This window comes from Suncus etruscus, chromosome 9 (assembly GCF_024139225.1).
Source record: "Suncus etruscus isolate mSunEtr1 chromosome 9, mSunEtr1.pri.cur, whole genome shotgun sequence".
Taxonomy (NCBI): Eukaryota; Metazoa; Chordata; class Mammalia; order Eulipotyphla; family Soricidae; genus Suncus; species Suncus etruscus.
The window spans coordinates 82,955,864-83,016,811 of record NC_064856.1 but is presented as its reverse complement, the minus strand read 5'-3'; the positions used below and the strand labels follow the sequence as shown (position 1 = coordinate 83,016,811).

The following is a 60,948-nucleotide window of genomic DNA, read 5'->3' as shown; positions in this document are numbered from 1 at the left end:
AGTGGTGCTCGGCCTACTCCTGCCAGGAGCATATGGGGTCCTGAGGATGTAAGGCAAGATATATATTACCTACAGTGATTCTATTTTGGTAGTAACAGGATCAAAGTCAGGACATGCATGGCAAGTGCTCTACCACCGAGTTACATCTCAGATTTCAATCAAGTGACTTCTCAACCAACTAACTCTCCTTTACAACAGAAAGGCTCTAGGGTTATATAGCTAGGTCAGGCAGAGGGAATGCAATAAATAGGAAAGGGGGAAGGGCAGTAAGACTATATGTAGCCCTTAGAACACAAACGTATTGGAGAGAGGAGTGGGGTCCATTAAGAGGGGCAAGCACTGATTAAAAGTGGTTATGGCAAAAAAAAATTAACAAAACAAACAAAAAAGTAGTCATGGCCTGGTAGCTTCCACTCTTGGGTGTCAGGCAGTCTCAGAGTATCTGAACAAAAAACTACCCTGATGGTGATGCGGAAGTGGGGTCCCAGCCTCATGGAGGGACAAGGCAGCGCCGGTCATGACAAAGGGATTGGAGTGCCAATAGCTTCAAAGCTAAGTGCTACCCAAGGGTCTGGAGATAACAAAATGCTTCCTTCATTTGTAAACTTGCACTCATAAATACAAACTCTCCAAACAGAACTCAGTACATTTTTTCAGCAAGTCTTTGCGACAGTGATCTGCAAATCTTCCCTGTGGAATCCGTGCTGCTAAAGAGAAATGAACGAAGGAGCCATTTTCCGAAGCAACACTGAGTTGAGAACTGGGTGCTTGGAACTGAGTAATATAGCAGCGGCAGGGAACACGCGTGTCAAGAGCTGGCAAGGATCTTGCTGAGGATTGCGTCGTAGTAGGGGCTGAAGACCATCTTGTTGTAGTTGACCAGGCGAACAAAGTTAATAGCAACATCCTCCAGCTCTTTCTGAATGGGACCCAAGCCCCCAGGTACTGAGGGCAGAGATTTCCGGTGACCAGAGGCCAGGTAGGTTTCTAGGAAGGTCAGGATTCGGGAATCTATGACAAGAAAAGAAGGAATGGTGCTGTTTCATGTTCACGATGATTTTTACAAACTTCTGATTAAACTCTCATTTCCTTGCAGAAAAAGCTTTCCCAGGGGGCCGGGCGGTGGCGCTAAAGGTAAGGCGCCTGCCTTGCCTGCGCTAGCCTTGGATGGACCGCGGTTCGATCCCCCTGTCCCATATGGTCCCCCAAGCCAGGCGCGACTTCTGAGCGCATAGCCAGGAGTAACCCCTGAGCAACACCGGGTGTGGCCCAAAAACCAAAAAAAAAAAAAAAAAAAAAAAAAAAAGAAAAAGCTTTCCCAGATCAGATACTCATGTCTGAACCCACTTTGTGATGCTTTCTAACTCCATGATAAGTTTCATAGGACCATCACACTTGTCTTGTACCCAGCTCTTCACCTGGGATGATGACCCTACTAAAAGCTCTTTAAGCATGTTAGAATAAGGACATTATAAATAAAGAGAAGCTAAGAGGTCTGTTCTCACAGAGGCAAGACAGACTTCTTCTAAAACTAGCCATTTGGGGACCTGAGGGATAGCACAGCAAGTAGGATGTTACCCTTGAACATGGCTGACCTGGGACAGACCAGGTTCGATCCCCAGCATCCCATATGGTCCCTGAGCCTGCCAGGAGAGGATTCTGCGTGAAAAGCCAGGAGTACCCCTGAGTGCTGCCATTGTGGCCCAATCCCCCTTAAAACCATTTGAGGCTCAAATACTATCATTAAGTATGGTAAGGCACTTGCCTTGCACAAAGATAAACTGGGTTCCTGGTACACCATATGGTCCTCCACAGCTTGCCAGGAGTAATCCCTGATCATAGAGTCAAGAGTAAACCCTGAGCACAGCAGAGGATGGTCCAAAAACAAAATAGAAAATATAGTGTCTTTTAAAAAAAAATGAGTCATTTGTAGCTAGAGCAAATAGCACAGTGCATTTGTCTTGCATGCGACTGACCCAGGATGGACCCCAGTTCGATTCCCGGCATCCCATATGGTCCCCCAAACCTGCCAGGAGTGATTTCTGAGCACAGAGCCAGGAGTAATCCTTGAACGCTGCCAGGTGTGACCCCAAAACCCAAACCCTCTCAAAAAAAAAACCCAAAATGACAAATAATAAAAAATATTAGACTATGAGACTGGAGTAACAGCCAATTCAGTTTTGATGCCAGCACCACAAATGATCCCCGAGCCTGCTAAGAGTAAGCCAGCAGCAACACCAAATGTAGTCCAAAACCCAAGATAAATAAATGCAATATTAGAATAAAGGGTAACCCTAGTGTTTTTACATCTTTTATTAAAGGCTGTTTCTTTCTTTTTTTTTTTTTTTTTTAGTTTTGGTTTTTGGGGGGTTTCTTTTCTTCCTTTTTTTTTGTTTATTTTTTCTTTGGGGTTTTTTTTTGGGGGGGGGTTACACCAGGCAGCACTCAGAGGTTCCTCCTGGCTCTACGCTCAGAAATCGCCCCTGGCAGGCATAGGGGACCATATGCAATGGTGGGATTCAAACAACCCTCCCTCTGCATGAAAGGCAAACGCCTTCCCTCCATACTATCTCTCTAGCCCCTAGGTTGTTTCTTTTTAATTTTTAAATTATTTTGATGTTTGGGCCACACCTAGTTGTAGGAGTTGTGTGCACATGTGTGTGTATGCATGTACACGTGTGTGTGTGTGTGTGTGTGTGTGTGTGTTCCCCTAGTACCTCACAGGGTGGAAGCTGACTTTGAACCATGGCTATTCCAAGATCTGAGCCTCAGAGCATGAGTACAGGCTGGTTGGCAATCACTGGCCCGTGTCCTGGGCCCATCGCCCTCCTCCTCAGCATCAAGGCCCCTTGAAATCCTTGGGAAACTCTTCAAAGGGCTCCATCTAACAAACCTACTGCCTGCCTCCCCAAACATACCCATGATCCTGCGGACAGAGTCGTCGGGACTGGCCACAGCTTGGATCTGACCCTTGAGCGCCGTCTCCTTGTCCGGGGTGAAGGGGCTGAACCCACACAGGGAAAGGTAGCTGCTCACCTCAAGGCAGACTTTCTCCCCGATTGTGGTCAAGGCATCCTGTAGATGGAAGGAGCTAGAATAGAGAAGGGGAAGAAGTCAGGAGGATGAAGAGCTCAAACTGTCTACCCCATCAGCGAGACAGGAAGCAAAAGGAAATTCTATGACTTCCAGCTCTGCTCCTGACCTCACAAGTGCTCATTTCTCTTTCCTTACTTTCTCTCATTTTGTTATTGTTGTTTGTTTGTTTGTTTTTGAACCACACACAGTGATATTCAAGAGTTAGTCCTGGCTCTGTGCTCAGAAATCACTTCCGAAGGTGCTCAGGGATGCTGGGGATTAAACCTAGGTTGGCTATGTACAAGGCAAGAGCTCTACCTGCTGTGCTACTTCTCCAGCCCTGTCTTTTTTTCTTCCCTCTCTCTCTTCTCCCTCTCTAATAGAAAGGCCATTGGGTAACTCAACAACACTGAAAAGATAAATTCTAAGCTGCAGCTAGCAAACTTGGTAATGTGCCTGTCAAGGTTGCGCTTGTGGATGAGGGGCAGAAGCAAAGGAGGGGAGGATGGAGTATGGGAGCACTGGTGGAAGGAGTTGACATAGGTGGTGGAATTGATGTTGAAGTATGATATACCTAAAACTCAACTACCAATAATTTTGTAAGCCACACTTCAGAATGACATTTAAACTTATTTTTAAAAACTTTGTTAAAAAAGGGGGCTGGAGAGATAGCATGGAGGTAAGGCGTTTGCCTTTCATGCAGAAGGTCATCAGTTCGAATCTCGGCGTCCCATATGGTCCCCCGTGCCTGCCAGGAGCAATTTCTGAACATGGAGCCAGGAGTAACCCCTGAGCACTGTCGGGTGTGACCCAAAAACCACAAAAAAAAAAAAAACTTTGTTAAAAAAGAAAGGCTTGGGGCTGGAATGATAAGTACAGTGAATAGAGCACTTGTCTTGCTTGAAGCCAGTTGGATTCAATTCCCAGCATCCCCATATGGCTCTAAGTGCAAAGTCAGGAGCAGAGCCAGGAATAACCCCTGAGCATCGCCATATGTGGCCCAAAGACTAAATAACTAAGTATGAATTAAAAAAACAACAACATTGTAAAGGCTGGAGAGATAGCGTCAAAGTAGGGCGTTTGCCTTGCATGCAGGAAGATGGTGATGTGAATCCCGGCATCCCATAGGGTCCCCCAAACCTCCCAGGAGCGATTTTTGAGCATAGAGCCAGGAGTAATCCTGAGCTCTGCCAGGTGTGACCCTAAAACCAATATAAATAAATAAATAAAACATTGTGGGAAGGAGACAGCTTGAATTATATCAAGTTCACAAACCAGAAACTCCTGGGAGAATCTCTTTGATGAAATACAGAGAATTTACTACAGAATATTTTCACGATCTTGGAAGCCAGGCCTAGTACAGAGGTAGAATATTTGCTCTTAGGACTGGAGCAATAGCATAGCAGTAGAGCGTTTGCCTTGCACGTAGCTGATCCAGGACGAACCTCGATTCGGTCCCCAGCATCCCAGGAGCGATTTCTGAGCACATAGCCAGGAGTAACCTCTGAATGTCACCAGATGTGGTGGAAAAATCAAAAAAAAAATTTTTTTTTGCTCTTCATACAGCTGACTTGGGTTTGATCCCTGAAACTCTACGTGGTCCCCAAAGTACCACCAGGAGTTGTCCCTAAGCACATAGCCTCAAGGAACCCTGAGCACAGATGGTTCTGTTCAAACACCCCTGTCCTCCAAGAAAGAATATTTTGGCTTTCTCTGAAGCAACTGACACATAGCTAGAAATCTGGGAGCTCTGGGACTGAAGCGACAGACATTGGCTGTCCTTTTGATTTTTAAAATGTGAGTGTATTATTTCTAAAAAAATGAATAAAACTAGGGACCAGAGAGATATAATGGCCAGGGGTTTTGCCTTGCATTTGGCTGACCTGGGTTTGATCCCAGGCATTCCATATGGTCCCCTGAGCACTTCTGGAAAAATTCCTGAATTCAGAGCCAGAGTAAGCCTGGAACACAGCTGGGCATGGCCCAAAAATCAAATAAGTAAATAATAATAAACTAAAAAGAAACTGTTTAGGGAAATTAGTCGTTTTTTTTTTTTTTTTTATTTCTGTCCCGCACTCCACCCCTACCCGTAGAGTTTCTTACTGTGGTGGTGGGAAACCTTTATACATGCTTTTCCCTATGTCTAGGTTCTTTTTGTTTGTTTGTTTTTTGGGTCACACCCAGCAGCACTCAGGGGCTACTCCTGGCTCTACGCTCAGAAATTGCTCCTGGCAGGCTCCTGGCAGGCTCGGGGGACCATATGGGATGCCGGGATTTGAACCACCAATCTTCTGCATGCAAGGCTTTACCTCCATGGTATATCTCCGGCCCCATATGTCTAGGTTCTTTGTGGGACAGCATTAGTTTCAGCCTGCCCAGGACCTCACCATAGGTACCAACTTGGTGCCAGACCCTGACTGGCCAGAATAGATGTGGCAGAACAGGGATGCGGGCATGAGGAAGCATGGATGGGCTGCCTGCAAGAGCAGCCTGGCTAGAGCAGTTCTGCTGGTGAGAGACTCGGTGGGAGCCAGAGGTTCCTCAGGCCAGGCAGCTGCACTGAGGAATAGTGAAGTCCTTGTCACCACAGAGACACACGTGTGAGCGTGCACTTGTTAATAAAGATGAGAAAGATTAAAGCTGCCTCCTTGAGAAATCTTCTAAGTCAGGCGTTATCACACAGTGTTTACTGACAGCTGTGCAAAAGAATGCCACCAAGCACAGATACAGCAGGATCTGACCTTGCTCTAGGCACCCTAAACCCACATTTGTGTTGTAGCATGCAGAAAAACAGCCCATTTCCACCCAGCACAACACAGCTGTGAAGAACGAGCAAAGGAAACTTTTTTTTTTTTTTTTTTTGGTTTTTGGGCCACACCCAGCGGTGCTCAGGGGTTACTCCTGGCTGTCTGCTCAGAAATAGCTCCCGGCAGGCACGGGGGACCATATGGGACACCGGGATTCGAACCAACCACCTTTGGTCCTGGATCAGCTGCTTGCAAGGCAAACGTCGCTGTGCTATCTCTCTGGGCCCGCAAAGGAAACTTTTAGCACTGACACCCAACTCTGGAGAAATGAACACAGCCTATTTTTTCCACGATTTTCCCCCCAGAGCCATGTTTCCTAAACTGCTGGTAATGAAAACAGGCCACTAAGTAGCAACTACTACTGGGGGGCATGGTGGGTGTATATCTGGTAGTGCTCAGGGACTAGTCCTGGTGAACAGCTCAGGGGTCACATCCAGGAATCGAACCCAAGCTTCTCAGATGCAAAGCATATGCACAAGCCCTTTGAGCTGGCCCCCATCCCTCTAAGCATCATATTTTAATCAAAGACTCTAGTTAAAAATATTAATATGGGGGCTAGAGTGATAGCACAGAACTAGGGATTTTGCCTTGCACACAACTGATTCGGATTCTATCCCCAGCACCCCATATGGTCCCCTGAGCCTGCCAGGAGAAATTTCTGAGCCAGAGCCTGGAATGACCCCTGCCTGAGCACTGCCGAGTATGGTCCAAAAACAAACAAAAAAACTAATATGGTGGGTCCAGAGTGATACCCCAACGAGTATGGTGTTTTTGTCTTCTATGTAGCCGACCCATGTACAATTCCCAGCATCTCATATGGTCCCTTAGCATCACCAAGAATGACCCCTGAGCTCAGAGCCAGAAGTAGCCTTAGAGCACCACAAAGTGTGACACATAAAAACAAAATAAATATTAGTCTGGGGACTGGAGAGATAGTATACAGGCCACCTGCCTTGGATTAGGCCAGTGCTTCTCAAATAGTGGGGCGCACTCCCCAAGGAGGGTGCAAGACTCCATAAAGGGGGGCACGTTTGACCTGTCATAACAAATTAAGCCCCGTGTTTATGTCTCTGTATGTCTCTGGAGCTGAGAGTTGCTGTGTCCTGCTTCAAACCCCACTTCGAAAAGCTATGCATTGCAAAACGTGCTCATCATAGCCATTAATCCAGACATTACCTCTGATTAAAAAATCAGCTCAAATTATCTTTATATATTTTTGTTTTGCAGGTTAAAATTTTTTTTAATAAATATACTATTTACAGTCACGTGGGAGGGCGCAAAAAATGTTTTCTTCTTCCAAGGGGGGCATGACAGAAAATAATTGAGAAGCACTGGATTAGGCTAACCCAGGTTTGATTCCACATCTTACATCACCTACCAGCAGTTGAGTCAGGAGAGCAAGCCCTGAGCATTGCCAGGTGTGCCCCCTCAGAAAATATTAGTAGGTATTAAGCACAGTTCAGTTAAATGCCTCTCTATTAGGTTTTCATTTCAGTATGTATGAAAGTTGGTCCTTTCAACCCCTAGAGTTGATTCACCTCAAATAAATCACGTTGGGGTGGAGAGAAGAAAGTCTGGACCGTTCTCAGCTCCCAGGGAAGCCTGGTCTCTGCCTGTTGCTGAGAGATCCCGCTCTGTGCCTACTGTGCTGCCCACGGCCACCACCCTCCCACAACAGTCCAGCCCAGGCTCCAGTGACGTACGGCAGGTGCATGTCTGTGAGCAGAATCTTCACGATCATCTTGAGTTTCTCGGCGAAATTGGCCTGGCTGGAAATCCCTGGGCCCGCCATGCTGAAGGTGACCAGCAACACAGAGCCCAGGAGGCTCAGGTGCTCCAGCTGGAACTGGAACTCTTGGAAGCGAGGCTGATCCATCACAACGGTCTGAAATGAAGACAACAGGCGTCCACCAGAGCTGCTGCTTCGGGCTGGCCAGCAGAGGGCACTAGGGCCTCAACCACACGGAGGCCTCCACCCGCAGCGTGAGGATTTATTTGCCTATCATGTCAAGAAAGGAGTGAATTCGCTGTCTTTCTCTTTTCTCTTTCAGAGATAAAGGATGCAGCAGAGCACACTCATAGGGAACCTGGGATGGGCCAGGGAGGTGGCTCAGAGGAAACCACAGTATTTGATTCCGGGTTTGATCTTACACGGATAGAGGTTAGGGGGAGAAAAGGAACCAGGATGTAAATACAAGGCCTGGGGCCAGAGATAAAATATCTTGCCTTGCATGCAGCCAATCCCAGTTTGATCTCCAGCACTTCATACAGTATCCCAAGCACTGCCATGAAAGACCCAGAACCACAGAACCAGGAATAGTCCTGACACACTGCCAGGTGTGGCCCAGACCCAAATAATTTTTACTGGTCTTGGTCTTTGTTTTGGGGGCCACCCACAGCGGTGCTTAAGGGTCACTCCTGGTTCTATACTTAGAATCACTCCTGGCAGGCTCGGGGAAGTATATGGAATGCTGAAGACTGAATCCAGGTAGGCTGCATGCAAGGCAAGCGCCTTATCCACTATAATATCACTCAGGCCCCAGACCCAAATAATTTAGGAATAATAAATAAATCCAGGGTCTTCTGCCATTTATTTTATTTAAAAAAATCTTTTGATTTTTTTTGTTTGTGTTTTAGAGGCCATGGCTGGTGGTGCTTTGGCTTATAGTTTTCCATTTGGAGGCCATACAATGATCAGTGCTCTGGGCCTCCTCCTGGCAGAGTTCCTCACAGTGCTTAGGTGACCACATGGGTGGAAGGATGGAACTACAGGATGGAACTGGGCCTCCTGCCTGCAAAGCCTGAGCTCGGTCCACTGAGCTGTCACTCTAGTTCCAACTGTTCTTTACTAGCAAAGTCAAGAAAAGATCTGCTTTCCAGACACTACTATTCAGATACCCTCCCCTCCAATTCACAACCCTCTCTAAAGCCTATTCCTCTGGCACAAAATAGGGAACACAAAGGCAAGACGTGAAGCCATCAGTTTATAATATCGTAAAAAGAAAAAAATAGGGAACTTGGATTAAAAAAAGTTATTTAGAGAAGTAGCAGGATCTGCGGTCAGAGATTAAGAGTCTGTGTGCCCACCAAAGAGAGAGGAAGTCTGCACACCAAACCAGCCATGTGCAGGCAAACAGGGACTCCCTTGCAAGTCATCTCATTTCTCTCTCTCTCTCTCTCTCTCTCCTCTCTCTCTCTCTCTCTCTCTCTCTCTCTCTCTCTCTCTCTCTCTCTCTCTCTCCCTCTCTCTCTCTCTTTTATTTTGGCCACACCCAGCAGTGCTCAGGGTTTATTACTGGCTTGGTGCTCAGGGATCACATGTGGCATGGCTCAGGCCACAGATTAATCTCACGTAGGCTGCGTGCAAAGCAAGAACTCTACCCTCTATATATTGTATATTGTTGCTCTAGTCGTGTTAGTCATCTTAAGGATGACTGCAGTTAGAAGCATTTACTGCAGTTCTCCAAACATGCCCACTAAAACACACTACTTCACAGAGAAAGAGAAGTTTCTTTATATAAGTTGAAAAAAATGGTCTTAATGAAGTAGTTTTAATGAAGATGCAATAAAAGCATAAAAGAAATGAGACATCAGGGGGCTGGAGCAATAGCAGAGCAGGTATGGCACTTGATTTGCATGCAGCCAAACTGGGTTCAATCCCTGGTATCCCATATGGTTCCCTAAACCAACCAGGTTATGGTTAGGATTAGGGTTAGGGTTAGAAGTGATTCCTGGGGCCCGGAGAGATAGCACAGCGGCATTTGCCTTGCAAGCAGCCGATCCAGGACCAAAGGTGGTTGGTTCGAATCCCGGTGTCCCATATGGTCCCCCGTGCCTGCCAGGAGCTATTTCTGAGCAGACAGCCAGGAGTGACCCCTGAGCACTGCCGGGTGTGGCCCAAAAACCAAAAAAAAAAAAAAAAAAAAAGAAGTGATTCCTGAGTGCAGAGCCAGGAATAACTCCTGAGCACTGCTGGGTGTGGCCCCCAAACAATAACTAGCAAAAAATGGGAGGTTGTGGTGGTAGAGCAATAGCACAGTGGTAAGGCATTTGTCTTGCATGCAGCCAATATAGGACGAACCTGGTTCAAACCCCAGCATACCATATGCCCCCCCCACAGCCTGCCAGAAGCAACTTCTGAGCGCAGACCCAGGAGTAGCCCCTGAGCACCTCAGAGTATGACCCAAAACAAACAAACAAACAAAACAAAACAAAAACAAGGGGACAGAGTGACAGTGCAGTGGATTTGCCTTGCATGCATATAGTCCCCTGAGTTTTCCAGGAGTAATTTTTGAACACAGAGTCAGAAGTAACCCCAAAGCGCCACCAGGTGTGGCCCCAAAATAAAACAAAGCAAAACAAAAACTAAATAAAATATCACCTCACATCAATAAGACTGGCACACATCAGAAAGAACAAAAATAACCAGTGCTGGCATGGATGTAAGGAAAATATATTCACTGCCAATGGGAATGTCAGTAGGTTCGTGTCAATGGGTTCAATTTTTTGGGAAACCAATATTATTATTTGGGAAACCAACCAATATATAATATTATTGACACTTCTCGGGGCCGGGCGGTGGCGCTAAAGGTAAGGTGCGCCTGCCTTGCCTGCGCTAGCCTTGGACTGACCGCGGTTCGATCCCCTGGTGTCCCATATGGTCCCCCAAGCCAGGAGCAACTTCTGAGCGCATAGCCAGGAGTAACCCCTGAGCATTACTGGGTGTGGCCCAAAAACCAAAAAAAAAAAAAAATATTATTGACACTTCTCAAAAAATTATGAACATAGGGCCATAAACATAGCCCAGTGGGTAAGATGCTTGCCTTGCACACAGCCAACCCAGATTCAACCTTTGCCATCCCATGGAGGACCCCGAGCATCATGAGGAGTGATTCCTGATAATAGAGACAGAAGTAACCCCCGAGTAGTGCCTGATGTGGACCCAAAACATAACAAAACCAACCAAACAAAAATATACTAACAAATTAGCTTTCACACATGCCAGAAATTCTGTTTCTTTGTATTAAACCCCAAGGACCCTAAATAGAGTTTTAGGATAATTAACAGAAAAGGTAGAGTGCTTGCCTTGCACGTGGCCAATCCAGGTTCAATTTCTGCCAGTGCATATGGTCCCCCATGCACTGTCAGGAATGATCCCGACAATGAACACAGAAGTGTATGTTTGGGCCATAGCCAGCAGTGTGTGCTTACTTCTGGGCGGTGGCCCAAACACAGTCTCTCTCTTTCTATCTCTCTCTCTCAGTTCAAAAGACTTGGACTTCCATATTCATTTCACTGCAGCACTATTGCAATGCCAAAATCTGGAAACAAGTCTCTAATAACAGTGGACTGTATAAAAAAAAAAAAAAAAAACTAAGGGCCTGGATAGCACAGCGGTGTTTGCCTTGCAAGCAGCCGATCCAGGACCAAAGATGGTTGGTTCGAATCCCGGTGTCCCATATGGTCCCCTGTGCCTGCCAGGAGCTATTTCTGAGCAGACAGCCAGGAGTAACCCCTTAGCACCGCCAGGTGTGGCCCAAAAACCAAAAAAAAAAAAAAAAAAAACTAAGATAATATGCACAACTTACTCTTTATATACCAAGCAATTCACCACTGTGTGAATGGAACTGAAGGGAATCATGCTGAATGAAGTCAACCCAGAGAGAGACAGAAACAGAATGATCTCTCTTACATGTGGGAGAAAAGAAACAGAGTGAGGGAATAACAAATGATCAAAGGCAACAGAACCTGAGACCTGGTCAACAGACCTGAGCTTACCAGGAGACAAAGAGAGGAAGGGAGGGGCAGAGGGTCGGAGAGGGAAGTGACATTGGTGGAGAGGGTGGTGTTGAAACTCTGCTTCTAAGAAATCCTACCAGTAATGAATGCACTGTAAATCACAGAACTTAAAATATTAACAACAATTAAAATATTAACAAAAAGGATAGAAGCTCAGCAGCATAAATAGGAAGCTCTGCACCACACTGGTGGTGACTGTAACACGAGGCAGCTGCTTGGAAGACAGTTTAGTGGTTCCTCAAAATGTTAAATGCAGAGTCATCATATGACTCAGCAATTCTAATCCTACATTTACTTCAGAGAATTCCAAACTTATTATATTCCTGCAAAAAATGGCACACAGATGTTTGTGACTGACAACATGGGAACAACCTGGTGCACATGTACTGCTCTTGCTCTTGTGTTACTGCCCAAGCACATGTGTTGCTGCTGAGCTTGGGGTGCCTGAGTACTTGTGCCTGTGTCCTGAGATATGGACTTTCATACTTGTTAGATGACACCCAGCTATTACCCAAAACAAAGGCATTCCCCCAATTTCCTCTTTCCTTTCACATAGCCCTTTGATATGTTAGAGTCCACCTGGATTTCACTCAATCCTCCCCTGCCCGGGTGAATTGGGACTGGCTTAATTAAGAAAGGTGAGTTTGGCTTGGTGTGCGGAGAGACCACCAGGAAAGAAGCCACTGACTCCATGATTCTCTCCAGACTGGCTTGACTTATTAAGACTTTGCGGCTACCTGCTTCAGATCCACCTGTCTGGGATGAGAAATATAGCATATGGGGTAATTTCACAACGTGGGGAGTAACTTTACACATACTTTCATACTGGGATGTGTACCAACTCTCTCCACACTGGAGAAGCCCAGTGTTTTCACTTGAGCACATATCTGACCTTACTTCACCTCTCTCTCGCCTTACCTCCCTTTATTTCCCAATAAACTTGTTTTTACTTGGAAAAAAATAGTGGAATAACCCCAAAAGTTCCTCATCTCATGACTATAAAGTTGTCCATGGGACAACATTCAATAAAGAGGAAAGAAATGCTAACTCCTGCTACCACACTGAACTCTGACTACATTCTGCTGAATGAAAGAAGCCAGTCACCAAAGGGCAAACACTGTATGATTCATCACAGAGGCCAGAACAGTCATATCCTAGAGACAGAAAGTAACCTCCAAGTTGCCAGGAAGAAAGGGAGGGAGAGGGGTGCTGAAGGTAAAGGGGACATCTAGGATATGAATTAGAACATAACAAAATGGTTGTGGGTTTTTGTTTGTTTGTTTTAAATTTTAGCAATCCAGAAAGAAATAGGCCATGACATGGGCCCAGGCACTTACTTCCGGGAAGGGTCTTTGGACATGGTCCCATTTCAGAAGCTTGAGGTACGCATAGTTCTGGACAGTGGCAGGACTGGGTGATGGAGCATCCCTGGAGTCAGCAGCCCCTCCCGCAGCTGGCAGGGAATTTTTATACTTCTGATTCATGAGGTCATCTGCGGCTTCTTCTAGCCACTGGGTGACAAAGTCCAAGGCATCTGAAAAACAAGGCTGTCTCATTGCCACAACACACCACAAGGATGCTGTCCAGAATGAGGGAGGACGATCACCCAGAAGGTGGAAAAGCACAGAGAATGGACTCTGGAGTCAAATAGATCTTGGCTCAAATCAGTCATGCCAGTGACAAGCTGAGTGACCTGAGGCAAGACAGCCTCTGTCTCATCACCAATATCAGTACAAAGAAACAAACACTCATGGGTCAAGTGAAATGAATGAAATTTTTGCTACCACAGAAATTTACTGGAACTTTCTTCCTTTTTCTTTCCCTCTTGTCCCACAATGGCTACCCCATGAGACAAGACTGACATACTGATAAATCCATCTCTGTGAGATGACAAAAATTCTTGTCAGCGACAGAATGGATGAGACACTTGCAAGGGCTGCCCAGTGTGACTCAGACTTTGCCAAAGAGGAAGCTCTTTCCTTGTCTAGATCTTGGTTTCTTTTTTCCCCTTTGTTTTTGGGTCAAATCTGGTGATGCTCAGAAGTTACTCCTGGCTCTGTAATCAGGAATTACTCCTGGTAGGACTCAGAGAACCATATGGGATGTGGGGGATCAAACTTGGGTTGGATGTCTGCAAGGCAAGTGCCCCACCTGCTGTGCCATATCTGGTTCTGCCCAGCTGGATCTTGATGTCTATCAATCTGGTTTGCTTTCATGCACGTCATATGTTTGATAAAGAAGTATTTTCTCTACTCTCAGTTGACTTTCATCCACCATCAGACTCCCCAACTTCTTTATTTTTATGGGGAAGTTAGGGGGGTTCCCAGTGCTACAAAAGGGACTTTGGAACCATTCGCATTCTGAGAAAGTAATGCGGCTTGATACTTGGTGTGGTTTGGCCTCATGCAGGGATACATGAAAAAAAAAAAAAAAAGAGAATGTTTCTGTTCATTTTGTTTTTTGGGTTTTGTGGAAGGTCATACCCAGGGGTTATCCCTGGCTCTGCAGTCAGGAATCAATCCTGGCATGCTTGGAGGATCATATGGGATGTGGGAGTTAGGGGTGTGTGATTGAACCAGAGTCAGCTGTATGCAAGGCAAACACCCTCCCCTCTGTGCTATTGCTCTGGTCCTTGTTTTGTTTTTATCTGAGGGCCATACCCAGGGAGTATGCAAGGATTATTCAGAATTCCACACTCAGGAATCATTCCTGGATGTGTTCAAAGGACCAAATGGGATGCTGAGGATTAGACCCAGGTTGGTTGCATGGGAAAATGCTCTGCCCACTGTGCAATCTCTCAGACTACATGTTCTGAACTAAATTGCCTCCATCAGGACCTGGAAGGTGTTACAGCCCAGCCAGCAGAGGCTCCCTTTATTTTACTTTATTTTATTTTATTTTATTTTTGTTTATGTTTATTTTGCATCATACCCAGCAGCACTCATGAACCTCTCCTGGCTCTGTACTCAGAAAGTGCTCCTGGCAAGCTTGGGGGACCAAATGGGATACAGGAGATCGAACTCGGGTCTATCCAAGTTTGGTCATATGCAAGGCAAATGCCCTACAACTGTGCTATGGCTCCTGTCCCTAGAGGCTCCCTTAAATCAAGGGGGAAGTCAAGCTCATGGCTGTAGTCCACCATCGCTATCACTGGAGGGCAAATCTGGTATCACACTACAACACTGAACTCTTGGTTCTGAGTTCCAATGCCCCTTTAGCCTCCTACAGTAAGCCCTGAAGTCTCACGTACAAGTCAGCTTGTATGTGGGTGAGAAATAAGTACTAAACTCTGGTTCAGGGACTATATCATCACTCTTTGGTGCATTTCTCCCTGAGGCCTGGCAGCTGGGCCCTGATTCTCATACTAAGTCCTTATAAAACCACCACCTTGAGGCTTTTGTGAGGAGCAGGACAACACTGGCTGGGAATGTGATCTGTGCGGTAAGTCAAACAGTCAGACAAGTGAATGGATAAAGAAGCTATGGTGTTTATACACAAAGGAATACCATACAGCTAATAAAAGATGGAATCACACAGTTCACCGGGACATAGATGGATCTGGTGGGTATTAATGTCATAATAATCAAGGTAAGTCCAAAGAAGAAGGATAAATACCAGATGATCTCACTCATCTGTGATGTACTGAGAAGCAAAACAGGGGACTAGACAGTATCAAACAATGACAAGCCGTTGGCCTTGTCTTTCAAAATGGATTCCCAAGTAATGAGGGGAGGGAACAAGGGTGGACCAGAGTGACACAAAGACAAAGTGTGGTGGAGGGTCATGGGCAGGTTGTGTGGTGGGTTGTAGTAACTGCACCAATACCATATATTAAACATAATTTTAGCCAAGTTACCTAAATTATTAAGAGCAAAACAAATAAAACAAGGGCAGTCCCTTCCTCCTTGGCTGACTACACTCAGCAAACACTTTCATCTCTTGTCTCCCACTGCTGCTTCTATATTGCTCTTTCCTGACTCTTACAGGCCCCCAGAATCATCTCACCTTCCTCTGTCTGGACTGGATGAACAAGTTCAGGACACTGAAGTAAGTATTCAGGCATCTGAGTCTTCACCAAGTTTGTTCTGTGATCAGCAAGTGAGAGGCGGAACAGAACCCCCTCCAGTAGATCTGAAGACTGCAATTTACCCAGCACATCAGGTGCTAATGCAAAGACTAAAAAATGGCCTTCTTCCCTTTGGAGTCGAAGTGATAGTGCAGAGGGTAGGGTATTTGCCTTGCACTTAGCTGACCTGGATTCAATGCATGGCAGCCCATATAGTCCCCTGAGTCAGGCAAGGTAATTCCTGAGGGCAGAGTTACATGTAACCCCTGAGCACCATTTGGTATAGCCCCCAAACAAACAAACAAAAAGTAAAACTTTAAAAATAAGACAAGGAATTTACAAAAATATAAATCTGTTCTGGGATGGAGGAATAATAAAGGCGATAAGGGATTTTGATCACATGTCCCCCAACCCTACTTTGATCCCTGGCATGACACACATATGGTCTAATGAGCACTATGAGGAACGATTTCTGTGCATGGAACCATGAACCATTCCTGAGCAAATTTTTTGGGTTTTGTTGTTGCTGTTGTTGTTGTTGTTTGCTTAGAGCCACAAGTAGAAGTGCTCAAAGGTCACTCCTGACTGCATTCAGGAAACACTCGGGGTAGTATTCAGAGGATAATAAAGGGATACCAGGGATCAATCTGGGTCAGCCTCATGCAAGGCAAGAGCCCTACTTGCTATATTATCTCTTAGGTCCCTACATTTATTTTTCACTTTTTTTTCTAAATAGTTGTGCTTTTCTGTCATCAAAATAATGTGTTATTAAATTTTCATTTTATCTTGAGAATCCTATTATTCTACAACTACTATAATGAAAAAAAACATAACCCATAACCAGACACACAAGGAATTAAACATACTTGGCTGCTTCTCTAAAAACTCTTGAAACTTTGTTCTTTCATATTCTACTGACTGCTGCATGAGATGTGGCCTAATGCTACTGACAGCAAAGTTCACCATGTCCACTTTCATCAGGTCCAACACAGAAAAAATTGCTCTGAAAGAAAAGAAAGAAAACCATTTAGAATGGGGCACTTGTAAACAGTGTTTTTAAAGAAGAGGTAGCTGATTTGCAATAGTCTTTTCAACTCAGATAAAGTAGCAAAAAATATCAGAAAAGGTATGAGTAAGTAAATTAGTGAAAAAAAATATTTTGAGGGCCGATAAATAGCATGGAGGTAAGGCACTTTTGCCTTGCATGCAGAAGGACTGTGGTTCAAATCCCGGGCATCCTATATGGTCCCCTGAGTCTGCAGGAAGTGATTTTTGAGTGTAGAGCCAGGAGTAACCCCTGAGCGCTGCTGGGTGTGACCCAAAAACCATATATATATATATATATATATATATATATATATATATATGTATATATATATGTATATGTATATTTAAATTATTTTTAAAAATAAGTAGAGGGGCTGGAGAGGCGGCTCAATGGACTGTAGTTCATTATTGGCTTGCAGGAGGTCTGGATTCAGTCTTTGGCTTGCAGTGATCTCTCTAGACAACTTCTTGATCCCTGTAAGTTAACTTAGAAGCAAGTCCATGTAAGACAAAGCAATAAATAGTACAGCAGGCAGGATGATTGGATTGTATGCAGCACACCTAGCACACCAAGCCTAGCACATAAGTGCCCCAAGCCCACCAAAAGTTATTCCTTGGGGCCGGAGAGATAGTATGGAGGTAAGGTATTTGCCTTGCATGCAGAAGGACAGTGATTCGAATCCAACATCCCATATGGTCCCCCGAGTCTGCCAGGAGCGATTTCTGAGTGTAGATCCAGGAGTAACCCCTGAGCGCTACCGGGTGTGACCCAAAAACCAAAAAAAAAAAAAAAAGTTATTCTTTAGCACAGAGTCATGAGTAAATTGTAAGAACTGCCTGTGTCCCTCATCCAGGAATAAAAAATGTTGGCTCAGAGCAATAGCACAGCAGTAGGGCATTTGCTTTGCATTCAGTCAACACAGGACAGACCCTGGTTTGATTCCTAGCATCCTATATGGTCCCTCGAGCCTGCCAGGAGTAACTCCTGAGCACCGCTGGGTGTGACCCAAAAATCAAAACAAAATAAATGCAAGTGACTTATATCATCTTTATAATAACCTGGTTCAATATCCTTATGGTTTGGCATCTTGAATTTGGTGATGAACAATATAATTTGACAGATAGTATAAAACTAAAAAAAAAATTAACCAATTAACATACACAAAAAAATAGGAAGCTACTCAAAATGGAAATCTAGAGACTAGAGAGTTAATACAGCAGGTAAGCCACTTGCTTTGCATGTAGCTGACCCAGATTCAATCTCTGGTATTTCATATGGTCCCATGAGCCCGGTCAGGAGTGTTTCCTGAGTGCGTAGCCAAGAGTAAGTCCTGAGCACTGCTGGACATGGCTTAAAAAAGGGGAAACCTAAATTATACCAATGTATTGTACCAATGTCAACACACTGGACTGAGGAGATGTTCCAAAGAGCTGAATATATCCTTTGCATGCAAGAAGCCTGGGATTGATTCCTGACACTGTACAGTCCCCCAAGCACCATTAAGTGTGGCCCAAAAAGAAAAAACAAATCAGTATCCTGACTATGTTATACTATAGTTTTGCAAAATGTCAACACTAGGAGGAAACTGAATAAAGTATATTTGCATTATTTCTAATCATTCCACTTGACTACATAATCATCTCAGTGATACTTTCAATTGAGTAAGAAAAATGATTAGAGTATAATGTTAACAAAAAATGTTAATCATGGTGCCGAAGTGATAGCACAGCGGTAGGGTATTTGCCTTGCACGAGGCTGACCCAGGATGGGCCTCGGGTCGATCCCATGTGTCCCATATGATCCCCCAAGCCAGGAGCAATTTATGAGCGCATAGCTAGGAGTAACTCCTGAGCGTCACCGGGTATGGCTCAAAAACCAAAAAAGAAAAAAAAAAGTTAATCCTACAATGTCTACCAAATCTTTTGTTTGCTTGTTTGTTTGTTTGTTTGTTTTTGGGTCACACCCGGCAGTGCTCAGGGGTTAATCCTGGCTTTATGCTCAGGAATCGCTCCTGGCAGGCTCGGGGGATCATATGGGATGCCGAGATTCGAACCACCGTCCTTACCACTGTGCTATCTCTCCAATCCCACTACCAGATATTCTAAGGTTCAAATTAATGTTCTGACCAAAAACTGAGGCTAGAGATATAGAGCAGGGCTTAAATCGCTTGAATTCTATCAGACCAAGTCTACATAGAATCCCCAAGCACTGCAATGAGTGACCACTTAGCCTAGAACCAGAAATAGCCCTGAGTACTGCTGAATGTGGTCCAATGCCTCCGCCACTCCCTTCCAACGGCCTCCCTCCCAAAAAATCTATTGTATGATACAGATTTGGTATCACATATTCAGGGGGAAAAAACTCGCATTCCTGTTCTACAAGCATCACATTATCAGGCCTGAGCAGACATCTCTGACTTGCTGGCTCAGGCAGGGAGACACCTGATTTAAAGACTTCAAGTCTCAGTATGTCTTATAACAGGCTGACTTCCAGCTTCTCCACCAGGATTATGTTGTATTATAAATGTTACCCAATGGAAAAATGCAATGTATAGTGCCCAAGCCAGTGACTAGTTCATTTGCATTCCTTTCAGTCTTGACAAAATGTGCCAGTCTGAGACCATTTTCCCTAAATTAATGCTACATACAAGCATTCAGTACTGATTATATATTGAATATATATATATATATATATATATATATAGAGAGAGAGAGAGAGAGAGAGAGAGAGAGAACTAAACCGTTAACCAAAAGTGAAATTCTCAGGCAGCACCCTGACCATTTTTTGCTGTTGTAGGTTTGGGGCCATATTCAGCTGTGCTCGGAAATTACTCCTGGAAGGGCTCGGTGGTCATTCATAGTGCCAGGGATCAAACCTAAGTCAGTTGCATGCAAGGTAGGGCCCCTACTCACTGTACTGTCTTGCTGGTCCAGCATCCTGACAAAATCTTGTCCCTAACAACATAAATAATTATATAAATTTGATTCATAATAATATATACTTTAAAGGAAGTTAATATGGATTCTACGCCATTGAATAAGACTATATTGAGGCTACATTTCTGGAATGTCTTGGTCTATATTTCAAATTATATATAAGAATGTTTCCATTTCTTAGATGATATTTACTAAACTACTTGAGAAGTATTATAGCATCATGGTCTTCCATTAATCCTTAGAAATCTCAAGAGGAGGGGTCGGAGAGATAGGCACAGCAGTAGGGCATTTGCCCTTGCAAGCAGCCAATCCAGGGGGTGGGTGGGTGGTTAGAATCCCGGCCATCCCATATGGCCCCCCATGCCTGCCTGGAGGTGATTTCTAGCACAGAGCCAGGAGTAACCCCTGAGTGCTACCGGGTGACCCCTCCCAAAATAAAAAGCATCTCACGAAGGAAAATTTCTAGGTTCACATATATCCCATAAGTACAAGTTCAGGAATACAGAAAAAGACAAAGCAAATTTTAAAAAAAGGTTAAACTATTAGATTTATATAAAAGTTTGTATTGCCAATTTTGCAACTTTTTCTGAAGGTCTGAAATTTTTTCATAATAAAATGTTGAGGGGGGGCCAGAGAGACAGCACGAGGAGGTAAGGTGTTTCACCTTGCATGCAGAAGGTCAGGTGGTTCGAATCCCGGCATCCCATAATGGTCCCCTGAGCCTGCATTGATCGATTTTTCTGAGCATAGAGCCAGGAGTAACCCCTGAGCGCTGCTGGGTGTGACCCCAAAACCAAAAAGAAAAAAATTTTTTTGAGAGGAGGCCAGAGGTACAGCAGGTAGGACTTTGCATACAGCCAATCAGGGTTCAATCCCCAGCATCCAATATGGTTTTTCAAGTTTGACTGGAGTAATTTTCTGAGCACATAGTTAGGAGTAAGCCCTGCCAAGTGAGCACTGCCAAGTGTGACCCCCCCCAAAATTAAAAAAAAATTGGGATACAAAAATAATATTCTGTGGATATAGTTCAAGTGGTAGATTGTTACATGTATTGCGATCCTCTGGGTAAGATCCACAGGATTCCTCTGATCACTGTTGTGATGTGACCCTAGATGTCCCCAATAACCTTGGGGAGTAGCACCCCATAATACATACATTTATAGATAAACAGATTCCACAGGAACTGTACCTTTGATTATAAGATTACCATTAATATTTTCCCTTCTACTTATCTATACATTTTTACTGCATGAGTAGACTTGAGAAAATATTTTTTTATTTGCTTGTTTTTAGTTTTGGGACACAAATGAAGTGCTGAGGAGTTTATTCCTAGCTCAGAAATTGCTCCTGACAGGCTTGGGGAACATATGGATTGCCAAGGGATAGAACCCAGGTCAGCCAAGTGCAAGGGCAATTGCTTGAGCCACAATGCTATCTCTCCAGCCTCCAACCTTGAGGAAATTTAAAGCTACAAATTCTTTGGAAAGAGATTGATGGACTGAGTACATGCTTTGCATGCAGGAAAATGGGGGATTTAATCCCCCTCCCAGGAGAAACCCCCAGACCCTGAGCCAAGAGGTATAAGCCCCTGATCATTGCCAAGTGTAACCTCCCCTTCCCAAACCAAAAAAGTTATTTAAAAAAAAAAATCCAGGCTCTGTGTTGGAGATGCAGTCAAGGTCACCCCCCATAACTCCTGTACCTGAAAAGGGGTACTATTTCCTTAATGTCCTTTAGTTTATTAACTTCCTCATCTCGAACAGGTGCACACAGTGTCCCCATCATGCCGATAATAAATTCTGCCAACTTGGAAATGTCCAACGCCCCATTCTCTAGCCTCCTGCTTTATCAGATCCAGATCCAAGACTTCTGGTGAATCTGGTTTCTCAGTCTAGTGTGGCCAGGCAGCAAGAAAGATAAGAGAGTCTGTAAAAGAACACAGCCAGATTTAATCAAAGAGGTTTAGTCAGACGTCTATTCCTATTATAATAAAATTTACAACTAGCCAAATAAAGCCTTGCTGATAGTTACTATAATGTTGCATGTATTTTTATTTTACTTCTCATTCAATAAATCAACAGCAAAGTGTATTTAGAAATCAGACTAGCTGAGGCCAGAGTAGTAGCACAGCATTTACTGTGGTAGGGCATTTGCCTGCACTCAGTTGAACCCAGGATTGACACAGGTTTGATTCCAGGCATTTCCAAATGGTCCCCCATGCCAGGAGCGATTTCTGAGTGCAGAGCCAGGAGGTAATTCCTGAGCACTGCTGGGTGTGCCCCCCCCACAAATAAATCCGACTAACTACTTCATTTTCTAATTTGTTGCAGGTGGCTTGGCAGAAATAGGGAGGCAGAGGAAAAAAAAAGATAGAAAACCAAAACTTGGGTGGGAGAGATAGCATGGAATAGGGCGTTTGCCTTGCATGCAGAAGGATGGTGATTCATAATCCTGGCATCCCATATGGTCTCTCGATGCCTGCCCAGGGACAATTTCTGAGAGTAGAGCCAGGAGTAACCCCTGAGCGCTGCTGGGTGTGACCCAAACACCAGAACAAACAAAACAAACAAAAAGAATAGGGACTGAGGGAGGCAGTCTTGAGGAAAATTGTGCTTTCACCCGCTGCTTGGCCCACCTTGGCCACCCAAAAAGGCCCTGTGCAAGTCGAAGATTGTTGATGTCTGCTCCAAGCACTGTAGTTTTGACATTCACATGCCCAGCAGCCTACAAGGCAATCATCAGCTATGCATGTGTGAATGATCGCCCCCACCTGAGTTCTCAAATGGCTGATGACTAGGGCGAGGAACTGCTCTATGCAGGAACAGAAAGTCAAGTCCTTCACATTGGCACAAGAGTTCCAGGTCATCACCTTCCCTCAAGAAAAAGAATTTCAGGAAGAGATGAAATAGTGAAAGCTAACCATCTATTGAAAACAATTTAGAGGGATGGAGCTGAGAGAGAGTTATAGCAGGTTGGGCATTTTCCTTGCAAGTTGCCAACTTGGGGTTCGAATCTGATCCATAGGTTCCCCCCTCTGAGCATGCTGGGAGTAATTTCTGAGACAAAAGCCAGGAAGTGACCCCTGATCACTGTGGGTGTAGCCCAAAACAACTAACAAAAGAAATCTAGGGAGCTGAGGAGACAGAAACAGACAGACAGGCACATACGCACGCAAGCACGCACGCTACGGACACACACAACACACACACCACACACACACACACACAACACACACAATTGTGTTCAAGAGAGAACTCAGCCCTTGGGAAAAAAGCTTGGAATAGCTGCTGAGGAGGCGGCTATATACAATTCCTACAAATGTCTCACCTGGAGTAATCCACACATATAAAATCTTTCTGGGCTTTCTCACAGAGAAAGCCTTGCACTATTGCTGGTCCTTTTATCCCCCTCTCTCCCATTTTTCTTTTATTGGTCCTTTATCTTCTTATCAGGACTTTTTTTGGGGGGAGGCCACACCTGGCCAGTGCTCAGGGTTACTCCTGGCTATCTGCTCAGAAATAGCTTCCTGGCAGGCACAGGGGACCATATGGGACACGGGATTGGAGCCAAACCACCTAATGGTCCTTGGTCAGCTGCTTGCAAGGCAAAATGCTCTCTATGCTATCTCTCCCTCTTATCAGGACTTTTTTGATTTTTCAATAGCTTCTCTTCCAGAGTGGTTCACCTTTTCTCTGGGGAGGGGCCTCAGGTTTCTGAACCAGAGTGGTACCTCTTTCTCCATCTCCCAAAGAGCTCAGGATTTGCATTTCAAAAAGCAAGGTGGTCTTTCTGCCTTTGGGCTATCTCTAGGAGGGTCTTTTCTTAAATTTTATTATTTCCCAAAAGCTCATTACCACGTGCTCCCCACTTATCAATCTCCCTGCAATACAATTAAAAATCCAGGTTGTGATAATAATATGGACAACTAAGAAGTAAAAAGGGTTTTTTTTTATTTTTTTTTTATTTTCAGTAAACAGTTTTATTTAGGTAGTATGAGAGAGGAGAGAAGGAAACACCATAAAGTCAAAGAAAGGAATTACACACCACCTCAAGTTGGGATGTGGGTGATTCCAGAGTGGAATGTTTTAAGAAAACAACTTTAAAAGTAAGATCGGATGTGCCAAGGGCAGAAGCACATGCTTAGCATGCAGGAGCTCCAGGGCAACCCCCAGGACATTGCAGGTGTGCACTCCCCACCACAAAGAAAATAATCCAGACAAGGAAACCATTTTCAATTAATGTGAACCTGGGAGCACTGATATCAATCTCTAGCCATTACTTTGATACAACAGCTGCAAAGCAATCTCTGCGAAAATAGCTCCTACTTTCTACTCAATGCCCTCTCCCAAAGACTGAATTAATTTTTTGACCAAGCTGAATGTGCCCATTAAAAATTTTTATAAAATCACCTATATGTTATGGAATAATTTTTGCTTCATTGAATTAGGCTTTTTAAAAAAAAACACAGACTGGGCCAGTGAGATAGTACAGAGATTATGGTACTTACCTAGCACTCATCCAGCAAATGGTCCTGGGATTTCTGATGTAACCAACAGTATAAAGAAGTCATGCCATGTGATTTTTTTTTTTTTTTTTTTTTTTTGGTTTTTGGGTCACACCAGGCAGTGCTCAGGGGTTTATTCTGGCTCCAGGCTCAGAAATTGCTCCTGGCAGGCACGGGGGACCATATGGGACGCCGGGATTTTGAAACGATGACCTCCTGCATGAAAGGCAAACGCTTTTACCTCCATGCTATCTCTCCGGCCCCATGCCATGTGATTTTTAAAAGCTAAGTCCTAGAGAGTTTTTTCCTAACTTCGCTTGGGGTCCTGAGGTAAACCTTGCTGACATAGAGTCATTTTGTAGATATTCTAGACTATGCACTAATAGTTGACTAAATGTGAACCAGACTGGTGTCATTATATAGATCAGCGCCGAACCTAGGAAAACAAAACAAAAACCAGGCCATCCAGTGCCCCGAAATAATATTAGGAAAACTCTTCTGGATCTCTGAAAGGGAAGGGACTGATGGACAACCAACAAATAAGGGTCAAGATGCATGGCTTAATCTAACATCTGATTCGTTTATATGTGCCCTTGAGGAAGATGGAGATGCGCCTTGAATATGTGGGCTGAAAAATTTATAAATTGTGTGTGTACTTCAGCACAGAGCTCCAAGGTCCCTTTGACTTGGATGCCCTCAGTACTGAATCTTAATAGAACCTATCTCTATCCTCTTCCTCTTTATTGTGTTCCTCTGTTGTGCAGAAACCTGCCACCTAACAAAAAGGAATAAAACCCTCTCCTTAAGCCAGAGGATTAGCACAGCAAGTATGGCATTTGCCTTGCATGTAGCCACCCTGGGTTATTTGCCAGCATTCTATATGTTCCCCAGTACTGCCAGAAATGAACCCCTGATTAAAAACTAAAACAAAACAAAACAAAACAACACCTCTGAGATGTTGCTAGGGGCTACCAGCAGTCTAATTTCCTTAAATCCAAAGCCTGCATCCCAAAAGGCAAAGCTTCTAAATTCCTTACAGACATAGTTTTGAGGTTTATATTCTCTCATAGCCATTACATTTTCTTGATTTGGGGGGGGGGGTGGTCACACCCGGCAGCGCTCAGGGGTTACTTCTGGCTCTACGCTCAGAAATCGCTCCTGGCAGGCTTGGGAGACTATATGGGATGCCGGGATTTGAACCACTGTCCTTCTGCATGCAAGGCAAAAACGCCTTACCTTCATGCTATTTCTCCGGCCCCTCTTTTTTTTTGGTTTTTCGGGCCACACCCATTTGATGCTCAGGGGTTACTCCTGGCTAAGTGCTCAGAAATTGCCCCTGGCTTGGGACCATATGGGACGCCGGGGAATCGAACCGCGGTGGCGATCTTTCCTTGGCTAGAGCTTGCAAGGCAGACACCTTACCTTATGCTGCATATGGGAAAAATACCAACACTTTAAACAAAAACTATATCATGACAAAGTTGTCATCAGGCTAGATGTATCTAGCTTCTTTTTTTTTTTGGTTTTTGGGTCACACCCGGCGGTGCTCAGGGGTTACTCCTGGCTGTCTGCTCAGAAATAGCTCCTGGCAGGCACGGGGGACCATATGGGACACCAGGATTCGAACCAACCACCTTTGGTCCTGGATCAGCTGCTTGCAAGGCCCGTATCTAGCTTCTAACCTAGTGTAATGTGTGTAATGAAAAGATTTCTCAGCTTGATTAGACTCTAAATTTTAGAGTTTTTCCAGAGGCCCTATCTCTCTATACTTTACATAAATAGGTAAACCCAACATAGGAATATAGTTAGTCTCCAAGGTAAATGTAATCAGATCTTTCATATTCTTTAGTCTCCTGGCACAATAACGAGGAGGATTGAAAAAAGTACTTCTAGGGGACAAGAGGCAGGGCAGGGTAAGTTGCTTGCCTTATATGTGACCAACCCCTGCTGGACTTTTGGCACCCCCCATCTGGTATGGTATCTGGAGCACTTCAGGACTGATACCCGGGGGACAGGAGCAGCCAGAGTTATCAGAAACTGCGGTCCAAAGACACACAAAATATGTAAAATATATGTAATGTATATACTTCTAGCACAGCAGAAAGGCACTGCACTCTTCATCTCACCTCTTTGATCTCTCCAACAAGTTTGATGGCATGGTCATAAAGTTGGGGGGGTCTTCACTTAGCTGGCTACTCAAGCAATCCCCAAAACGCTTTATGTACAATATCCTTCACTCTCTTCTTTAAGCTGGAGGTAAATGAATTAGGAAAAAAAAAGAATAAATGAATGAATCTGAACTTTCCAAAGCAAAATCACTTTCCAAGCATAAATTCTATATGTTTTATAGTGAGAAAATTCAATGAAAGAAAAAAAACTCTCAGAAATAGATAAACAAATCACATACCCTATTTTTAATTATTAACTTACTTCAGAAAGTATACCATTGAAGAGAATAGCTTTAAAAATTTTTTTTCGGGTCACACCCGTTTGATGCTCAGGGGTTACTCCTGGCTAAGCACTTAGAAATTGCCCCTGGCTTGGGGGGACCATATGGGACGCCGGGGGATCGAACCTTCCTTGGCTAGCTTGCAAGGCAGACACCTTACCTCTAGCGCCACCTCGCCAGCCCCTTTTTTAATTTTTTTTTTTTTGGTTTTTTGAAAGAATAGCTTTTAACTAATTTGACAGAAGTGTAATTAACAACCTAGACAAAAATAATATCCTGATTAAGAACTCTAGATGGGGCCAGAGAGATAGCATGGAGGTAAGGCGTTTGCCTCTCATGCAGGAGGTCATCGGTTCGAATCCCGGCGTCCCATATATGGTCCTCCCGTGCCTGCCAGGAGCAATTTCTGAGCCTGGAGCCAGGAATAACCCCTGAGCACTGCCGGGTGTGACCCAAAAACCACAAAAAAAAAAAAAAAAAAAGAACTCTAGATAATTATTTAGATATTGGATAGCATTATTTCCTGATATTGGCAAACCCTAAAATATCATGAAATGAATTAAGATAACAATTCAACAAGTATATAAGTTAGTGGATTTTATTTTTTAAAAACATTCTATTTTCAGGAGCCAGACCCATACATAGCAGAGCAGGTAGGGCATTTGCTTTACACATATCCATCTCAAGTTCAATGTTTTGCATTATATATGGTCCCCCTGGATCTGATAATTTTTGTTTGTTTGTTTGTTTGTTTGTTTGGGTCACACCTGGCAATCGCTCAGGGTTTACCTCCTGGCTATATGCCTCAGAAATCACTCCTGGCAGGCTCAGGGGGAACCATATGGGATGCCGGATTGGAACCACCGTCCTTCTGCATGAAAGGCAAACGCAGGCAGGGAAGGTGGCGCTAGAGGTAAGGTGTCTGCCTTGCAAGCGCTAGCATAGGACGGACCGCGGTTCGTTCCCCCGGTGTGTCCCATATGGTCCCCCAAGCCAGGGGGGAATTCTGAGCACATAGCCAGGAGTAACCCCTGAGCGTCAAACGGGTGTGGCCCAAAAACCAAAAAAAAAAAAAAAAAAAAGAAAGGCAAACGCCTTGCCTCCATGCCCCGGCCCGAACATGCAATTCTTTTTTTTTTTCCCCACCCCCCCCTTTTTTTAACATGCAATTCTTAATTACTAATGTGAAAATATTTTTTGAAGAATAGATAAGAAATATTCATGGTCATATTTAGAAACCTCATGTCAGAACATTCTAGCTTGCTAAACCAGCAGCCATTTTTTGGGTTAAAGATTCTCAATATCTTTTTTGTTTGTTTGTTTGTTTGTTTTGGGGCCATACTCAATGATGTTCGGGAATTACTCCTTGATATGGGACTGAACCCCACATGTGCAAGGCAAATGCACTATCCACTGTATCCACTCTGGCCTCTCATATGTCATTTTTTTAGAGGTTACATAAAACAGTGGTTCAGAAGCTGAGATACAGTACTGTGAATTGAATTCAAGGCCTTGAACATGTTAGGCATGAATTCTATTTTTTTTTTTTTTTTGGTTTTTGGGCCACACCCAGCGGTGCTCAGGGGTTACTCCTGGCTGTCTGCTCAGAAATAGCTCCTGGCGGGCACGGGGGACCATATGGGACACCGGGATTCGAACCAACCACCTTTGGTCCTGGATCGGCTGCTTGCAAGGCAAACGCCGCTGTGCTATTTCTCTGGGCCCGAATTCTATTTTTTGTGTTTTGGTTTTGGTTTTGGGGCCACATCTGGTGGTGCTCAGGGATTACTTTTGACTTTGAATGCAGGAGTCACTCCTGGCAGTGTTCAGGGGGACCATAGGGAAACTGAGGATCAAACTAAGCTCATTGAAGTACAAAGCAAATGCCCTCCTGTTGTGCTATTGCTCCAGTCCCTAATCATGAATTCTTTAATTAAAATATCTCCCAGTCCATGATTTTCAAGGTATTTTTACAGTCATAATGGATAACAATTATTATGGCTTTCTTATGACAATATATTTTAATGGGTACACCTTATAAATGATTGAGATTCAACATATATATCAGGTGCTAGGGACATAGAGAAAAACCCATAGTCAAGTTATAGAGTTTACAATCTATAAAGAACACACAAGCCAACAATTACTCTACAAAGAATGAATGAAATGAAATGAAAACAAGATGAACAGCTAAATCCTATAGAGTAGAAGAAGCTGACATACAGGACTTCCACAGGTGAACCAGAAAGAGAGTATGCAGTGGTTCTCAAACTACGGCCTAAGGGCCACATATTGTGTTTCTTCACTTCAAAATAAGATATATGCAGTGTGCATAGGAATTTGTTCATAATTTTTGTTTTTACTATAGTCCTGCCCTCCAACGGTCTAAGGGACAGTGAACTGGCCCCCTGTTTAAAAAGTTTGAGAGTCACTGGACTATAGTGGGTCAGGTGTTTGCCTTGCACCTACCTGGCTGTTGTAGTTCACTTCCTGGCACTTCATATAATCCCTTGAGCACTGCCAGGAGTTAGCCTGAGCACTGCAAAGTGTGGCCCCATAATTAAAATTTTAATTTTTTTCTGTTCTTATTAAATTTTCATAAAGCAAAAAACTAGTTGTTACTAAATAAAATTCAGAGAACTACAAGAGGTGAGAAAGAGAGAAAGGTACATGTTCAAGAGAGCACAAACTTCTAAGGAAAGAAAGCTGAAAATGAAATGATTTTTTCAATGATTTCCACAGGATGTTTCAAGGTTTTTTTATTTACATTTATCCATAGGTTTTTGAGTGAGACACATTTTCTTAAAATATATATATTAAATATACAAAATAAATACAAAAAAAATAAAATATATAAAATATAGGTGTGTGTATTGGTGAGTTTCTTGGCACTCAGAGCTTATTCTTTTATGGGGGGGGGGTGGTTTGGGTCACACCCAGAAGCTCTCAGTTGTTACTCCTGGCTCTACATTCAGAAATCACTCCTGGCAGGCTTTGAACCACCGTCCTTCTGCATGCAAGGTAAGCGCCCTAGCTCCATGCTATCTCTCCGGACCGCAGAGCTTATTCTTGGCTCTCCACTCAGAGATAATTGTGGTGGGATTTGGGGGACCATAGAGAATGCCAGGAATGGAATCCAGGTCCATCACAAGCAAGGTAAATACCTACTCGCTGTATTATCTTTCCAGCCCAAGGCACATTTTCAAGCTCTCTTAATTTTTAGGTTAGGAATAGTTTCTAGCAACAACATGGAAATGGAAATTTGAATATACAGACATCAAGTTAAAAATAAAACAATATTTCCAGAACTGGCAGTGTTTTGTCAAATAAACTAACTTCATAACCATCTTACCTGTTTTCTGGTAAGTCAACTGCTTTAATCTGGAAATCTCCATTTAATACAATTTCATGGGCGAGTGCCATGTTAGTCACTCCTTTCACTGTCTCTAGAAGTTCTTCTACAGTCACAAATCGAGGAGGACTGGCTGTAACAAAAATCAAGGTAAGAAAGAGACTTGCTTCTGGGCATGAGAGATAATACAGAGAGATAATACATTGTCTTGTATGTGGCAGACCCAGGTTCAATCAGATGATTTCCCTGAGGACTACCAGGAGTAAGCCCTGAGCACCACCCAGTATGGCCCAAAAAACAAACCAAAAAAATTTTAAAGAGAGAAAGTTGCTTCCTTTTTTTTTTTTTTTTTTGGCTTTTGAGTCATAGCTGGTGGTGTTCAGGGGTTACTCCTGGCTCTCTGCTCAGAAATTTTTCCTGGCTGGCTCCTGGACCACATGGGATGCCGGGATTTCAATCACCATCTGTCCTGGATTGGCTACGTGCAAGGCAAATGCCCCATCACTGTGCTAACTCTCCGGCCCCTTATTATTTTTTTATATTAAAATAAAAACTAAAGACTGGTACCAGCTAATCATTTAAGTTGTGCCATGATTTATGCAAATACTGCGATAATTCCAAATAAAAGAATTTTAACTATTTCACCTTTGCTTTTTCTTTTAGCAAAGAATCGTAAAAACAGAATTCATATACTATAACTACAAGTGTTTGGGGGCCCTGATGAGATACTGGGGAATGAACCAGGGTTGGTTGCATGTAAGGTAAGTGCCCTGCCTACTATACTATCACTCTGGCCCTTCAAAACACAAACTTTTTTTTAATTGTTTTTGTTTTGTTTGGGGACCAACCTGGTGGTATTCAGGAAATACTCTTGGTTCTTTTTGTTGTTGTTGTTTAGTTTCTGGGCCACACCTGGCGGCACTTAGGGGTTACTGCTGGCTTTGGCTCAGAAATCACTCCTGGCAGGCTTGGGGTCCACATATAATGCTGGGGATAGAATCCAGGTTGGCCACATGCAAGGCCAAATAAACTACCCACTGTGCTATTGCTTTGGCCCCAAATCTTGGTTCTGTACTAAGGAATTACTCCTAGTAAGGTCTTGGGGGACCATAAGTGATGCTGGAGATTGAGCCCAGGTCAGCCGTATGCAAGGCAATCAACCTACCAAGTATTACCACTTGGCCCCACACTTTTTGTTTCGAAAAAAGTTGATGGTAGGGGCTAGAGAGAAAGCTCAAAGCGAGAAAGAAAAAAAAAAAAAAAGCATGTTTTACTTGTGGGACATCTGAGTTTAACAGTCAGGAATAACCCAAGAACATCAAGCACAAAGTAACCCCTGAGACTGTTACATGTCAAAGTCAGAGCACTTGTTAACCTTTTTCTGGATGAGAGAAAGAGGATGTGGAAAGAGACTGGTTGACACCTCTCAAGATTTCTAGTAGTAGGAGACTTAGCAGTAGGAGACTGCATTTCTCACAAGTCTGCAGCTGATACTGATGGACTCAGAAGTCATACTACCATATATTGAAAAGTATTAGCCTTTGGCTGGAGAAATTGATTGTACAGTGTAGGTAAGGTGCTAGCCTTAAAAGTGGCCAAACCTAGTTTGGTCCCTGGCACCTTATACAGTTCCCAGAGCACCACCAGGAGTGCTCCATGAGTACAGAGCCAGTTGGAAACCTTGAGCACTGCCAGGCATGGCTCAAAACCTTCATCCCAAACACTAGAGAAATACTAGTCTAGCTTATTATTAATTTGGGAATGATGTTAATTTTATATGCTAGTGGGCTTAAATGAGCTAAATAATTTTACTGACTTGCATAAAGATTCTTTATGTTATAAAGATTTTCTTAGGTTAATGAAAAGTTATTTCCCTTATTTGACATTTTTCTTTTGCTCATCAAAAATTAAACAAAACAAAAAAACCCAAAAAATAAGGAACCAAATCTAAGAGCTGGTTTTATTATGCCTGGTAAATATCTTAAATTGGTCAGATAGGGAGAAGTTGGGAAAAAAAACAAAATTCTTCTCAACATTTCAAAAAATTTAATAAATTTTCTTAATGAATAATCACAAAATATAATATGCAATATAAAATCCTAAATAGAATTTTTCCCATCCCCAATACTATTAAAGATACCTACTTTCTGGGCTCAAATAATAGTAAGGCAGGTGTTTGCTTTTTGTGGCCAACTTGGATTTGGTCCCTGGCACCCCATATTCCTAAATGTAGAGCCAGGAGTAACCCCTGAGCATCATCAGTTGTAGCCCCCAAAACAAACAAAGAAAAACCAAAATAAAATAGCATTGCTTTCAGCCCTGAAATTTTCATTTAGAGCTCCTTAAACCCTAGAGATTATTTGAATGAATTCCTAGAGTGATCAACAGTAGGGATTATCTAAGAACAAAGTTAACTCTTAGCTTGTGAAGAGCTGATTTTGGACCTAATCTAAGAAGAGGGGCTGGTTGCCAGAAAAACCAAGCACATAGTGGGGGTTTGGACATTTCAGGCACCATTCTAGCTTTACCCTCTGACACAAATCTCTGAGACCACATGTTGAATCAACTGCTTAAGGTCAATGATCTAGTCAAACAGAACTTTTCATGACCTGTGTAAATAATTCCTCATAAAAACCCAATGGGACAAGAGAAAAGAGAAAGCACAGGGCAAAAGTGCTTACCTAGCATACCTATACTCTTGTTCTATACCTGGTAGCACATAAGATTCCCTGAGCACCCTTGGTGTGACCCACTCCATCTCCCAAAACCCAATAAACTAGAGTTTGAAGAATTTCCAGTTAGTGCTGAGGAGGTGATGGAGAGCAGTGCACTGTAAAGGGAATGGAAGCTTTGTCCTCAAGACTCTGCCCTATAGATCTCTTCATTCCAGCACTCATTTATACTGGCTCTCATATCTGCTAATACAGCCTTCCTTGGCCTTTTCACACTTACAGACCAGCACCTTTCCTCCTTATCAGTCCATGAATCTGCAGTTATAATCAAGGCAGTAGACCAGTGGTTTTCAACTTTTCTACACATGCAGATCAACATTTGAACCCAGCCTGGTGGATGTAAATCACTGCTTGAATCAACTGGTGAACAGAGTTTTCATGAGATCTGTAAATGGCTCAAGTAAGCTTATGAAAGGAACTGAAGGAGCTGATGCTGGAACCTACCGACTACAGACAGTTGGCATGAAGCATAACCTAGAGTTTTTACTACTGGTATCTCTAAGCAGAGCAGGAAGGTTTGGGGGAGCTGAGACCTTACCAGTATGATTTAACACTATTTAGGGTCTCAGACCAAGTTAACGTATAAACTACCCAGCTGATATCACTGAGAATTTCTCTGTGCGAGGAAAAGCCTCTGCATGTGTCAGAAGTAAAATATATAGGACATACAGAGAAAAAGCATACTATAGGACAGAACTGGGGTTTACCCCATAGGGAGGAAACTGACTTATTTTCCCTTTATATCTTGTAGCCAGGGCTAAACTGATAATACACCAGGTAAGGTAGAGTGTTTGCCTTGAATAAGACTGACCCAGAGTTCATACCCTGCATCCCAGATGGTTCCCTGAGCACCACCAAGAGTAAGTAATTCCTGAGTGCAGAGCCATCCTCACCCCCTCCAAAAAAACCATTAAAAACAACTTGTATCCAGAATAGGTAAAGATTGCTTACAATTCAATGACAGAATATAACCAGTTTTAAAAACACACACACACACACACACACAGAAACTCTGGGGCTGTAGTAATAGCACAGTTGTAGGGCATTTGCCTTTCATGCAGCTGATAAAGGATGGACCTAGGTTTGATCCCCTGCATCCTATATGGTCCCCCCAGCCTGCCAGGAGCTATTTCTGAGCACAGAACCAGGAGTAAGCCCTGAGAAACACTGGGTATAGCCCAAAATCAAACAAACAAACAAACAAACAAATAAAAACCCTAGAAACTCTGAACAGATATTTCTCCAAAGTAGATCTACAAACAGCCAATAAATGTATAGAAAAATGCTCAATATCATTTTCTACAGAAATGAAGTTTAAAACCAGAGTGAGATACACTACACACCTACCCACCCTAAAAAGCCTGACCACATATAGCGCTGCCACACATGTGGGGCATCTAGCACTTCCTTCCGGACCTCAATGCTGGAAATGCCAAATAGCACAGTCACTTTAGAAAACAGCTTCTTTAAAAGGAAATGCATGAACTTACTACATGACTCAGTAATCCCTACTGCTCTTTACCCCAGGAATTAAAAAACTGAGCCTTGTGAAGACTTGTATTCACAGCTAATAGCAGTTTTACTCATCCCTGAGAGGCAAAACCTGGAACTAATTCAAATGCCTAACAACTACAAAATGAATACACAAATTATTCTATAAACATACAATGCAGTACTACTCAGTAATAAAAAAGAAACAACATTCTGATATATGCAATAATATGGATGCATCTTAAAAAGATCCTTATTGGGGGCCAAAGAGATAGCATACCAGGTAGGGTGCTTGCTTTGCATGTGGCCGACCAGGGTTGTATCCCAGCACCTTCTCACATTCCCCGCAAATTGCCAGGTGTGATTCCTGAGCAGAGTCCGGAATAATCCCTGAGCACTGCTGGCTATAACGCCTTTCCCCCCAAATTGTTATCTAAAGAGTCAGTCACAATAGACTCTATCTAATATAATTCCATTCAACCAAGCCTACCGCTATAGTGACAGAATGTAGGTCAGTGGTTCTCAAGAGGTAGAAATAAATTGGTCAAGAGGCATAAGAGAATTTTGGGAGATGACAGAAATGTTCTAGTAGCTCATAATTATGCTGGCAGTGACACACCTGAGAATCTACTTGTGAAAACCATCAAATGGCATGCTTAAAAATGGATGAATTTTATTATATACAAATTGTATGTTAATGAAGATGATTAAAAATTTTAAGGCACTGGGGCCTTATCACTGGAGTGATAGCATAGAGGTGGTGTTTGCCTTGCACACGGACGACCCAGGATGGACCTGAGTTCAATCCCTGGCATCCCATATGGTGCCCTAATCCTTTCAGGAGCATTTTTTTTTAAAAAACTTTACTTATTGATTGGTTTTTGGGCCACACCCAGCAGCACTCAGGGGTTACTCCAGGCTCTGCACATAGAAATCGACACTGGGATATCATATGAGATGCCAGAAATCGAACCAGGTCCCTCCCGGGTCGGCCACATGCAAGGCAAATACCCTACCACTATGCTATATCTCCAGCCCTTCGAGGAGCAATTTCTGAGTACAGAACCAGGAGTAACCCCTAAACGCCACCAAGTGTGCCCCCCCAAAAAAGAAAAAAAATTCTAAGTCACTGTGTAGGAAATAGCTGATATTAAATTTCTTTAAGCTGCTACTTTCCATTACCATTTATCTGAAAATAAAGTTGTTATAGATAAAGCAGCAAGACTTCTTATAATCCACTGAGTTCTTAACTTCTAAAAAGAAAATTTAAAGGGCCAGTAAAGGAGTTGGGCTATGCAAGTTTTGATCTTTGGCAACACATGACTCCCTGTGTCTCACTGGAGGTCTATGTCTGAAGATCCCCAAGCATCATTGAATGTGGCCCTCAGCACCACCAGGATGATCCTAGTGATCCTAACACTGCAAGGTCTTCATGGCACAACATCCTTGGGCCTGCCTGCTTGGATGAGTAACACCAGAAGGAATTCCTACCTTTCTAAGCATAGAAGACAAAAGTGCCCCAGAGTACCATGGCCTCATAACAAAACAAAAATCTTCCAACCCAGTTTTTATACCTGGAATCCCAAGTGGCCCCCTGTCCTGCCAGGAGGGTTCCTACTAAGCACAGGAGCCAGGAGTCACTCCTGAGCATTGGTAGGTATGACTCCCAAACAAAAACAACAGAATAAAACAAGTAAATAAATAAGTAAAGCAAGATGAAACATTCCAAATTCTAGAGACTGTTGTCATTGTTTCTGGTTTTCAAAGTGGTAGGTAATAAGCTAAAATTATCAGACAAGCATGAAGAAAAAATTTGGGGTAGCTGTCCATGTTAGTTTTTGTTTGTTTGTTTGTTTTTGTTTTTGTTTTTGTTTTAGGGTCACACCCAGCAGCGCTCAGGGGTTCCTCCTGGCTCTATGTTCAGAAATCGCTCCTGGCAGGCTCGGGGGACCATATAAAATGCAGGATTCGAACCACTGTCCTTCTGCATGCAAGGCAAACAACCTACCTCCACGCTATCTCTCCGGCCCCTTTTTTAGTTCTTTTTTTTTTTTTTTTTTTTTTTTTTTTTTTTTTTTTTTTTTTTTGGGTTTTTGGGCCACACCCAGTAACGCTCAGGGGTTACTCCTGGCTATGTGCTCAGAAGTTGCTCCTGGCTTGGGGGACCATATGGGACACCGGGGGATCGAACCGCGGTCCGTCCAAGGCTAGCGCAGGCAAGGCAGGCACCTTACCTTTAGCGCCACCGCCCGGCCCCCTTTTTTAGTTCTTAATTGAAATTAGACTTATGGAGAATACAAATCAAGGAAAATCAAACTTACAATTCTAAGTTCTTTTGGCGGGGGGGGTCATACCCAGCAGCGCTCAGGGATTACTCCTGGCTCTATGCTCAGAAATCACCCCTGGCAGGCTCGGGAACCATATGGGATTCGAACCGCCTACCCTCTGCATGCAAGGCAAACACCTTACCTCCATGCTCTCTCTCCAGCCCCCAATTCTAAGTTCTTAATTCTAATTAGGGTATATTACTAATTTACACATGCACAAATTATTCATTGCAAATAGGGTTATGAAGGGCCAGAGTGATAGTACAGCAGGTAGGGCACTTGTTTTGCATATGGCAGACCTGGGTTCAATCCTCTGCATCCTATATGGTCCCCTGAGCACCATCAGGAATAATTCCTGAGCACAGAGCAAGGAATAGCCCCTGAACATTACTTGGTGTGGCCCTCAAGACAAAAACAAAACAAAACAAAGCAAAAACTAGGGTTATGAGGTGGGCTTTGTCTCTCTTTTTGATTTTTTGGGTTTTGCTTGGGGGGGCATACCTGGCAGTTCTCAGAGCTTACTTCAGGTTTTGTGCCAAGAGATCACTTCTAATGGGGCTCAAGGGACCATATATGGTGCTGGGGATCGAATCTGGGTTGACGGCAGCTTGCAAGGTAAGCACCCTATCTATTATACTTATCTCTCTAGCATGGTTTCTGTCTTTTTTTTTTTTTTTTTTTTGGTTTCTGGGCCACACCCGTTTATGCGCTCAGAAATCGCCTCTGGCTTGGGGGGACCATATGGGACGCTGGGGGATCTAACCGCGGTCCATCCTATGCTTGCAAGGCAGATACCTTGCCTCTAGCGCCACCTCGCCGGCCCCAGGTTTCTGTCTTTAAAGTTCTCAAAACTGGGCCAGAAAGATAGCACAGTGGTAGGGCATTTGCCTTGCAGACAGCCAATACAGGAGAGACAGTGGTTCAAATCCCGGCATCCCATCTGGTCCCCTGCTCCTGCCAGGAATGATTCTGAGTGCAGAGCCAGGAGTAACCCCTGAGCAGTGTAGGCTGTGACACCCCCCCCCAAAGTAAATAAAATAAAATTCTCAAAACTAACAATTTATAAAAGAGAACTTTAATTTGGTGAACAAGGTGGCTTCCCTTACCTTGTAAAAAAAAAAAAAAAAAAGCCCTGAGGTACAAGAGTTATGAAAAAATGGTTAGGTAGGGTGAAGGGACAGCCTAAAGGACAGGAGCACAAGCTCTGCATGCAGTAGAGTCCCCTAAACACTGCTGGGAATACCCCCAAGCACTGAACTTGGAGTAACCACTTGAGTGTGACCCCCCCACCAAAAAAAAAAAAGGTACGATTACATGCATCTTACCCTGCCATTTATTTTGGGGAGGGAGGTTGGCCAAACCCACACTACTCAAGAATGACCCCTGGCAGAGTTTAAGGACCATTTGTGGTGCCAGGGATGGAACCAGGGTTGTCCACATGCAAGTGGACAGTAACATTCTGTTATTGTTTTTTGCACATTGAGGGTCTGTTAGAGAAACTAAAAGAAATTGTATTAAATTAAACCTGATTTTTTTTCTTCCCTCCCCCTAAACCTGATTTTTTGGGTGGAAACATGAATATACCTAAACAAAATAAGAGAATAATTTAAAATGGTTATTCTGGAATATGAGAAGTATACAAAAAGTGGTACTTCTAGTCACACAAATAGACATTTATGGCAGTTAGATGGCAAATGTCACTCAATCGCTATTATAAAATAAGTGTAGTGAAGCCAGGGTAATGATAGGCAACTTATTACATGTGTGGAAATTGTTTATTCCTTTGTGTTTCTAACTAGGCTACAAGTTCCCTGAGGACAGAGGCCCTATAGCCTGATTCACTACATCCCTGAAACATTACATAACTCAATAAAAATATCGACTGATTTCATATAAAGACCACATAACTCAAAATCTAGCCAGGAACTTTAGAAATGCAAGAACTTAATACCCATCTTACTAAGAATGACTGGGATCATCTGCTAAGCTTACAAAGACCAGGTTTAGCCAAACAAAATGCTAAACCAGAATAGTAAATTGATGCTTTTCTTTGAATAAGGCATCTTTTACTTGCCAAGAAAGTTATTAAGGGGCCGGGTAGGTGGCGCTGGAGGTAAGGTGTCTGCCTTGCAAGCGCTAGCCAAGGAAGGACCTCGGTTCGATCCCCCGGCGTCCCATATGGTCCACCCAAGCCAGGGGCGATTTCTGAGCACATAGCCAGGAGTAACCCCTGAGCGTCAAACGGGTGTGGCCCAAAAACCAAAAAAAAAAAAGAAAAAAAAAAGAAAGTTATTAAATGTTAAGTAAAAGGGTTTTTGGAAGCAGAGAATTAGTGCTTAGAAAAAATTAGGGACTGGAGAGATAATACAGAGGTTAAGGTTTTTTTCTGGTTTTGATCTGGTTTGATCTGCGGGGAGTAATCCCTGAGCATAGGGCCAGGTGTAAAGCCTGAGCCCACTAGGTGTGGCCCCCAAACTCTAACTACATAAACAGCCTGAGTTATTGTCACTAATACTTATTCTAAGGAATTTTTAGTTAAACAAATACTTTAGGGGCCAGAGAGATAGCATAGAGGTAAGGCATTTGCCTTTCATGCAGAAGGATGGTGGTTCAAATCCCGGCATCCCATATGGTCTCCCGTGCCTGCCAGGAGCGATTTCTGAGCAAAGAGCCAGGAGTAACCCCTGAGCGCTGCAGGGTGTGACCCAAAAACAAAAACCAACCAAACAAAAAAGAATACTTTATACTGAGACTAGAACAATTGATCAGCAGGTAGAGTTGCACAAGGCCAACCCAGGAGACCCGGTAGTTTGATTCCCAGCATCCCATATGGTCTCCAGGGCCAGCCAGGGGCAATTTCTGAGCACATAGCCAGGAGTAACTCCTGAGCGCCATCCAATGTGACCCCAAAACCAAAAAGCAAAAAAGAAAAAAAAAAAAACCTTGAGTGTGGCACTAAAACAAAAACAAACAGATAAATATTGATTACTCGGGGCCAGAGAGATAGCGTGGAGGTAAGGTGTTTGCCTTTCATGCGGAAGGTCATTGGTTCGAATCCCGGTGTCCCATATGGTCCCCAAGCCTACCAGGAGCTATTTCTGAGCATGGAGCCAGGAGTAATCCCTGAGCACTGCCGGGTGTGACCCAAAAACGAAATACATATATTGATTACTCTACATTTTGGAGGTGGGGACCCACATCCAGTGGTAGTCTGGGCTTACTCCTGGCTCTACATTCAGGGATCACTCCTAATGGGCTTGGGAACTATGTGTAGTGCTGGGAATCAAACTTGGGTTGGTCATATGCAAAGCAAGAGCTCTATCCACTGTATTATTATTGTTCTGGACCTTGGAAAAAATTTTCTTTTTGTCTATTTCTGGGTCCTCTAAAACTTGATCTGAGGTAGAGGAATATATATTCGTGCCTTAGTGTCACTGGCTACGTATAATTGTAATTGATGTAAACTAGGTTTGACAGTAATTTGGGATCTATCAGACTAACAAGATGATAAAGGCAAAATCATCAAAAGACAAAAGATTTAAACTAAGATTATCCTTTATCAGCAACTGTAGGTGATAACAACAACTAAATTTTAGTGTGCTATCCACATTGTAGCAATCATAATCTAATGCAACAGATGACATATTGGAAACAATACTATTAACAAATTTACCGAGCATTTGTTATATGCCAAGCACTTCTAAATGTCTTACATAAATTTACTTAATCTCAACAACCACACTAAAAGATAAGTGTATTGCTATATTTAAAATAAGGAAACAGGGGGCTGGAGAGATAGCATGGAAATAAGTCATTTGCTTTGCATGCAGAAGAATGGTGGTTTGAATCCCAGCATCCCATATGGTCCCCTGAGCCTGCCAGGAGTGATTTCTGAGTGTAGAGCTAGGAGTAACCCCTGAGCGCTGTCGGGTGTGACCCCCCCAAAAAACAACCAAAATTTTTTAAAATAAAATAAAATGAGGAAACAGGGACTGGTGTGATAGGGCATTTGCCTTGCAATGGAGACAGCCTAGGACCTACCCAGGTTCGATCCCCAGCATCCCATATGGTCCCCTGAGCCCACCAGGAGTGATTCCTAAATCAAGAGCCAGAGTAATCTCTGTGTGCCACCAGATGTGACCCAGAAAAAAAACAAAAAGAAAAAAAAAAGAAAGAAATAAACAGGGCTGAAGAGATAAAACAGTGGTTAAGGCACTTTTCTTGCCCAATCAAAAGCCCTGACAGAAATAGGCCCTTCAGCTGGTAGCACCACCAGGTATCATTCAGATCACAGAGCCAAGAATAGGTCCTAAGCACTGCCAGATTTGATTCCCAGAACACAACAAAACAAAATAAAGCAATACAAATGAGGAAACAGGGGCAACAGCATAGGAAGTAGAACATGTGCTTTGCATGTGGCTGACCTGGATGATTCTTGGCATTCTATGTGGTCTTGAGTACCACCTGAGTGCAGAGCCAGGCATAAACCCTTAAGCATTGCAGGACGAGGTTAAAAAAACAGAAGGAAAGCAAAGAAAGGGAAAGGAAAGGGAATGGGAAGGGAAGGGGAAGGGAAGGGGAAGGGAGGGGAGGGGAGGGAAAAGGGGGAAGAGGGAGGGAGGAAGGCAAAGAAAGGAGGAAGAAAGAAAGGAGGGAGGGAAAGAAGGAAGAAAGGAAGGAGAGAGAGGGAGGAAGGGAAGAAGGGAGGGAGGAAGTAAGGGAAGAAGGGAGAGAAGAAGGGAGGAAGAGGAAGGGAGGGAAGAAGGGAAGAAGAGGGAGGGAGGGAAGAAGGGTAGGAGGGAGGAAGAAAAAGAAAGACGGGAGGAAGAAAGGAAGGAGGAAGGGAAAGAAGAAAGGAAAAGCAGAAGGAAGGTAGGAAGGAGAGAGGGAGGGAGAGAGGGAGGAAGGGAAGAAGGGAGGGAGGGAGGAAGTAAGGGAGGGAGAGAGGGAAGTAGGAGGGAGGAAGGAAAAAAGGGAGGAAGAAAGGAAAGAGGGAGGAGGGAAAGAAGGAAGGGAAAGAAAGAAGGAAGGAAGGAAGGAAGGAAGGAAGGAAGGAAGGAAGGAAGGAAGGAAGGAAGGAAGGAAGGAAGGAAGGAAGGAAGAGAGAGGGAGGGAGGGAGGAAGGAAGGAAGGAAGGAAGGAAGGAAGGAAGGAAGGAAGGAAGGAAGGAAGGAAGGAAGGAGGGAAGGAAGGAAGGAAGGAAGGAAGGGAAACAGAATCTTTTTATTTATTAATATTGGAGACAGGGCTAACATATGCATGAAAGTCTACCCACATTTCCTTAAACATAATGTGACCTAATTGTGTACATACCAAAATCTATACAGATAATAAACTCAGAAATAAAATAAGACCCACTGATGTCTACTGTAAGAATACAGTGTTGATTAATAAATTACCTGGGAAGGGCTTTGATCATTTTAGTAGGATCACATCTCAACCCCAAAATTGTTTGTACTTCTTCCAAATATAAAGAATTACCGATCAGCTACACTTTGAAGAGATAACATCAACCCTGACATTCTTAGACTGTGACTCTCCCACTTATAACTTACATTTTTGGATTCACTTCAAAAAAGCTTAAGTCTTCTTAATAAAAGACATGATTCGGGACAACTGCTGGGAAGACGTACAGAAATCACCACCCTTTCATCTAGGCCTGCTCCCTGCCAGAGATCTGAAATGAGTTCATAACATACTCCATCACATAGAATCCCCTTAACCTCGTGGGAACTGGGCCCCCAGGCGTGAAGTTAGGGTGTGGCAAACTCACATTCACACTCAGCCCCCCTTTTTTTAACCTGCACAAGCACAGTCCTGGCTGGAACCTGCATCAGATTTTTCAAACACTCTTAATTAAGGCTGCAATTTGCACTCCACCCTGGAATTTCTCAGACTTGAACTGTTACTGAGGCTAGAGGAAAACAGGAAAATTCCCAACATTATTTTAAAATTTTAATTTTTCATGCAACCAAGAAGCATAAATGACCAGAGTGCCAGCTGAGAAATTACTGTTAATCTTGTTTGTTTGTTTGTTTTGGGCCACACCCGGTGACGCTCAGGGGTTACTCCTGGCTATGCACTCAGAAATCGCTCCTGGCTTGGGGGACCATATGGGTCGACAGGGAATCAAACCGCGTCTGTCCTAGGCTAGCACAGGCAAGGCAGACGCCTTATCGCTCCACGACACCGCTCCGGCCCCAATTATTGTTATTCTTAACTGCTAATTAACGGTGATGTTATATTACTTACTACAACCTAGTTCCAGGAAGCCTGTAGCAGGAAGTCTATGAAAAATTTCATCAAAAAACAACGATTTGGGCCCGGAGAGATAGCACAGCGGCGTTTGCCTTGCAAGCAGCCAATCCAGGACCTAAGGTGGTTGGTTTGAGTCCCAGTGTCCCATATGGTCCCCCATGCTTGCCAGGAGCTATTTCTGAGCAGACAGCCAGGAGTAACCCCTGAGCACTGTCGGGTGTGGCCCAAAAACAAAAACAAAAACAAAAAAATAAAATAAAATAAAATAAAAAACAATGATTTGCAGGGGCCAGAGTGACAGTACAGTGGATGGGCACTTTCCTTGAACACGGCTTATCCTGGTTTGTTCCCCAACACCCTATAGGGTACCCCCAAGCTGAGCCAGAAATGTTCTTTAAGTGCAGAGCCTTGACCAATGCCAGGTATGGCCTACAAAATAAAATAAAATACTTAAAAAAAAAAAAAAGTGAGGGGCCGGAGAGATAGCATGGAGGTAAGGCGTTTGCCTTTCATACAGTAGGTCATCAATTCGAATCCCAGTGTCCCATATGGTCCCCCGTGCCTGCCAGGAGCAATTTCTGAGCACAGAGCCAGGAGTATCCCGAGCACTGCCGGGTGTGACCCAAAAACCACACCCAAAAAAAAAAAAAAAAAAAGAAAAGAATTGCTTCTACCCAAAGTCAGTTTTGCTTACAATGAGGTCTTTGCACTCTTTGGGTGTTGGGTGAGCCTGAATTTTTGGTTTTCTGTAAAGCTTCATCAGAACCTCCCACTGCATCTTCAAGGCCTGTCTCAGAATCCTCTGATCTTGATGGTCCTGCTTCCTTTAAACTGGACTTGTCAAGGTTTTCAGACATTCTCAGTTGAGTTTATTCACCTTCCTAGGAAAGAAAAATAAATAAATAAATAAACCAAAAATGTACCAGCTCCATCACTAAACTAGCAACATAATTCTTGGCTTATCATTTTGAGCTCCTGTTTTCTTATCTATAAAATAAATGAACTTGTTATGATGTTATCAAGCTGTAATATTCTACTTCAACAACTGAACAGATACTTGGAAAATGATACTTGTAATTTGCCAAATTTCCGGATTTGTACCTCAAATAGAGTTTGAATACTCTTGTCCCACTCTTGAAGTTTCATAGCTTAAGAACACACACCCGGGGCCGGAGAGATAGCATGGAGGGTAAGGCGTTTGCCTTTCATGCAGAAGGTCATCGGTTCGAATCCCGGCGTCCCATATGGTCCCCCGAGCCTGCCAGGAGCGATTTCTGAGCATGAAGCCAGGAGTAACCCCTGGGCGCTGCCGGGTGTGACCAAAAAAAAAAAAAAAAAAAGAACACACACCCATTGGGCTGGAGAGCTAGTATAGCAGAAAGAGTGCTTACCAGCACCTCATATGGTCCCTTGAGCAGAGTGACCTCTGCACATCTTAATCTGCCAAGATTAAGTCCTAAATTCAGCCAGGTGTGGCCCCAAAACCAAGGGGTGAGGGGAAAGAACCATAAACTGTTAGCTGATAACACACTTTAAACTGTCTACTTTTATTTAACCCTTTTGTTAGGGGAGGATGCTGGGGATCTAACCCAGGGCCTCACACATTCAAGTTATGTATACTAAGCCTCATTCCCTGACCCCCATTCAATAATTTCTTTCTTTTTTGGGGGGAGGCTTTTGGGCCACACCTGGCAATGCTCAAGGGGTGTTACTCCTTGCTCTGCACTCAGAAATCACTCCTGGCAGACTCAGGGGACCTTATGGGATGCTAGAAATCAAACCCGGGTCCTTCTAGGGTCAGCCATGTGCAAGGCAAATGCCCTACTGCTGTGCTATCGCTCTGATTCCCCAATTCAATTCTTAAATTCCTTATTTTTATTCCTGAGATTTTTAGAAAATAATGTTTTAAATAAGGCTTCCAGGAAAACAAATCGTATTTTTATACCATAAGACACACACACACACCCCAAAGATGGGGGAAAATATGTGTTTTATGGAGCAAATGTCACCTGGAGCTAAAGCCTGAGTGCAGGGGACTTTTTTTTTAATATTAACAAAAATGTATTAAAAATGTTTTTTTATTTTCTGATGTAAAAAAAAAGTTAGGTAAAATGTGTTTAACCAGCTGTGGACCTGCGTATTGTAAATATACTTTGGCCTTGCAGGCTGTTTGTTTCCAGCCACTGTATACTGACTTCTCTTGTTTTCCTTGTCTAAAAACTGTGTGCGTCTTATGGCCAGGTGCATCTTGCAGTGATCCTCAAACTATGGCCCTCGGGTCACATATTATATTTGTATCTGTTTTGTTTCTTCATTGCAAAATAAGATATATGCAGTGTGCATAAGAATTCGTTTATAAGTTTTGTTTTTACTATAGTCAGACTCTCCAATGGTCTGAGGGACAGTGAACTGGCCCCCTGTTTAAAAAGTTTGAGAACCCAGTGAAAAATACGGTAGATGGTGAGTAAAGTAAGAAGTTGGAACCGGGCCCGGAGAGATAGCACAGCGGCGTTTGCCTTGCAAGCAGCCGATCCAGGACCAAAGGTGGTTGGTTCGAATCCCAGTGTCCCATATGGTCCCCCGTGCCTGCCAGGAGCTATTTCTGAGCAGACAGCCAGGAGTAACCTCTGAGCACCGCCGGGTGTGGCCCAAAAAACCAAAAAAAAAAAAAAAAAAAAAAAAAAGAAGTTGGAACCAATCATAATATATATAGTCAGATAGGGTTTTAATATTTGCTTTTTGGGTTTTGGGGCCGTATGAAGCAATGTTCCGGGGTTACTCCTGGCTCTGCATTAAAAAATCAGTCCTGACAGAGTTCCAGGATCATATGGAATGCAGAGGATCAAACTTTGAGTTGGCAGGCCAGAGCGTAGCACAGCAGGTAGCACAGCCACCCTGCACGCAGCTGACCAGGGTTCGATCCCCAATATCCCATATGATTTCCAGAGCCTTATATGAATAATTTCTGGGGATATTTTCGGGGGTTGGAGGTCATACTGGCGGCGCTCAGGGCTTACTCCTGGCTCTGCGCTCAGAATTCACTCCTGGCAGGCATAGGGGACCATATGGGATGCCGGAATTCAAACCACCATCATCCTGGATCGACTGAGTGCAGGCAAACGTCCTACTGCTGTGCTATCTCTTTGGCCCGCCAAGGAGTAATTCTGAGCACAGAGCCAGGAGTAAAGCCATGAGCACCGCCAGATGTGACCCAAAAACCAATATCCAAAAAATCTTGGAGTGATGGAGATGTGAGTAAACTGTGAGACTTGCACATGTTTTGCATATTTTGGGCCCTGAATACAATCTTCAGCACCCAAAAAATTCCCTGAGCACCATGAATATGAGCCTGGTAGCCGGCGCCAGTAACCCTCTCCACCCATAAGAGACCAGATAAAAACCCAGAATAGTCGCCACTTTTTCATTGCAAAATTGTTTGACAATTCCACCCGCAGGCAGTTGGTGGGATTTAGTGTGTGTGTATATGTGGTGCCAGGAATTGGACCCAAACGTCACATATGAAGGTAGGAGTTCTATTACTGAACCACGTCCCCAAGCCTGTTTTTGTTTTTTGGGGTTTTTTTTTCCTGTTTGTTTATTTTTTTCTATTCTAAGCCAGTCAAATTGAGCAGTGGGGGTCCTGTTTGTTTATTAAAAGTTCTCAGTTCCGGGCCCGGAGAGATAGCACAGCGGCATTTGCCTTGCAAGCAGCCGATCCAGGACCTAAGGTAGTTGGTTCGAGTCCCGGTGTCCCATATGGTCCCCCGTGCCTGCCAGGAGCTATTTCTGAGCAGACAGCCAGGAGTAACCCCTGAGCACCGCTGGGTGTCGCCCAAAAACAAAACAAAAAAAATGTTCTCAGTTTCTAAAATGCTTCTTTTTTTTTTTTCTTTTCTTTTTTTTTTTTTTTTTTTTTTTTTTTTTTTTGTTGGTGAGGGGGGTTCGCACTCGGCAGCACAGAGGAGTTACTCCTGGCTCTAAACTCAGAAATCGCTCCTGGCAGGCTTGGGGGACCATATGGGATGCCGGGATTTAAACCAATGACCTTCTGCATGAAAGGCAAACGCCCTACCTCCATGCTATTTCTCCGGCCTTTAAAATGCTTCTAATTCAGAAACATGATACAAAGTTTCTGCATAAACAACTTAGGAAGTAATTAGCATGTACACTTTTAGCACCTGAAGATCACAAAACATTTTCATAAACACTAATTAGACTTTATTACACACCTGGAAGGTAATCAAGGGATCAAAAAAAAAATATCTCCTTTCAAAAAGTTTGGCAACTGCTCCTGCACATGCGAGCAGATGCTGGGGATCAAACTGCTTGATATAATTATCGGATATTTCAGAAACTTCCATGAAGTACAATGAAGTTACTGGAATTGGTATTTTCAGGCCTGTGTTATTCTTATGGGGGTTGCTTTAATGTACTTTCCCTTACCATTTTATGTCCTTTTTTTTTTTTTTTTTTTTTGGAAACCTCCCAGTGGTCCTCAGGGGCTTAACCTGATTTGGTGCGTAGGTAACTGAACAATCAATGCCAGGGGTCAAACCCGGGCCTTCTGCATGCACTCCAGCCCACTGAGACATTGTGGCTCCACTTTACCTTCTAACATCCCACTCCAGACACTCCTCTCCTCTTTCCTTAGTTCTATTATGCTCTGGAAATGGTTCAAGATTTAAGAGATAACACTGCCAACATACTCTCTGATAAAGGACAAAAAACACTTCTAATTTTATCCTCCTCACAGGCTGAGAATGAGCTCAGAAAGGATGAAGTAATTCATCCTGTCCACCAAGAAGAAAGTGGCAGCATTTTCAGGTCAGAGCTTAATACACGTAACCCCATCCTTGGAAAATAAAACAGGCTCAAGTCCTTCCTCTTCCCCAAGACATTTTCCCCAATCTCCTGAGTGTTTGCACCTCTTCTGTACTCCTGTGTGGCCTGGCTTCAAGACATCTGGCATTTATCACTGCCTTAATGTAATTCAAAATATGCTTATTTAAAGAGGAATCAAATGATAGAAGACATACAAAGATGTTCTGGAGGAGGCAGATATGATTACAAGATCCATACTGAAATTTAAGCTTAAATGGCATTATGAAATCACTAAAGAAATATGGCAGAGGGAGAAACTAATTTTGCCTGGAAAAATTTTTTTTTGCCTGGAAACAGATTTGGGTATTTTTCCTCAAAAGGATGACATTTGAGCTGATCTTTGAGGGGGGGAAAGTGGAGTAGGAAGGAAGAAAAAGAAGAGAAGGAGGAAGAAGAAGAGGAGGAGGAAGAAGAGGAGGAGGAGGATGAACAAAGAAGAGAAAGAGAAAAAGGAGGAAGAGGATGAAGGAAAAGGAGGAGGAAGAAGTGGAAGAGGAGGAGGAGAAAAAGGAAGAAGAGGAAGAGGAGGAAAAAAGAGGAGAAAGAAGAGGAAATGGAAGAAGGAGGAGGAGGAGGGAGAGGAGGAGGTTTACCAAAAAATGGGGGTTGGAGTGATAGTACAGAAGGTAGAAATTTGCCTTGAACACAGTGGACAGGAGTTCGAACCCAAGCATCCCTAATAGTCCCCTAAGTAATACCAGTAGTAATTCGTGAATTAGTAGATACCCCTAGTCCCAAACCAAAAACTAGATAAATAAAATAATTGATTTTTTTTTGTTTTGTTTTTTCGGGTCACACCCATTTGATGCTCAGGGGTTACTACTCCTGGCTAAGCGCTCAGGAATTGCTCCTGGCTTGGGGGGACCATATGGGACGCCGGGGGGATCGAACCATGGTCCTTCCTTGGCTAGCGCTTGCAAGGCAGACACCTTACCTCTAGCGCCACCTCGCTGGCCCCTAAAATAATTGTTTAATTAAAAAATATCTGGAGAAGAGGAGGTGAAAATGGGGCATTTCACTAAGGACATAAGTGAGTGCTGGCAAGTATATAGAAATAAAGAACAAGTGACAAGTGATGCAGTCTGAAAGCAGGGTCAGAAGACAGTTGCTGAGTCTTTATTATGTAGAATTTGCACCTAGATTTTAACTGTGGGGGGTATGGGGGGGTACAACTTCCAGTCCTAGATGATAACTTCCTTTGTGGGTGGGTGGTAGTGGGTTGGTTACACCTATCAGAGCAAGAGACTACTCCAGGCTTGGTACTTGGAGGGTGCGGGACAGAGGGTTATGCAGAGCTAGGACTGTACCCAGGATTTCTGCATGCCACTCCAGTCCTTGAGAATCATCTACCCTACCCCTTGACTTGAACTTGTTGGGAGGAAGGTGGAGGATTGGCCCACACCTACACCCAGCAGTGCTCACGGTGTACTCCTAGCTCTGTGCTCAAGAATCATACCTAGAGTGGGTGGGATCGAATTCAGGTCGGACAAATGCCAGGCACAGCAATAACACCCCTGGATCTTGAGCCCCTAGACTTGAACTTCAGGACGCCACAACCGCTGGGAAAATGTGCACACCATCCCACCACCGGGCACGTGGACAGCTGTGTTACATCTGGGATGCCCGGATCCGTGGGCATTGCTCGCAGACACCCCGAGGAGGTGAGTCTGCCTCTTTTCCAAACCCAATGTGGAAGGAACTTGGGTTTCCTCGCGGCCCAGCGCGGCCGCCCACCTCTTCCTCTCGGGAGATGAGCCCAGAGAGCGCACCTGGCAGCTGCCACTCCCACAAGACTCGCCAACAACTCGACTCGACTCACCAACCCGGCCACGGCTCCCCGAGCGCCCATGCATTCATTCATTCTTCATGCATGCATGCATGCATTCATTCATTCCACCCCACAGAAAAGCAGAGTCTCCAGAGAAGGAAGCGCGTCCGTCGCTCGTGGCCATCAGACTCCCCAGGGTCTTGCAGAGAAAGAGGCTCTGTCCTCGAGCAACGGGGGGCACTCGATGCCACCCGGTGCCAAGCGCTGCCAGCGTCCAGATCCCGCAGTAAACAAGTGCCCGGAGGACCAGGGAGTGGCCCAGCCTGGAGCCAGCCAGGAAGGACAGCCGAGGGGGGTGAGACCGAGGCCCCCGTCCCTACCTTTTCCTCGCTCCCACCCGGCTAGCCCCGAAGGGAAAAGGCCAAGCCAAACATCTGGGTTCGATTTCGCACCTGCCGGGCCGGCCCCACCGTCTCTCACCTGCCGTGCACTCGGCGGCTTTCCCTCTGCTCGCTCCAGCCCGGGCAGGGCCGGCGCTGCGATGGTGTCGGGGAGCGATCTGCGATCTGGACGAGTGTCTGAGCCTCAGCCCCTCGAAAGCAGCATCCCTCGCCTTGATGCTCCGGTGGAAAGCGGCCGGCGACACCGCACCCCGGTGTCGGGAAAGGGGTGTCAACTCTTCGCGGGATGTGTCCGCCCCGCATAGGGCGGCGCCATGTTGTTGTACGGAAAGGCGGCCAAAGGAAGGAAGCCAAAGGAAGGAGGAAGCTGGATCACCGGCTAGGATCGGGGGATGCCACGTTTCTAAACTTGTTGGTGAGGAGGTTGCACTCGAATTGGCTGGTTTCTAGGGTCTATTCAAAGAGCTGAAGCTCGAGACTCGCAAGTAAGTCCAGCACTCTGGGGGACGCCATGTTTCTGTACGGAAAAGCCGCTGTTGGTGGGGCGGGCCCGGAGCGCTCAAGGGGTGAAAGACCGGGTTAAGAACCGGTGTCTGTTCTGTGTGGTGCGTGCAAAGGACATTAAATCGCCATCTGGTTTAGAACCGTCCTCCCGCCGCGGTTTCAGATTTTAAAACTACCTCGTCTTCTAGCTGCATAACTTGCCCGTCCCATGTGTCATTTTTTGGTTTGGGTTTGGTTTGGGGGCCACACTGGACAGTGCTTAGGGATTTGCTACTGGCTCTGCACTCAGGAATTAACTCCCGATGATGCTCGGACCATGTGGGATGCCAACGATCTAACCAGGATCGGAAGTGTGTAAGGCAAAATACCCTACCCTCTATACTATCGTTCCAGCCCTTCACCCGTCATTTTTGCTATTTTTGTTTGTTTGTTTGTTTGGTTCGTTGGTTTTTGGTGGTGCTCAGGGGTTACTCCTGGCTGTCTGCTCAGAAATAGCTCCTGGCAGGCACGGGGGACCATATGGGACACCGGGATTCGAACCAACCACCTTTGGTCCTGGATCAGCTGCTTGCAAGGTAAACGCCGCTGTGCTATCTCTCCGGGCCCCATTTTTGCTATTTAAATAATAGTCACGATGGGGGACCCCGGAGCGATAGCATAGTGGGGAGGGTGTTGTCTTGCATGATGTTGACCTGGCTTTGATGCCCGGCTTCCCATAGGTCATCCAAGCACCCCAAGATATGAACCCTGAGCGCAGAGCTGGGAATAAGCTCTGAGCACCGCCAGGTGTGGCCCCCAAACAAAAACAAAAACAAAAGTCACGCTTAGGTGCTGGAGCCATGGTACACGGACAGGGCGCTTGCCTTGCTACCAATCCTTGATCAATACCCCCACACCCTATATGAACCCCCGAAACCCGCCAGAAGTGATCCCTGAGTGCAGAGCCAGAAGCCCTGAATACCAGCTGGTATGGCCCCCAAACAACAACAATCACTCATGGGACTGGATAATGGGTAAGGTACTTACCATTCATCACTGCCAGAAGTCCCCTCCTCACACCTACAAACCTCATGCATAAAAACAGTAGTGACTGGATTTGGGCACTTAAGGGGGTGGGGGCGCAGTTAGTTTGTATGCCAGAAGCATAAACAGCAACATAAAATTTGTTTCTTCCACAATAATAAAAAATAATTATGCCAGGGGCCAGAGTGGTGGCGCAAGTGGTAGGGCGTCTGCCATGCACGCGCTAGCCTAGGACAGACTGCAATTCGATCCCCCGGTGTCCTATATGATCCCCCACGCGAGGAACGATTTTTGAGAGCATAGCCAGGAGTAACACCTGAGCATCACTAGGTGTGCCCCCCCCCAAAAAAAATAATTATGCCAGGCCAGAAATGTAGCTTGCTGATTTAAAGTATACTTCCTTTGCTTGAGGCCTATTGCATGAGTTCCACTGAAAGTTGCTCGTGCTCCAGAAACATCGCCAGACCCATCTTATAGTCCTCAGGATTACTCCTGACTCTGTTCAGTAATAAATTACTCCTAGCAGGCTCAGGGAACCTGAGGTGCAGGGAATCGAACTAGGGCAGGCTGCATGAAGGGCAAATGCCATCCCTAATGTGCTATAGCTCCAGTCCCAAGTTTTCCAGTTTTAAAGCATGGGAACGTTACATATAGAAACACAGCAATTGCACTTAATATTGTCATGCACATCTGAAAGTTGATTAACAGCAAATCTTTTTTTCTTTTTTTTTTGTTTTTGGGCCATATTCAGGAATTAAACCTGGGTCCGTCCTGTGTCAGCCACATGCAGGGCAAACACCCTACCGCTGAGCTATCTCTCTGGTCCCAATTAATAGCAAATCTTAAATCCTAACTACAAGAAAAAAATTCTAGATGGAGGCCAGAGATAGTACAGGAGTTAAAGTATTTGTCTTTTATGCTGCTGAGGGTTTGATCCTCAGCACCGGATATGGTCAACAGAGAATTATGATTTGTTTTTTTTTCATTTTTTGGTTTTTGGACCACACCCAGCAGTGCTCAGGGGTTACTCCTTGCTCTTCACTCAGAAGCCACTTCTAGCAGGGTTGGGGGACCATATGGGATGCCAGAAATCAAACCCAAATCTTTCCTGTGTTGGCCACATGCAAGCATACGCCCTACCACTGTGCTATCACTCTGGCCCCATGAATGATTATTTCTGCACAGCTAAGTATGGCATACACAACTTTTGTTTTTGGGCCACACCTGGAGGCGTTCAGGGTTACTCCTGGCTCTGCACTAGGAAATCATTCCTGGCAGGCTTGGGGGACCATATGGGATGCCCAAGATTGAACCAGGGTTGGCTGCATGCAAGGCAAAGGACCTACTCGCTATGCTACCGCTCTACCCCCCAACAATATTTTTTCTAATTTAACTTACTGCATGCTTTTTGCAATAAATGACACCTAATTATTCTCATGCATAAAACATATACCAAGTGGGTCAGAGAGATAGCATGGAGTGGTGGGACATTTGCTTTGCATGCAGAAGGACAGAGGTTCGAACCTTGGCATCCTATATGATCCCCCAAGCCTGCCAGGAGCGATTTCTGAGCATAGAGCCAGGAGTAACCCCTGAGCACCGCTGGGTGTGGCCCAAAAAACAAAACAAACAACAAGAAAAATCCATACACCAAGTAATATCCCAATTAAATATATACAATATACAAAATATCCTTACATTTTTTGGGGGCGACACCTGATGATGCTCAGGCGTTACTCCTCACTATGCACTCAGAAGTCGTTTCTGGCTTGGGGGACCATATGGGGCACCAGGGGATTGAACCGCGGTCCATCTTGGGTCAGTCATGTGCAATGTAAATGCCCTACCACTGCGCCACTGCTCCAACCACAAAATATCCTTATATTGTGGGGATTTTTGGTTGTTTTGGTTTTTGAGCCGTACCTGACAACTCTCAGGTGTCAGTCCTGGCAGACTGGGAAGATCATGTGGGATGCCAGAAATTGAATCCAGGTCATCTGCTTGCCTTGCATGCAGTTGTGCTATGGCTGACACACACCCCAATTTTTTTTGTTTTTGGGTCACACCTGGCAGCGCTCAGGGGTTACTCCTGGCAGGTTTGGGGGACCTTATGGGATGCCGGGATTCGAACCTGTCCTGCATGCAAGGCAAATGCCCTACCTCCATGCTCTCTCTCCAGCTCTCCCAATTTTTTAAGGGGACCATACGGTCCCCTTAAAAAGCAGTGATTATGGTCATGAATAAAGTTGCTTTTGAAAATAAAAATTGAGGGCCCGGAGAGATAGCACAGCGGCACTTGCCTTGCAAGCAACCGATCCAGGACCAAAGATGGTTGGTTCGAATCCCGGTGTCCCATATGGTCCCCCGTGCCTGCCAGGAGCTATTTTTGAGCAAACAGCCAGGAGTGACCCCCTGAGCACTGCTGGGTGTAGCTCAAAAACAAACAAAAATAATTTGAAAAAAAGAAAAGGGGGGCCCGGAGAGATAGCACAGCGGTGTTTGCCTTGCAAGCAGCCGATCCAAGACCAAAGATGGTTGGTTTGAATCCCAGTGTCCCATATGGTCCCCCGTGCCTGCCAGGAGCTATTTCTGAGCAAACAGCCAGGAGTGACCCCTGAGCACTGCTGGGTGTAGCCCAAAAACAAACAAACAAAAATAATTTGAAAAAAAGAAAAGGGGGGCCCGGAGAGATAGCACAGCGGTGTTTGCCTTGCAAGCAGCCGATCCAAGACCAAAGGTGGTTGGTTCGAATCCCGGTGTCCCATATGGTCCCCCGTGCCTGCCAGGAGCTATTTTTGAGCAGACAGCCAGGAGTAACCCTTGAGTACCACCGGGTGTGTCCCCCCCCCAAAAAAAAAGAAAAAAGAAAAAGAAAAAGAAAAGAAAAAAAGAAAAGGGGGGCCGGGAAGGTGGCGCTAGAGGTAAGGTGTCTGCCTTGCAAGCGCTAGCGTAGGACGGACCGTGGTTCAATCCCCCGGCGTCCCATATGGGCCCCCAAGCCAGGAGCGATTTCTGAGCTCATAGCCAGGAGTAACCCCTGAGCATCAAACGGGTATGGCCCAAAAACAAACAAAAAAAAAAACTCTTTGGGTCCAGAGAGATAGCACAGCGGCGTTTGCCTTGCAAGCAGCCAATCTAGGACCAAAAATCCAAAAAACAAAACAAAACAAAAAAAAGCAGTGATCAGGGCTAACTGCTGGCTATGCTCTTAGGAAACATTCCTGGCAGTGCTCAGAGAATCATATGGATGTCAAGTATCAAATTCAAGTTTGCTGCATGCAATGCAAGTGCCCTACCAATCTATACTATTGCTCCAGCCTTCTAGCATGTGTTCTATTTTCAACATCTTGTCATTAGAAATGCTTCTTGTTATGCTGGCAGGTCCTGGAAACCTGTCTTGCTTACCACATAAAATATTTATGTACTATTTCATCAAGTAGTTCAGCATATTCTATCTCTCTAGTATGAAGGACCACCCCTTGGAAGAGTTTTTTTGTTGCTATTTTTATTTTTTGGTTTTTGGATCACACCCAGCAGTGCTCAGGGGTTACTCCTGGCTTTATGTCAGAAATCGCTCCTGGCAGGCACAGGGGACCATATGGGATGCCGGGATTCGAACCACCTTTGATCCTGGATCTGCTTGCAAGGCAAAAACCCTACTGCTGTACTATCTCTCTAGCCCTGAAGAGGTTTTTGTTTGTTTTTTTGTTTTTGGGTCACACCTGGCGGTGCTCAGTGGTTACTCCTGGCTGTCTGCTCAGAAATAGCTCCTGGCAGGCCCGGGGGACCATATGGGACACTGGGATTCGAACCAACCACCTTTGGTCCTGGATCAGCTGCTTGCAAGGCAAACGCCGCTGTGCTATCTCTCCGGGACCTGAAGAGGTATTTTTAAGATAATTAACTAACATTTTCTTATAATATAGAGAAAGCTAAATTCTTTAGCTTTCACCACCAATTCATAAGACAGAAAAACAGCATATTTGATAGTAAGAACGTTTGTACCTGTTATTTAAAAAATATAAACTTATATATGCTGAAATTTTGTAGTTGAAGGAGTAAAATGTCTGAAATATGTTGAAGTGAGAGGAAGGAATGAATGGGATGTATGGATAAAACAAGGTTAGGTACAAGTTGACAACTGCTGAAACTGTCTGAGTTCATAGGTGTAATTCTATCCTCCAACTGGCTTTTGGTTTTTTTTTTTTGTTTGTTTTTTTTGTTTTTTGTTTTTTTTTTTTTTGGTTTTTGGGCCACACCCGTTTGACGCTCAGGGGTTACTCCTGGCTATGTGCTCAGAAATCGCCCCTGGCTTGGGGGGACCATATGGGACGCCGGGGGATCGAACCGTGGTCCTTCCTTGGCTAGCGCTTGCAAGGCAGACACCTTACCTCCAGCGCCACCTACCCGGCCCCTGGCTTTTGGTTTTTTAGACCACTCCCAGAGGTGCTGATGGGGCTACTCCTTATGATTAGGGGACTATGTGGTGCAGAAGACTATGTGTAGGCCTCCTCCATGTAAAATCTGTGTTCAGGAGCTGTAGAGTACAGCAGGTAAGGTGCTTGCTTTGCATGCAATCAAACTGGGTTGATTCTCAGCATCCTGTGTGTTCCCCTGAACACAGCAGAGTGAGGCCCAAAAGCCAAAATTTTTCGTCAGTCTTTTGGACTATCTTTTGGACTATTTCTCTAGCCCTCTATCCTCCCATTTTTTTATGATTGAAGTTTTTCCATACTAATCTTTGAAAGATATTTAAGTTTTCTAAAGTATTAGGGCAATTCAATTTCTGACTTGTCTACAGTTTATGTAATTAGCAGTTTCACTTTATCAAAGCCTAAACTTCTATCTTGTATTTAAGGAGTACCTTTCAAGGTACAAACCACGCTCCTATTAACATTTAATTATAGACTTTCTTACTGTTTAATATTTTCTTATATACACATTGCAGTGCCACATCATTTAATTCCTATGCTGTTCTATCAACTATTGTGCACAATTATAAATCAACTCGCCTAAGAGAGGTCAACACTTACAGCAATACACCACATTCAATTTTAAACACACGCAGTTATAAAAAAAATGTTTTTATTTCAAAGTTTCACATTTAAAAGAACTTCCAAGCTTACAAATATGATAGGATCTTTAGAATACATAATTTTTTAAATATATAAATCTTATCTAGCTAGTATTATCAGTCTCCAAAATATTCACTAAAGATGTGTGGGTGACACTTATAGAATTGCCTCAGCCTTTTTTTCTTCTCTTTGTCAGACAGTTTTGAATCTTCATCAATAGTTTTTAGTAAAGTTAACAGTTCATCTTTGGTTGCCTTCTGTATATGGTCAGAATAGTCACCTTGATCAATTCTCTGGCAATAAATATATCCTTGAAGTTTCAAAGTAAAAAGTTAAAAATCAGTATTTTTATACTCATTATTTTTCTCCCCCACATTGTAAAATACATTGACAATACTAAACTATGCTAACTCTAAACTTAGTCAAGTTGTGGTTGACATGGATAATGTAAGTCTGAGTAAATGATGAAGAACACTGTACTTAAATTTAAGCTATATGCTTAACAACTACAGCAACTCTTTTCAAATACACACTAGGAATTTTCCTTTAGAAGATCATGATGATAACGTCTCAGATTACCTGTGTCTTTATTTGGATCTCTTCCTTTCTGAATCGCCATCAATTTAACACTGACTATTTTATGTAGACTTCCTGGAATCTTAAGGGGAAAAAAAAAGATTGTGAGAAATTATTCAAACATATTTAAACCTAAATATTTATTACATAAGCACAAGTCCTGTCAAGAGTTTTACCTTAAAAACATCTTTTTGATGATCCACTAAGAAGAGTACCAGCAGATCAGTTTTGCCTTTAGATAAATTTTTATTTTCCACAATAGCTTTTGAGAATATCCTTTTCACAACCATTCGGTTGTCACTCTATAAAAAAAAAATAACAATAACAGATAGCAGAATATATTATGCTTATAAAAATTATAGATGCATCCACCCCACCTGGGGGCCTTCAAAACAATTATAGATGCAATGTTAAGTCGTAGCTATTTCTAATTTCAGCACTGTTGATGCTAAAGATAAAATTATCTGATATGGGTCCTATAAATATCAAGGGTACTAATACAGGACCAGGGAGAAATAGCTCAAAAAGCATGAGCACATACTTTCATGCAGAGAACCCCCAGATTCTTTCCTTGACATCTTGGTGGCTCCATTGAGAAATACCATGATCAATTCGCTAAGCAAGCTCTGGGCATTGCCATGTGTGAGCCAAAAACCAGATACATAACAAACAAAAGTCTTACTTCTTTCTGTAATTTAAATTCAGATGGATCTGCTGCGACAGCCATGAAATACAGTAGTCTTCTAAATTCTTCTCTATTTTGGGAATCCAAAAGCTTTAAAAAGAGCTGAGTAGCTTCTAATGCTATTTCAGTCTTTCCATTCACTTCAACCAAAAGGGGGGAAAATTGCTTTTAATTTTAAGTAAGTATAACTTTAAACAGAACAAAATTCAAATTAAAGCTTAAATAGTAAATTTATTCAAAACTATTCCCAAAAGCAAAATACTAAGACTTACATGAATGACCATACTATAAAGGCAGCCTATTTTATCAAAGCAGCAAATAATATCTAAATTCCTTGTTATATACTAATCCTATTAAGTCTTGGCTTTGTAAATTCCCAGCTTATGTTTTTTATTAATACATTTCAAGGGCACATCATGTAAGAGAACTCAACTTGAGAAATAAAAGGAAGAATTCTCTAAAACCCCAATTTATTTTCAACAAATCAAATGGAACTGTCTGGAAGATAGTCAAAGAAGAATGTCTTTTGTTTTAAAGACTGGTTGGTGGAATGAGTAGGGTGGCAATGATAAATGCAGTCTAAAGAGTATAACATATGGGGCGGGAGAGGTGGCGCTAGAGGTAAGGTGTCTGCCTTGCAAGCGCTAGTGTAGGACGGACTGCGGTTCGATCCCCCAGCATCCCATATAGTCCCCCCAAGCCAGGAGCGATTTCTGAGCGCATAGCCAGGAGTAACCCCTGAGCGTCAAATAGGTGTGGCCCAAAAACCAAAAAAAAAAAAAAGAGTATAACATATATTTTTTAAAGCAGTTTATTGACTGATGATTGATTAGTTTTTGGGCCACACCCAGTGATGCTCAGGGGTTTACTCCTGGCTCTGTGCTCAGAAATTGTTCCTGGCAAGATCAGGGGACCATATAGATGCCAGGAATTGAACCAGGTCTGTCCCTGTTCAGCTGCATGCAAGGCAAATGCCTTACCACTGTGCTATCTCTCTGGCACCTATAACTGATTAAAATTCCAGTGAATAAGATCATCATTCTCCTGTAGTAGTCAGAAGTTCCTGTATTGCTTTATGTAGAACCTCTTACCAAATAAGTTCTAGAAATTTTGGAATAAACATACTTCACATAGATTAATCCAGATCATCTCCCAGTTTGAATTGGTACCACTGTGGTGTATATTAAGAACAATGAACTTTTCCCTACTTCCTCCAAAGGATAAATTCTAGAATCCAGAAAGACCTTATTTACCTAAGAGTTCTGCGATTCCATTATGAACATCAGATAAGTGATTTAACAGAGGTTCCCTGCTGTTGTAATATTTGCCAATGGCATCAAACAGAAGCTCTTTCACTAGGTCTATTCTATCTGGTTGCTCGGGAAAGTTTCTGCTTATATCCACAACCACCTGGTCTGGAAGGTATTCCAAGCAGTCAATTGCTGCAGAGAGCCACTCATCTTCCCTATGGAGGAAAAAAGTTGTTTTAAAAAGTAAAGAAGAACAAATTACACACAGTATCTAAGTTACTAGCTAGCTATTTCAAGTTTGTAACCAAGAGAACACTTCTACACACTTGAAAAAAATAAGTACAACTTTTGGAGGGGAGAGGGTGTTTTTAGGCTACACCCAGCAACACTAAGGGATTACTTCTGACTGCACTCAGCCCTCACTCCTGTCAGTACTGGGGGGACCATATCGGATTGGCCACATACAAAGCAAGCATGCTACCTGCTGTGCTATCATTCTGGCTCTCAGATAAGTACAGTTTTAAATATACACCAAGGTCATGTACCACAGGTAAACAGTTTGAACTATCATATTTCTCTCTCTCTCTCTCTCTCTCTCTCTCTCTCTCTCTCTCTCTCTCTCTCTCTCTCTCTCTTTTGTTTTTGTTTTTTTGTTTTTTGTTTTTTTTTGGTGTTTTGGTCACACCCGGCAGCACTCAGGGGCTACTCCTGGCTCTATGCTCAGAAATCGCCCCTGGCAGGCTCTGGGGACCATATGGGATGCTGGGATTCAAACCATCATCCTTATGCATTTAAGGCAAAAGCCCTACCACTGTGCTATCTCTCCAAACACATATTTTTTCTCTTTTTTAAAAAAGTTATTAACGGGCCCGGAGAGATAGCACAGTGGCGTTTGCCTTGCAAGCAGCCGATCCAGGACCAAAAGGTGGTCGGTTCGAATCCCGGTGTCCCATATGGTCCCCCATGCCTGCCAGGAGCTATTTCTGAGTAGACAGCCAGGAGTAACCCCTGACCATCGTCAGGTGTGGCCCAAAAACCCCCTAAAAATGTTATTAACAACACAGATCTATAATATACCAAAATTCAAATTTTACTGAAAAACACAAATACACACAACTCTATGAGACTGATGAGATAGTAAGGTTGAGGTTCTTGCCTTGTATGCTGCCAATTCGGCTTCAATCCCTGCACCTGCATATGATCCCTGATTTCTGCCAGGAGTGAACCCTGAGTACAGCTGGCTGTGGCTCGAAAACAAAAATATCAAATAAAATACTCTTAAAATTTACAAGCCCCCAAACTCTAAATTTAGTTGCTCAGAGTTCTGAGGCAAGATACAAGATTGCAGAACTAACTTCCAAACCAAAATTTCTTCTCCCTCCCTCTAACAATTAGCAAATGTTTACATCATCCTTGCAGAAGACCTTGGTAATCTCTGTTATTCTGATTTAAATTAAAATTTCTAATTTGAATTTCTATAAATGCAGTGCTGAAGAGGGCAATCACCATATAATGTAGCTTACTTCAAGAGTTCTAAGTATGACCTATTAGGCCAGAGGTAAAGTTTCAAAACAATTAAATATTAACTACCACTTTCTGTGAAATGCCAGCTGGACAATTTTAGAAGTAACACTACACTTCAAGAAATAAAATAGCAATATTTATTTTGATGATATATCTAGATTCATTTTTTAAAAACCATCTCTAGGAAGGGGTTGGAGTGGTAGCACAGTGGTAGGGTGTTTGCCTTGCACACGGCTGACCCAGGATGGATGCGGGTTTGATCCCCAGCATCCCATATGGTCCCCAGAGCCAGGCTCGATTTCTGAGTACAGAGCCTGGAGTAATCCCTGAGCGCTGCTGGATGTGGCCCAAAAAAAACAAAAGAAAACACAAGAAAAACCATCTTGGGGCCTGAACAATAGCAAAGCAGTAGGGCAT

At 43.8% G+C, this 60,948-nt stretch overlaps 2 protein-coding genes across 2 annotated transcripts in view; both read right to left on the bottom strand.

The window, feature by feature from the left end:
- Positions 1-644: 644 nt before the first annotated feature.
- TCP11L1 (t-complex 11 like 1) lies at positions 645-50,110 on the bottom strand. Its single transcript, XM_049780087.1, is given in 14 exon segments — positions 645-1,011; positions 2,919-3,091; positions 7,586-7,767; positions 13,019-13,215; positions 16,614-16,750; positions 21,434-21,564; positions 21,566-21,604; positions 21,607-21,657; positions 26,362-26,403; positions 26,406-26,441; positions 26,443-26,485; positions 30,037-30,169; positions 43,539-43,725; positions 49,974-50,110. Coding segments are annotated over 13 exon segments (1,530 nt in total). The 5' UTR covers positions 43,702-43,725; positions 49,974-50,110; the 3' UTR covers positions 645-808.
- A 6,379-nt stretch (positions 50,111-56,489) lies between these two features.
- Positions 56,490-60,948, bottom strand: part of DEPDC7 (DEP domain containing 7) — a 21,794-nt gene continuing 17,335 nt past the window's right edge. The window contains exons 5-9 of the mRNA XM_049780086.1: positions 59,011-59,222; positions 57,755-57,897; positions 57,249-57,374; positions 57,076-57,154; positions 56,490-56,806 (exon numbers count right to left, since the gene is read on the bottom strand). Coding sequence (XP_049636043.1) covers positions 56,613-56,806; positions 57,076-57,154; positions 57,249-57,374; positions 57,755-57,897; positions 59,011-59,222 — 754 coding nt within the window. The 3' untranslated portion in view covers positions 56,490-56,612. The remainder of the gene's footprint in view (positions 56,807-57,075; positions 57,155-57,248; positions 57,375-57,754; positions 57,898-59,010; positions 59,223-60,948) is intronic.